General features: G+C 38.8%; 2 protein-coding genes across 3 annotated transcripts in view; one reads left to right on the plus strand and one right to left on the minus strand.

Moving 5' to 3' along the window:
* The window catches only part of CNIH4 (cornichon family AMPA receptor auxiliary protein 4), a 14,490-nt gene extending 9,753 nt beyond the window's left edge, over positions 1–4,737 (plus strand). The window contains exons 4-5 of the mRNA XM_052653997.1: positions 1,073–1,213; positions 4,540–4,737. Of these exons, the coding sequence (XP_052509957.1) occupies positions 1,073–1,213; positions 4,540–4,567 (169 nt within the window). The 3' untranslated portion in view covers positions 4,568–4,737. The remainder of the gene's footprint in view (positions 1–1,072; positions 1,214–4,539) is intronic.
* Positions 4,738–16,548: 11,811 nt separating this feature from the next.
* On the minus strand, positions 16,549–55,020 carry WDR26 (WD repeat domain 26). 2 transcript variants are annotated; one of them, XM_052653508.1, is made up of 14 exons: positions 54,261–55,020; positions 52,263–52,362; positions 52,058–52,162; positions 46,447–46,583; positions 43,586–43,683; positions 42,093–42,249; positions 39,611–39,749; positions 32,605–32,745; positions 29,365–29,484; positions 27,315–27,460; positions 26,948–27,026; positions 26,548–26,677; positions 22,753–22,938; positions 16,549–18,207 (listed from the first exon to the last, which is right to left on the minus strand). In XM_052653508.1, exons 1-14 carry the CDS (start codon positions 54,686–54,688, stop codon positions 18,182–18,184), a joined length of 1,992 nt encoding a protein of 663 aa, XP_052509468.1. In that variant the 5' UTR covers positions 54,689–55,020; the 3' UTR covers positions 16,549–18,181. The 2 variants fall into 2 exon arrangements, with proteins under 2 accessions (XP_052509468.1, XP_052509467.1); XM_052653507.1 differs by having other exon boundaries at positions 52,106–52,162; positions 54,261–54,781.
* Between the last annotated feature and the right edge of the window lie 17,069 nt (positions 55,021–72,089).

The raw sequence follows: 72,089 nt of genomic DNA on the forward strand, positions 1-72,089 counted from the left end.
ATGCAGATTGAGACACATCTGTTGATCAGCAGGAGCATCACATATGAGTGTTGTATTCTGGGTTTCCCAGGTAGCACTAGTGGTAAAGAATCTGCCTGTGCAGAAGATGTAAGAAATGTGGGTTCTATCCCTGGGTCAGAAAAATTCCCTGGAGTAGGAAATGGCAACCCACTGTAGCATTCTTACCTGGAGAATCCCATGGATAGAGGAGCCTGATGGGCTAGTCCATAGGGTCGCAAAGAGTCGGTCATGACTGAAGCAGCTTAGGATGCATTCTGGATGTAGAATCTCTCTTTTCAGTGTCATCTGTGAAATGGGAATAATGTTTGACACTACTCTTCTTACAAACACATTGTGAAGGTGAAGGGAATTGCATTAATTAATTTAGAACTTTGTAGATGAAGAAGTTTCTAAGAACTTGATCAAGTTGATTTGGTCTTTGTGGCTCCTTTCACTTGTCTCAAGGAAGATGGCTATAAATATTACTGATTCAGTAGTTTTCTACAAAAAATGAGTAAAAGGGTCTTAGTACATAAAATGGGAGAAGGCAGTGGCACCGCACTCCAGTACTCTTGCCTGGAAAATCCCATGGACGGAGGAGCCTGGTGGGCTGCAGTCCATGGGGTCACGAAGAGTCGGACACGACTGAGCGACTTCACTTTCACTTTTCACTTTCGTGCATTGGAGAAGGAAATGGCAACCACTCCAGTATTCTGGCCTGGAGAATCCCAGGGATGGGGGAGCCTGATGGGCTGCTGTCTCAGGGGTCGCACAGAGTCAGACATGACTGAAGTGACTCAGCAGTACATAAAATATCCTTCTCTAGAATATTAGTGGATTTGTTTCAGAGGGCAGAAATTATACCAGAAATTAATAGTATTGTATTTTTCAGAGAAAAACTTAAGTCATGACCTGTGGTGATATCATTATAATACCCTGTCAATATATGGTCTGAATATAACTATGACTGATTCCTTTTTAAAGTTTGATTATTACTGGTTACTTATTTTTCAATGTTTATGCTGATGGTTTGATTTTCTTTCTAATGTATGTACATCCTTTAATTTATCAGGTACATTATGGTGCCGAGTGGTAACATGGGAGTATTTGATCCAACAGAAATACACAACCGAGGGCAGCTGAAGTCACACATGAAAGAAGCCATGATCAAACTTGGTTTCCACCTGCTCTGTTTCTTCATGTATCTCTACAGGTGAGTTTACAGTCCTCTTGGGCATTTCCCCGGCTGCCATGCCTGCTTTTGATGGGTGAGATATTACTATTCTGTGAGATTTTATTTGGACATTGTAGAACTTATGGGAGTTTTGTGAATGTCTTATGACTTACATAGTTTTTTTTTTAATGTCATGTCATTGAATCAGCATTCTGTCTGACCTGCAGTAGACTTACTCCATGTTATTAGTTACTCCTCAGCTGTGGAGGCTGTCCACACACTTAAAACTGTCTTTGCTCTTCTTTCCCTGCCCTAGTGTCCAGTTATGAGGTCTTACTGCCTGTTTTAAGCATTTCTAGATGTCCTCCCAGAGACTTTCCCCCTCTTGGGTCTTCTGGGAGTCAGACCACTGACGGCAGTTCTCAACAGCTTTTATCCATCCTGGGCTGCTCTTTCTTGGTGTTAGGGAATTTAGGTGTGATGGCCTTCTCTCCAAGATGCAAGTGGTCTGTTCTGGTAAGATTGCATCAGTCTTCCAGTTAGATTGGAAGTAAGGATTAATATGAAGGATTAGCTGTCAGACGCTGCAAGCCTTACGCTATCCTGCTTTAAAATTAAATTTATTACCTGAAGTTTTAGAGATAATGTGCCACTTCTTTCCTTACTCATTATAGAGCCATACGATAGACCAAAGAATAGAAAAAAATTGTCATGTGTGTGTATGATTTGATTAAGCCTTTAAAAGGCTAGAAGTCAAGGCTTAACTTTTGTATCCAAGCGTAATTATATCATATTTGTTTTCCTGAGGTAAATTTTAATTTTCACATGGGCATAAGACTAGTAGGAAAAAACTTGTACTGAATTAAACTGCTGTCACTCAAAACAGCCCTAATAATTAGAAATTGTACATAGAGAAGAATTTCTAAAAATTGCTATTTTTTTCTGAAATAGCTTAGAAGTCAGAGCCATTTTAGCCTCTGCCTGAAAAAGCAGGCTTCCTAAAATTCTTTTGCTGTGCTGATTCCACCCACTAGCATAAATTAGGTTGAAATTAGAGTTTAGATGGTTTCCTTTTTACTATTTATTTGCTTTCCTATATTTTAAAAAATAGGACCAAAAAAGCACAGTAGTATCAGTTTCTGGTTCTCATACTCTATCTTCTTGCTAATGTGTTTAATTTTTAATCCTAGCATTAAAGATGCAAAGATCCTAGCATAAAGAATAAAAAGCAAAGAAGTTTAATATTAAGAATACAATGATACACCTATTCTCATTTTTATTACTTTTAAAGTCAAACCATATGAAGGTATCATTACCATCATATACGTTCCCTTGTTTTTGTCAGAGGCAAAAAGCAAGGTGGTTATCCTTTCTTCATCCTCCTCTCCCCTCCAGGTTTTATACTTTTGGAGAGTAAACTAGAGTGGATGCCTGCTGAGTCTTGATAACACACGCTTCTGGAGACATCTAGGGGCAAAGCCAGTGTAGTTACACTTCAGGGTGTAAACATAGGATTAGGGAACAGTATCTTGCTTAGTAGAAAAGTCTTAGGATTTTAAAATTGACAAGACTTTCTTAGTTCTTAGCTATTGAATTTAAAGAGATGGGAAGAGGGACTGAAGACTGGGGATTGGAAGAATCAGAAAGCAGTTGAGGGCAGGTTTAAGGAAGGGTCCTTTACAATGAAATAAAAGATAGTAAGTAAAGTAGCTCAGTTGTGTCCTACTCTTTGCGACCCCGTGGACTGTAGCCCGCCAAGCTCCCCTGTCCATGGAATTCTCCAGGCAAGAATACTGGAGTGGGTTGCCATTTCCTTCTCCAGGGGATCTTCCCAACCCAGGGATCGAACCCGGGTCTCCTGCATTGCAGGCAGACGCTTTATCCTCTGAGCCACCAGGGAAGCCCAAATAAAAGATAGGCAACCTATAAAACTGGTTTGACTGAGGAGCTGCATTCCTCACTGAATGCATCCTTTTTCTTTCTTTCCCCTTCCCTTCTTAGCTTACCGTTTTTAGCCATGGTGCTGTTACCTTATTCCTTGGCATTTCCCTGTAGCCCAGGGATTCAGGATGGAAGAGTAATCTCAGAAGATGTCCTTGTAACACTTTTTCTTAGCTTTTGGTTGTCGTCTTTAAGAAGTGTTTGTAACTCTGAATCACCACTTTCTGATGTCGGGGTTTATGCTGCTCCTTCTAGACCACCTGCCACTACTTGCATGGTGTGTTGCACCACGGCACCTTGTAGACACTTGGGGTTTGTTAAATAGAATTAAAGGGAAAAAATGCCCAACTTCTTTAGAGATTGGTGGAATCTATGCCTTTGGAGTTTGTTGGGTACTAATCTGGTGGAAGCTACTACTTCCTCATGGTGTGACCCGGGGCAAGTTTCTTACCCTCTCTGTGCCTCAGTTTCTTTATCTGAAAATGAGATAATAATAGTATCTGCCTCATGGGATTATGACACGGATTAAATGAGATAATGCACATAAAGCACTTTGTTTTTTGCTGACCTCTAGTAAACTCTAAACACCACATTAAAAACAATTAGTTACTGCCATTAATTTGTGCTATGCAGTGCTTACTCTTAGTTTTGTTAAATTTGGACAACTAATCACTTTTAGCAGTAGTGCAAGGGTATTTCTGTGTTTTTTAGTGATTTGATCTCAGAGCAAGGCTGATTCCTGTTAAAAATGATAGTCTTCTTACTCTTGTTAAATGTGATGGTTTTAATGGCGTATTTATTGAGTGATCACCACATGTCAGACACTGTATTTGATACAAAGGAGCAGCACAGAATCCCTGTGTCAAAGTTGGGACCCTGTTGATGGCAGTATGTGGGTGTCACCTGGAAAATGAAAGTGGACAGGAACTGAGGCATGCAGGGGCCAAGGAGCTCTGGAGGGAGGCCATGGAGCTCTGGAAGGAGGCCTGGCCACTGCCTGTGGCTGAGAGGCTGGCTTCTCAGAGGAGCTGCCAAAGCCGAGGGGTCATGCAGCCTGAGAGGAATGTAGGGTGTGAGAGGAGGGGTTCCAGGAGTAGGAACAACACGTGCAGAGACCTCCATAGAGAATTAAAGTTTCTTCCCTGGATATAGCCTGTTTTTCCTCAACTATAGTCCAACGTTGGTTTTAGGTTATACTCCCCACCCTTGCCTCTACCCCAGGTTTCTTTCTTTGCTTCCTTCCTTCTTTCTTGAAACATAAGAGCCTCTTGGTGCCCCAGTATAGATCTTCTTCCCTTTAGGTATTGCTTTATGCCCAAATGAGTGTCACCTGGTGAGCCTTAGGGATGCAGGTCTGTACAGAATAGACTCTGTAGAAACATTCCTAAGGACACATTAGTAACATGAATTTCTTCTCTCCACAGTATGATTTTAGCTTTGATAAATGACTGAAGCTGGAGCAGCCGTGGTTGAAGTCAGCCTACACTACAGTGCACAGTTGAGGAGCCAGAGACTACTTAAATCATCCTTAGAACCGTGACCATAGCAGTATATTTTTTCCTCTTTGAACAAAAAATATTTTTGCTGTATTTTTACCATATAAAGTATTTAAAAAACATGAATTGAGTTTTTGTAGCTTTCTGGTTCTCAACTTTAGCCTGAACCCCCAACATGTGAAGGTGTGTTTCATCATCTGTATATAGAAGACAGTTATTTGTATGTAGGAAGAGGACTCATTCCAGCCTTGCATGCCAAAGAGTCAAGAACATGCTGTAAATGGAAAGTGTAATAGATAAGCAAGGTGGCTCTTCAGGTCAAGAGTACAAAACCATACTATTAGTCTGGGCAAAGGAAGAAAGAAACTAAACTACCCTTTTGCCTATATTGTGGCAGCTTCTTGTATTTCACATGGTTTACAGATTTATGGGACTGTAAGCCAAATATCTTTTCATAAGAATGTTAACATAAAAATGACATTTCAAAAAAATATATATTTCTTTGCTGAATTTGTGAAGCCTTATAAGCCATTACAGGTATAATGTAATTCCTGCCTATAGAAAGGAAAATAAGCCAAAACAAATTTTATCAAGAGCTTTCATTTAAAAGCCACTGCCTCCACAATCACCCTCAAACTCATACACTCTCACTGGCTCTTGCTGGATCCTGGTTTTGTATTCTCATTGATCTAATTATATTTGATCTCTCTGATTTGTCTTTCAATGGTTTTGGAGAGGTGATTTGGTGCTCATCAGGTTAGATGCAGGAGTAGCTGGTCATTCAGTGTCAGTGAAATTGATCCTGCCGCCAGTCTGCGTGGTGCCTGACTGATACTTCTGTCCTGCTGCACTGATCACTTTGTCCATGTCATGGACATAGCAATATCTAAGCAAACTCGGTGCCTTGGAGTATTTGTCAACTCTTGCAGTTGTTGAGAGAAGTAGCTTCGTAGGTTCTGTTGGCCAGGTGAAGGGAACCTAGCATTTTATTCTTGGTTCTCCTTTGTGTTTTAATGTCTCTAGGCGCTGGTATTTAGGCGAAACAGCTGTGGTTTATGACAGAGTCTAGAGAGATTCTTCAGTCTGTGGAGGCAGAATTGGCTAGCCAGATAAGTTGGGTGGTCACCAAACATCAAATGTTGCATGTCTTTTCAGCCTTGGACTAGGCCTTGGCTTGGCAGAAGCCAGAGAGCCACTAAGCAAAACTCCATTTACGGACAGACCCACATTTTGCGGATGGTGGTATGCCCTGGCCACACGTGAAAGGAAGGGTGAAATGGTAGCAAAGTAAACTTGGTTCTTTTGTTTTGCAAGTCTCAGAATTTGTTCCTTGGGGTTATCTTGTATTTTTTCCAGGGAAAGAGCCAAGGAGCTGTAACATAGAAGTTAGTTTGTTTGCATCTCTCTTACCTTTTCTATCTTAGGCACCTTCCTCTGTTTAAAAAAAGCTGTCACTTACTCTGGCTGTATCCCTAACTTCCAGTGCCTCTAAATGTTCTTCTGCTCAAGCTTTTAAAGCAGTGAAGGTGTTGGAAAACTTAGAACTGAGAGATAAATAAGCTACTTCAGGAAGCTCAAAGGACTTCAGAGGACTGTTGAACAAAATGTTTTACCTTCTCATTCAAATATTCTTTTTTAAAAAATGCCAATATTCACAATGTTGTGTTTCATATTTATAGCATAGTGACTCAATTTTTATTTTATTCCATTATAGTGTATTACAAGGAATTGAATATATCAAGTATTCCCAGTAACCAAAATAGAAACTCCATGTAGTTGAGAGCATCTGGCTGTCAGTTTGCATGTCGTTGGGCACAGAGCAGAGGCTGAGCAGATCAGAAAGTTGCCTTGTTTATAAGACAGGAGCTCTTCTGAAACATTAACTGTGGTTAAAAGCAAAACCACCTTTCTTCTATTGCTTGTCTGTATCAAAGCCAGGAAAGAGGGTGACTCTAGTTTTTTGTTTTTTAGGGTCTCTTCTACAAATGATGAAAAGAGGAAAAGAGCAGTGACTTTTAAGAGCTGTGGTTAAGATGCTAAAGATTAATTTTCTATGCTTTTATCTGATTGGAGAGTTGCAGAGGCCCTTAGAAATCCTTTGGTCTGACTTCATCTTAGAGGTAGAGAGCAGAGCCCTGGGGACTGCATCTGGAATCCTGCTGGTTAGTCTAGTGTTCTCTCTCGCGTATCATTCCTCTTCCCTGTCTGTCTGTGAAGACAGTACCCAGGGCCCAGCCAGTGAAGGCTGCAGTGGCGTGCTCCTGGGTGCAAAATACTTTAATCTGTGTGTCCTGTCCTTTTCCTTCCCTCCCTTCAGTGGTAGCAGGTGCCCTTACTGATCATGGGACTCTCAGCTAAGAGAGCTGAGGAAGAAAGATCTAAGGTACAGCTTGGTTTTTCAAAACCTGACAGCCACCTTGTCATGCCACACAGATGACAAAGGAATAAGTGTCCAAATCTGCTTCCCCACATCTGAACTTTGAGAGATAAGCTCCCCAATGGAACTTTTTCTTCTGTGGCTCTCACCACTTTCTCTCTGGTATTATGGTCATTTATATGCAATTCATCTCTCCTCCTGGACTGTACACTCGTGGAGGGTAGAGTATATTATTTATGTTTGTGTCTTCTTCCTGTTGCTCCTGGCACCTAATACAGTGCCTTGCACACAGAATCAGTGACTGACTGTTGAATGAACGAATAAATCTGACATAGAAGAAGGGGGATGGACTTAGGAAGTAGTTCTGGGTTCAGATTTTCAAGCCCTGCATCTTCCAGTTAAAGTTATTAACCTTCTCAAGCCTCAGTTTCTTCATATGCAAATTAAAGATGATACTACTTACAAGAAAAAAAACAAGTAAATCTGATTGTGTTGTTCTATTGCTCTTTCAGCTTGAAGTCTTAACTGATGTCCTTTACGTCAGAGAAGTCAGAAGTAATGGAGCAACATAATCAAAGTCTCCCGTCTGTTTTCGAGGCAGTGACATTATGGAATGTTCTAAGACATGCTAGGTTAGGAAAGGAAACAGCTGTATTTGGTGCACTTGAGACTTGTGAACTTTACTCACAAGTAATATTTTGTTAGTAATTGTGATAATTATGTACTAGGTATAATTATTCTCAAATGTAAATAAAATTGTTCTAATATATGGAAACAGGCAGCAAGACAGAAGGGAAATCTGAAATTCTATGCTTATTATCTAGATTGGTGCCACCTGAATGTATGTACTTAGGCCAAATTTACTATTTTGCAATGTAGTGTAACAAAACTTAAAATATTCTTGGTGTAGTGACACTACAGTGGATAAGGTCACTCAGAGAATGGGCTGTTATGCCTTTGTGAGAACTTGTCAGTGAAGCCTTTTGGTTTTAAGGCATATTTACCATGAAAATTCTAAGACAGTAGTCAAACTGTTTTGCTCTGAATATAGTCTGAGGACAGAGGGGCATTCAGAGCCTTAGGGATTAGCCTTGTGAACTTCGGTAACCACAGTAATAATTACCTTTAGGACATAGATGTTAAAGGGATTGATCACTAAGTTGGTACTGAGCTCAAATTCTCTTCAGAATAAATTCTTTGATAAAAGCTGTTTTTGCTTTCAATTGCTTCCCTCTGAAGCTGGGTGAGGAAGAGTGAGTGGGTGGGCAGTCCAGATCAGCTAGCTGAGTTTCAGAGGTTTGATTGTGTCTTCCCTGCTGTGTATTTGGTTTGTTGCTTCCATTTACGGAGCAATCTTGGTTTCATCTGTATTAGTTCCCATTCAACATTAATGCCTAGTCAAAAAGTGAGTAAGCTTAACAAAAACTGAATTTGCTGTTCTCCAGCAGAGCACCTTGTGTGTAGAGGCTGAGAGGACTAGTAAGGTGCCAAGTTACACCCTACTATATCATCTCTCTCCAGCCATCTCGTATTCTTGGTTCACTTTTAAACACCCTGTGTTTTATCAGTCCCCACTTTGTTACTGACCCAGGGGACGTAGTTAATCTTAAATATGATATTTTAAGTACCATATACTCTCAGGCTAAGAGACTGGCACTTGAACAAGGAAGGAGCTTGCATCCTTCGTGTGTTTTCACAGCTCAGTTTATTCAAATTGATAACTGTGAAGGAGAGGATGTAACAGGAAATCAAGTTCCAGAGTCTGATCTCATCACTTGATCTCTCAGCAGCCTGTTTCACAGACTGGATGCAAACCAGGTGAGGATTGAACTCGACAGCCCAGTTAAAAGCAAGTTTGGCTGCCACTGCATCTAATCTCAGAGACCTGCAGGGCAAGGCTAGTCTTCTGGTGTAAGTCTATATAAAACACTAACTTTTGGGAAGACAGTAATAGGACTAGTCCACGTTAATTGGTGATTTTCTATTTTACCAGCTACAGTAATCAAATGTAAGGGCATTATCCACAACCTACTACCTTTCCTCCCTCACCTATTTTGAAGCCAGTACCAGACATTACATATATAAGGTTCTTAAAACACACACACACAGTCCCAATATCATACATAAGTTGGTAACTACTAGTACTAAATAGCCAATTGGTGCTCTGGTTTGCCCCACTGGCTCAAGTTTTAATTTGTTCACATCAGGATCCACCAAAGATCTGTACATTTCACTTGATTAGTCTCTCGTAAGGCTCTTAATCTACTAAAGTCCCTTTTTTCCTTTGCAATTTGTTGAAGAAATGGTTTCATTTGACATAGCAATCAAGTCATTTGTTGTGTAGAACTTGTAGTATTCTGGCTTTTGCTGACTGCATCCTCTGCCATAAACTCTTAAAAAAAAATCGTTTGTAATTTTACTGTGTACATTCTCACCCATCACAATGCTGTCTGATAAGATACTGTTAGATCCTTTCTTAGGTAAGGGAACTAATTTAAGTACTTGCCTAAAGTGACATGCAAGTTACAGGATTTGTATTCAGGTCTGATGATTCCAAAACCACTGCTTCTAACCACTACTTTATAAAGTAATTGAGATATTCATATTTACTGTGGAGGTTTTCTTCTATAAAACTTCATGAGCCTGTTTTATTAATTATATGGAGAAATATCAAGAATTTCAAAGGTGTCATTTTCTTCTATGAACTACACAGTTAATTAGAATCAGTCAAGTGTGCCCTTAAATGTTGTACCTATCTTTGACAAGTTTTAAGTCAATTTTTAATCCAGGGTTAAGTGGCCATCTACAGACCAAGTAAGGTTTGTATGACGTAGTGGCTAAAAGCATAAGCTCGGGGGCACCTGGCTTTGAATCCCAGCTCCTTCATACCAGTTAATTTATTTAAACCTACTTCCCTCATTTGTAAAATGGAAATTAGTATTTGCCCCATGAGGCTACCTTGAGAATGAGAATTAAATGAGAATGAAATGAGTGGCTCATCCACAGTGACTGGCCTAAAGCAAGCACCAAATGCATTAGCCCAAAGGAATACCCGTTCTGTAATCGTGTTACTTAACCAACTAGTGTATAGCTTTGTGGTTGAGTATCTGAGTCTTTGCAACCCCATGGACTATACCTATACAGTTTATGGAATTCTCCAAGCAATTTTACTGGAGTAGGTAGCTGTTCCCTTCTCCGTGGGACCTTCTCAACCCAGGAGCTGAGGGGGTCTCCTGCATTGCAGGTGGATGAGCTACCAGGGAAGCTTAAGCGCTGTGGTTGGCCCCTCTCAATACCATTCTTGCTCCTACTTTTAATTCTTGGTCTCAATGCTAAAGTAATGTAGCACAGTCCCAGTTTTCAAAAACCACCAGTAAGTGCCAGCTGACAACATAGTTACCTCATGTGTTAACAAATCTGACTCATGATCTGAAGATGGCTTAGAAATCTAAGTTAAAAAAGCCTTGAGTCCCACGTGCATCTGGATTTAGGAGTTAAAATCACAGGTTTGGGAATCAAAGTGAGTTTGAAAATCCCAATGCTACCACCTATTAACTGTATTAGTTTTCTTAAGCCTGAGTTTATCACTGAAAAAAAAGTGAGCAATACTTGCTTACAGAGAAGTTTAAATAATGTATATAAAGTACCTGGTATCCGATAAGCACTCCAATTATATACACAAACATTAGGAGAAAGTATACAAGGGAAAAGGAAATTAAAACTAAACCAGTTGATTTATCAATCAGTTCTTTCTGGACAAGGAAACAAAATCTTACTGAAAAGGTCTTCATGTGGATCCATTAACGGGAAAAAGAACCCATTTAAACATAGTGTGAAAGAACTTTTAGAACAAACTTTTCATTGGTAATAAAATCAAGACCCGTCTTCTGGATTCACAGGCTGAAAACTGGTATTTTTCCATTTGGGGGATGAGGGAAGGTTAGTATTTGGAAACTATTTGGTACACAACTCCCAATTCAATATGTAGCTGCATTTTAATATATTAAAAAGGAAATGAAGCCACACAGAGGACTTAAATGAAGAACATTAATATGTTTATTTGAATTGTAGATACCCTCTATCACCATGGCTAACTATATCTTAAATAAGATGTTTTCCCTGAGGCTATAAAAAGATAAAAGGCTTGGACTCATTACATCCACTTAATACAGTGACCAAAGCAGCCGCTATCTTCACGTCAGAAAAGGAAATGCTCATGGTTGGCACACTCATCAAGTCTGAGGGAGAAGAGCCCACTGCCATAAAACCAGTGGCAGGCACCTAGAATTGTTGGAAGTACTGACTGACCACTCCGGTATTCCTGCTTAGCAAATCCCATGGACAGAAGAACCGGGGGGGGGTGCAGTCCATGGGATTGCAAAAGAGCTGAATATGACTCAGCATGAGTATGAGTGACAGGGTGACGGGGTGATTTTGTTGAATGTTTACAGGTTTGTCTTTCTGGAAAAAATGTCAAGTCATGAAATAATGTAACTAAAGACCAACTTTTCTCTTGCTTAAGTGGAAGAGAATTGTGTTTTTAAAATACAACTCTCTCTTGTCAGATTTATTAAGGTTGGGAAGTTTCCTATACCTGCTGGGATCTGGCATGAAGCTTTAAACAGAGGGATAATCTGACTAAGCTAAATCTGCCAAGTGTAGCTGTATATTTAAAGACTCAAGTAGAAAAAGTTCCTCTTGCCTGTTATCAGAGCAAGTGGCAACCATACCTTCGAAGAGGGGAGCAGTGTGTGGAAGCCCTACTCTCTCTGCCTCACCAGTAGATCTGCTATCCTAAGCTGACTCTCCACTTACTACCTGCCAAACACAGATTTTCCACATTTGAAGTTTCTTCTACCGTGCAGAATGTCATCCTTAGCAGTAAAAATCATAAAGCCTACTTCTGTAGTAATTCACTGATGGGCAATTGGTTTTCACTTCCATAAATACAAGCGTACTACATAGCTTTGTATGTATTGAATGTGTTCTCCAAGGAGATCTTTAAAGAAGATCTTTGTTATGAAATAGATTTTAATTTCAAATTGGAAATGTATTTTCATCCCTTGTCAACATTTCCACTGCCTAACTGCACAATTTCAGATGTAGTAGTATTTTTGAAACTTTTCCAGTCCTGTGGCTACTGCTGGGTCTTCCAGACTTGCAGACATATTGAATGCGACACCTTGATGGCATCATCCTTTAGGGTTTCCATTGCATCCACTAGCTTTATTAACAGCAGTGCTTCCTAAGGCCCACTTGACTTCGCTGCACAGAATGTCTGACTGGGTGACTGACCACACCATTGTAGCAATCCAGTTCATTCACATCTTTTTGGTACAGTTCTGTGTTCTTTCCATCTCTCCAGCATCCACTAGGTCTCCACCATTTCTGTCCTTTATTGTGCTCTCTTTGGGTGAAATGTTCCTTTGGTATCTCCCAATTTTCCTGAAGAGATCCCTACCCCTTTGTTGTTTTCTTCTAGTTTTATACACCTTTTCATTGAAGGCGGCCTTGTCTCTGTGCTGTTCTTCGGAACTCTGTGTCTAGTTGGATATGCTTTTCCCTCTCCCTTGCTTTTTGCTTCTCTCCTTTGTCCAGCTCTTTGTAAGGCCTCCTCAGATGACCACTGTGTCTGCTCTTCTTTCTCTTTGGGATGGTTTTATTCGCTGCCTCCTGTATAATATTATGGACCTCTGTCTGTAGTTCTTCAGGTACAGTTAATTAGATCTAATCTCTTGAATCTATCTGTTATCTCCACTGTGAGAGCTGGACTGTAAACAAGTGAAGTGTAAGTTGCTCAGTCATGTCCAACTCTGTGACCCCATGGACTATATACAGTCCATGGAATTCTCCAGGCCAGAATACTGGAGTGGGCAGCCTTTCCCTTCTCCAGGGGATCTTCCCAGCCCAGGGATCGAACCCAGGTCAAGGCAGACTGCCAAAGAATTGATGCCTTTGAAGTGTGGCTCTGGAGAAGAATCCTGAATGTCTCTTGGACAGCAAGGAGATCAAACCATTCAATCTTAAGGGAAATCAACCCTGAATACTCACTGGAAGGACTGACACAAGCTGAAGCTCCAATATTTTGGTCATCTGCTGTGAATAACCGAATCATTGGAAAAGTCCCTGATGCTGGGAAAGATTGACAGCAGAAGGAGAAGAGGGCGTCAGAGGATGAGTTAGCTGGTTGGTATCACTGATGCAATGGACATGAACTTGGGCAAACTTCAGGAGATAATGAGTGACAGGGAGGCCTGGTGCACTGGAGTCCATGGGGTTGCCGAGTCGGACACGACCGGGTGACTGAACAACAACATTTTTGAACATGTGGCATATGAGTCCTTTAAAATGCAAATGTTCCTGAAGATTTTCTAAATCCATAATTACATACGATAGCTCTTTAAAAAATAACTGGCTAAGCAGTGCTTTGTTAGACACAGTTAAAAAATTCCAGGTGAATCTATGGATGTCAAATTCAGCAAACTGATTGTTCTAGGTAACAAGTACTATTTAAACACTCAGACTAATGGCTATTTGATTTAACACAGCTACAATTACTTAATTATTCATTCTGTTTATTGAATTAAAAAGGAGTACAAACAATTGGTTAAGTGCTATGCACTGACATGGAAAAGGTGTATTAAAAAAAAAAAACAGAAAAGCAAATCAAAGTTAACGTAGTTTCAGTTGAACAAAAATTTCAAGACATTTAATATACTACACATTTATAAAATAAAAGTTAACAAAGGGTGTTTTGTAAATAATTAGTAGAACAAGTGAAAATAAATATACCAGAGACCTGAAGTTCTTTATGCTTTAATGAAATAACAAAGCAAAGCAATTTAAACTACTAAATATAATCTGAGAGGCAGTTAAAAACAAAAAACACCCCCCCCCCACCAAATTTAAGAACACAATCCTTTGAAACATTTAATCAGTCCATAGCAAATAATTATTACATACCAAAAGCTCTAAGTGTTAACTAGTTCCACCACAATGCCATGTAAATCTTGACAATTTAGAAATCTTGAGATCAACACTTAAGTTCTTTTTTTGATCTCTACAGCTTGGTTTGTAAATACACACATGCTTTTGTGGATCTATTTCCCCGCCACACACACACATTTTCAAGGAGCCAATAAAATTTTTTCCACCTGTGCCTAAAAATGTTCTGATTCAGTTTTAGCACATTGACCCTGATGATGAAAATGTTTTTAAGTTAAAGATGGGGACACAATTTCAGTCTTATAAAAATATACCAGTATTAACCAAACCTTAATTCAGAGAGGGCACTTCACGTGTGCACGAGACTGTCAGTAAAACTGCTAAGAACCCAGAACAGCTGCTCCTAGGGCTTAAGTACTCTCTCTCTTTCATACAGATACAACACACACACACATTTTTATACTATTAGTTTCATTAAATCCAGGCTATCTGGACTAAGTAGATAAAAGATGGGTTTTGTTTTTGCAACTATAGGGCAGCTGCTGTAACAATAGCTTAACACCACCAAAAATTTTCAATTAAGTTCACCCTGTTTTTAGAAAGTGTCTAAGTGTAAATGCAAATTCACCTCTTCTCTTAAAGTTAGCGGTTTATATTAAATCAGGTATGGTTTTTGAAATGGAAGTAATGTTTTCGGGAACAACCCCAAAAACGTTGCTAAAATTTAAATGAGAAAGTAAAACGAAACCAAGATAAACATTTTAGATATGGGACAAAAAGGATATTAATAAAAATGTCTTCTTTCCTCCCCATTCAAAAGTAGTCATTCTTCTGCTGTGAAAGAAACTGACATGGATATTTCCCTTTCAAGAGATGTAAGATATATTTACCAGTGTGAGCAGAGGTGTTAGGGTCAGTTCTTGTGTGCAGGAACCTAAAAAAGAGAATTTCAAGATGGGAAGGGGTGGGGAAAAAGGGTTTTCTATTAATGTCATGGAATGCCACTCTACAGGGACAACACTCCTAATAATAAAAATCACCAAATTACTACTAGTGTGATTTCAGATTGATAAAATATTGACAAGTCATTTTAATTAGTTTATTTTTAAAGTTAGGTAATCCCTTTTTGTTCTCCCACCCACTAAAATGGGGCAATCTGTAGGGGTATTTGCAAACAAAATTTCCTCTGTTTAAACTACTTACCTGGTTAAATAGAACATTTACCTGGCCAGTAACACAAAGTTCATGTAGCTAGCATGAACACTAATAAAATACAGAAATAAAAACTGAGGCCATCTTCCCTCCCAGCTAATTCCCTACTCTTAATTCACCACCCACACACCCATTTTAGGAACCCCATATCCAACACTGTACTATTAATAACCAGTTATTTGGAGGAAAAAGACATTTGATTTCATACGTGCTCTAGCCCTTGATCAATGAATAGTTAACAACAAAAACATTTTCAAGCACATGGAAATGAGCCTACTAACCTGATTTTTGGAGCCAAAATTCTCCACTCTATTTTGATCTATGTGCAAAAAGTATTGGTACTTTTCAGTTTATACATTTGTATCTTGCAGCTGGCGTGAAAATACTCTCACCTCAAGCCTAGAGACTACAGCACAGAGGTTTCAGTTGACAGCTATGAGTTAGACCATCCTGCCATCAGGTTCTTTGTACCATAAAGCCCTAGGTTTCTTCATGTATTTCACCTTTCTAGCACAGTCGCTGCACAGCACATGCACGAAATAGACGTTTACAGCAAGTTGGCACCTCAAAGTTCCAGTATATGTAGGAAGCTGCCGATTAAGACAGACTTGGAACACAAACTCACCTAGCTGCTACAGAAACCTTTGCATAGTTGTTACTCCATTTTAATGGAGTTATGTTCTTATAAAATGTGCCTCACTTTGCCTCCACTTTTTTAAAGTGTTCTTAAACTGTATTTCAGAAGCACTCTGAAAACTCAGATCTAGGGGTGGTTGGGTGAAGGACAGTAGACTCTGAGTGCCAAATTGCCCCTGAACGGGCACAAATCCCAGTGAATGTTACAAATGTACCATGGCACACTGTAATGCAATTTGTAAACAGCTGTGGAGTTTCTATGCCCACATTTTGTTAGTGATGTTATCATAGAGATCAGGGTAATTAATGGCTTCAGGGTATACATGAATCACTTAAAATATGAATGGATTTAACTGTACTGAGGTAAACAGAAGTTGCCACTTAATTATATACAGTTACCAATGAAGATTTTATTCAAGCTTAAAGTAAAAAGTAATTTTAGTTAAGAAAAATGAAGTACCAGATAAACTGTAACATATAGTTATTTTAACTTAGAAATATCAAAACAGGAATTCTTGATTCTCTAAGTGGTGGTCTCTGCAAAATGGAGCTTAAAGAAATCTTTTACATTACCAATTTGATAAAATAATCTGACCACGATCTGTCATCTCCTCTTACTATGAGCTTCTGGGAGAATCCGAGCTATTTTAAGGCCAATTTGTGTTTTTCTTTCTTCTCCCCTTCCCTGACTTGACCATTTCTCCCTGCTACCCTCCTGTTAACCACCCCCCACCCCCATCCCACCCACCAAGGAAGAACTCCTGACATCCAAGCCTTTCTTCTCTTCTTTGTGGATCCTGAAGAAGTCTGCTCATGGTAAATAATAAAGATTTGGCTGGGTCAAAAGGAAACAGTGTTAAGACTTTTTCTTCACCAGAATCTTATTTTGGAGATATTCCCACTCTTCTCAATGTAACAGCTATGGTCACCATATTCATCCTCTACTGAAAAGGGGAGGGAATTTCAAAGGAGACTAAGTATGTTGTACTCAGCTGTTACGGGATTTTAAAAGCACAATGTGAACATCAGGCTTTTGGCGTATTTTAAATGTGAAATTCCCAAAAGTGCTTTTCCATGAAGGAAACCTTTCCTTAAACTAAACAGGGAGGGGAGAGGGACACTACCCACAGCACCAGTTTAGAATGAGGTTCAGTATGGCAATATCTGAAAAACTGAGGAGAAATAGTGTTTAAATTTATGTATCCCTATGTCAAAATATGAAGGGCAGAGAAATGATTATGAGGTTTGAAACCCAGTTTAAGTATGTTTGTAACCTGCTGAATTCTAACAAGCTCAATTATACTATAAACTTCCAAAGTGGTTATATCTGCTGATTTCTACTCTCTTGCTAGATGACACCAAAATGATTCCCCAAATTGAGAACAACTTGGAACAAGCTTTGTTGAAAACTTATACGGACTACTGATCTCTCATGTTGGTACAAATTTAAAATTCTTTTTTTGAATCTTGAATTTCTTCAAGATCAGGTACTGATGTTCCTTCGGGAATAAAACAAAAGGGGGAAAATCTTCAAAGCAACTACTCTGAACTTTCTGTATAATGTCCTTCCAAGTACTGTTTCTGACCATGTCTCATGTGGTATTCCAGAAGAGCATCAGTTATACTGCGTATCTAAGTCATAGAGGAAACTCTTTTTTAGCTGGTTTAGATTCCAAATGTATACAAATGAAGTCACTTTAATCCTATAAATACTTCTTAATTTATTTTTAAAAAATTGTGCTGTTAACCCTTTTACGGGGCAACAAGCTATGTGAAAAGTACAAAACTTTTTGTCAAATGTAATATTGAGAGTGCTTTTGACATAGTTCACTGGTTTATCATCTGGATCAGTATATACTGCGCAACGGGCAAGGCTAGAATCCATGAACCAAGCTGCAAAGATCTCAAGCTAAATAAGGCGGAAAGATTTGGAGAAACAAAAGAAGGAAATTCTTTCCTATCCAATGTATACTCTTCAGACTAATGCACTCTTTCTATCAAGCCTTCTAAACTGTTAAATAAAGTTTTCCAAACAAGCATTTAAACTTCATTACACAGAAGAGCAACAAGAATGGTATCCTGCTAGACAAAAGGCAGGAGGGAAAAAAATATATATACTGAGTTCAATGGGTAAGCCTGAATGTAGCACAGTTCTTCACAACCGATGGGGGGATAATTCAACATGGTGTCCAACAACGTTCTAACGACGTGCTTCATCTCAACTGGTTACTATGAAGCAAGGTGTAAATGTTTGGCCCCAATCGGGCTTCAGAAATGGTTCTTTTTTCATGACGAGCATGTCAGTCCAGCTATCAATCATGTTTGTTTGCACCAAATCCCAAGCCATTAAAATACGACTAATTTTAAGTTAAACAGAAGTCGTCTGCTCCAAATTCGCCATCAACTATCCATGCTACTGCATTCCTCTGAATGAAGACAAGATGAAATGTGTATTGGGGGAAAAGAAGAAGAGGGGAGGGGGAGAAAAAAGTTACCAGTTAGAAAGTTTTGAAATCAGCATCATGACATCACAAAATATCTTAACATTAAAAAACAATCACATCAAGGCAAATTCTTGGTATTTTCATCATGATCATTAAAACTGTGTTATCTTAGGCTACATATTACAGTCTAAACCCATGATTATTTTGAATATTGGAGAACCCAAGTGAATAATCATATTGGAATCTTATACTTTAAAAAGAAATCTTGAAATAGTTACTCAGAGTGGAAACATTTTTATGGTAGAATAAATAGAGAAGAAAGAAATAGAAGACAAGAAAGAAATAGAATAGAAGAAAGAACATTAGGCAGTCCAAGGTAAAACTGCATTATAGCTATTGTACTGGGTTGGCCAAAGTTTGTTCAGTTCCCCAATTTTACAGAAAAATCCAAATAAACTTTTTTGTCCAATCCAATATTGAATTCTTTTAGTGGCTCAGTTTGAAACTCTGCAATATTACCCTACTCTGTGTGTGTTTGTGGGAAGGACAATGTGTTAACAGCTCTATTGATATAATTCACATTCACAATGCACCCATTTAAACTGGACAATTCAGTAGTCATTAGCATATTCACATAGGATTATACAACCATCAAGGCAATCAATTTTAAAACATTCTCATCACCATTAGAAGTCAATCAACAATCCTAAGCAATTACTAGTCTGCTTTCTCTACAGATTAGCCTATTTGGGACACTTTCATATAAATGGAACCACAACAGGTACTCTTTTGTGTCTGGCTTCTTTCATAGCATATTGTTTTTAAAGTTCATCCATGTTGTAGCATGTATGAGTACTTTATTCTATTCCATTTTATACAGTCCTCAAAAAAAAAAAAGTGCAGTATGGATTGCTACTTATAATAAAACGTCAGCGATTCTTTTTTTTGGGAACTTAAGTATTTTTAGTTAAATGACTTATAGTATCTTAGGATACCTATGGTTTTGGAATGCCATTTCCTTAGCTTCATCTACATTTTTCCCAAATGTCTATTCCAAACAGATATTAATTAGAAAAAATGTTTTCAAGCAGGGGAAAAAGAACTCAGAGGATACCTTAATAAAAGGCATGTAACTAAGTATCTAGTTATAAAGAAGTTGTTTTCTTATTGTAGGTATAAATGAAAATCTTTTAGTGCTATACCTGTTTGCAAAGCACAACTGAGAATTGCTTAATTTGACCCAGTTCTTACAACTGGACTAAGTTTGTCTCATCCACCATAATGAGTATCCACAATAATTAAATTACCAAATAGCACTGCAACTCTTATTCCACTGTAGTAGAGGCACAAACATATCCTTAAAGCTATGTCTAAAATAAATCTGCTTACAAGGTAAATCTGTTACTATATACCTAGTATTTTCCTAGTTCTTTGTATCAAATGTTTATTTGAAGAAATAATTTCCAAAATGACTAATAAAATTTGAAAATTACATATAATCTCAGTTATAGATCTCTAAAGTATCTATGAGTAGGCCTTGAAACCTAAAAAGGGCCAACAAACAAACACAAAATCAATCAAGATTTTTGCTTTTAGCTAATTTCAGAGGTGTGTTAGTGAAATCATGTCATGTGGTGATTTACAAACACAAAAAGGCCCTAGAATGTTCTGAGTAACTCAAGAGTAGTTTTCAAACTTCTTGAGCTGTGTACTCTACATGCTTTTTACCCTTGTCTTTGGCTGTATATCCTCACCTACCAGTGAGATCTGGTACAGTTTGTACCATACAGATAAAAGCACAGAGAACATGCTTTTAAGCCATTCGTGCTACCCTGACAACCCTCCTCCTCTGAGAATAACTGAGAGCAGCTGGTCATCTTTCTTACTAAAAACACTTAGGTGGGACACACTGTGAACAAAAAAATCTGTTTATCTGTTTCTAGGTAAATTATTTCCTTTTAAGCAAACTAAATATTTTTGCTCTGAAAAAAGAACAGGTAAGTTATTTACATAAAATATCTCATTATCTCTTCTTTCTAGCATATCTTGCTCAATTAAGCTATGTGCTTAACTTTTTAGCTTTCTGGCTTTGGGCTTTCTTCTGGTATCTGAAAGTAATGGAAAACACCTTATAGACTTAGATTTGAAGACCTGGTAGCACTCTACAAGTTAATTAGTCTTGCCATGCTTCAATTTTCACACTCCAGAAATGAGGAAAAATACACTTCTCCATTTCTCTTATAGGGCTATACAGATTGGGAAAGACTAGAGATCTCTTCAAGAAAATTAGAGATACCAAGGGAACATTTCGTGCAAAGATGGGCTTGATAAAGGACAGAAATGGTATGGACCTAACAGAAGCAGAAGATATTAAGAAGAGGTGCCAAGAATACACAGAAGAACTGTACAAAAAAGATCTTCACAACCCAGATAGTCATGATGATGTGAGCACTAATCTAGAACTAGACATTTTGGAATGTGAAGTCAAGTGGGCCTTAGAAAGCATCACTACGAACAAAGCTAGTGGAGGTGATGGAATTCCAATTGAGCTGTTTCAAATCCTGAAAGATGCTGCTGTGAAAAGTGCTGCACTCAATATGCCAGCTAATTTGGAAAACTCAGCAGTGGCCACAGGACTGGAAAATGTCAGTTTTCATTCCAATTCCAAAGAAAGGCAATGCCAAAGAATGCTCAAACTACCGCACAACTGCACTCATCTCACATGCTACTAAAGTAATGCTCAAAATTCTCCAAGCCAGGCTTCAGCAATATGTGAACTGTGAACTTCCTGACGTTCAAGCTGGTTTTAGAAAAGGCAGAGGAACCAGAGATCAAATTGCCAACATCCGCTGGATCATGGAAAAAGCAAGAGAGTTCCAGAAAAACATCTCTTTCTGCTTTATTGACTATGCCAAAGCCTTTGACTGTGTGGATCACAATAAACTGTGGAAAATTCTGAAAGAGATCGGAATACGAGACCACCTAACCTGCCTCTTGAGAAATCTGTACGCAGGTCAGGAAGCAACAGTTAGAACTGGACATGGAACAACAGACTGGTTCCAAATAGGAAAAGGAGTACGTCAAGGCTGTATATTGTCACCCTGCTTATTGAACTTATATGCAGAGTACATCATGAGAAACGCTGGGCTGGAAGAAACACAAGCTGGAATCAACATTGCCGGGAGAAATATCAATAACTTCAGATATGCAGATGACACCACCCTTATGGCAGAAAGTGAAGAGGAGCTAAAAAGGCCTCTTGATGAAAGTGAAAGAGGAGAGTGAAAAAGTTGGCCTAAAGCTCAACATTCAGAAAACGAAGATCATGGCATCCGGTCCCATCACTTCATGGGAAATAGATGGGGAAACAGTGGAAATGGTGTCAGACTTTATTTTTTTGGGCTCCAGAATCACTGCAGATGGTGACTGCAGTCATGAAACGAAAAGACGCTTACTCCTTGGAAGAAAAGTTATGACCAACCTAGATAGCAGAGACATTACTTTGCCGACTAAGGTCCGGCTATGGTTCTAGTCAAGGCTATGGTTTTTCCTGTGGTCATGTATGGATGTGAGAGTTGGACTGTGAAGAAGGCTGAGCACCGAAGAATTGATGCTTTTGAACTGTGGTGTTGGAGAAGACTCTTGAGAGACCCTTGGACTGCAAGGAGATCCAACCAGTCCATTCTGAAGGAGATCAGCCCTGGGCTTTCTTTGGAAGGAATGATGCTAAAGCTGAAACTCCAGTACTCTGGCCACCTCATGCGAAGAGTTGACTCATTGGAAAAAACTCTGATGCTGGGAGGGATTGGGGGCAGGAGGAGAAGGGGATGACAGAGGATGAGATGGCTGGATGGCATCACGGACTCGATGGACGTGAGTCTGAGTGAACTCCGGGAGATGGTGACGGACAGGGAGGCCTGGCGTGCTGTGGTTCATGGGGTCACAAAGAGTCGGACTCGACTGAGCGACTGAACTGAACTGAACTGATACAGATGTTCTGCAAGACAGTGTACATAAAGGGCCTAGCAGGTGACTAGGCACACAGGCACATGATGAATTCTAGTTCCATTCTCTTTATCCATCACGCACAGTTCATGCTAGTGTGCTACATGGTATTAACAGATAGTGATCTGTAAGGATAAAACCATAAGCAAGATCATCCTGAAGTTGTTCAAATTTCATATACTAGCTAGTTTTCATGAGCACAGAAGTATAAAATACTTCTTGTCTAATGAAGCAAGATTTTTAGGAAGATTTCGAAAGTGGCAATACTAACTTGCCTGTAAATGAGGTGGCATATTCCTGCTTATTCTCACCACTGTCATCAATAAAACAAACAAACAAATACTGTTGCATATTAGATTAATTAAAACTCCTGTGGAGTGAGATACAGTGTACAATCTTTAAATGAGGGAGAAAATCTATTATATCCTACACGTTAAAGTACCACCTAAAAGTGCTACAACTTTATGATAAATTAAGGCAAGGTTTCATTTGGAAAAAAACACAATACTGTATGACGGTTACCTTCAATATTCTGGTGGTCTATAAAAGGTGCTGGTCCCCATATCCTAACAGTGCCGTCATCTGAGGCGCTGGCCATCATGGATGGAATCTGTGGGTTCCAGCTCACGCAGTTGACTGTACGTGTGTGCCCTGTCAGCTCCGCAATTGGCAGTTCACTACGTTTGTGCCAGATGTAAACCTTGTGATCTGAATAACAGTAATTCAGAAAAAAGTTGGGAAAGTGTAACAGATTAACAAAACTGACTGATTTTAAGTTTTCTGCTCAATACAGAACATTTATCAGACTTGAAAGGACAACAAAAATAATGTGAATACCAGCATATTATTTTTTGAAAAATCCATTTAAATTTTAATAAAATACACATTTTCCCTGTTAAAAACGACTAGCTTGCAAGTCATCACAGAATCTCCAATATTCTATAATACATAATGTATAATCACAGTCAAGACCTTTGAATATAAAGAAATCTAGGATGAAGATAAATTCTATGGAAATGAGAGGTGACAGAGAAGCAATGTATCCAAACTCAAATATGGCAATTAAGATGACAGCTAAATATTGAGTGCTTACAACGTTCTAGGTGCTAAATAACTCTTATTTAATCTTCACCATCAAGAGGTGGTGCTCATCCCTTTTATGGTGACTGATGAACTGCAAGTGTAAGCAATGTCCTCATGGTTAACAGCTGGTCAACGGTGACCCTGGGATTGAAATCCCGGTTGTCCTGCTCACGTGTTTACTTGTGAGACTAGACAGCTGTCCTACAGCTGTATCATGATATGACTGTGTGGTAGTCTATTTATACTCTCATCAAGTGCCCATAAAAACCAAAAACCCCAACAACTTTGTTTCTTTGGATAAACTAATCTTCATAAACAAAACGAAACAACTGTCTAGTACAGAGCAGTGGTTCAGAGAAAGGGCTGTAGAGTCAGCCTGCTTGGTCCACATCCTCCCTGTGTTCCTGACCAGGTGTGCAGCTGTGGGCACATTTCCTGCTCCCTGCGACTTTTCTTCTGTAGATTGGGAGTCATACTTACCTCATCATGTTATGAGGATAAAATAAGTCTGTATATGAAGAAATGTTTTGACCAGAGTCTAACACACAGTAAACACCATGTATTCCCATAAAGAGTTAACTAAATATAAGTGATGGTTCTTGAACAGACGGCAGAACCCCAGGGTGAGTTAGAGAAGTGTCCCATCTGAAGAGCTGTCACTCAATTACATGATCAATGTGAGAACTTTCAGCAGATGTGCTGCCAACTGAGGAAACTTTACAGTGGTTAACAGGTAATAAACTTGTAGTAAAAGAACATGCCCTGGTTTCAAAACTTACAAAGATAAAAAGTTGGAACCACTGTTGAACATTTTTTTGTGTATGGGAAGCAAAAGCTAAAAGGAACTCACTGATACTGAATTTATCTTTCCTAGAAGGTATTTGTTGTTCAGTCATTTTTGAAAATAATTTTCCTTGAATAAAATAAAACTTGAAAAAAAAAAATGCCCAGACTAGCTATGTTTCCCCTTGGACAGAACAAGTCCACAAAGAAAGACTACAGGCTTTCTTGAAAAGTGAGAATGCAACTGAAATCTGCCTACTGAAATCTGGATGAAAAATGCTTTTGTGAACATTGTAAATATCCAAGGAGGATATTTATTGAATATGCAGCAAAAATTAAGAAAGATCTGAGCAGTCAAGGTCAGAATGACAGGCCTTATGATCAAGTTCTGCTTACTTTTATCAGTTTAAGGAATCCAGTGCCAATGCAGAGGAAAAAATAAGTTTTTCTCTTTATTATCAGCATAATGAAAAGGCTGGAGTAATGGCATAACTTTTAGGTGGAAATGCTTCCTATTGCTCTATCTTATATTGACATTCATGATTTTGGGGGTTTGGAAGGTTCTTGGAATGTATTTCTTACAAATAAACAACGAATGGATTACTGTGGACATCTTGGCAGAGAGCATATTTGCTATAACCACTTGGTGTTGAAAACATCTTTAGAGTCATTCTAAACCACCCGAGTCATGAGAATCCTAATCTCTTTGCTTCACAGTTATGTTTCATTTTTAGCCCTAAATAGAATATAATGTGGCTTAATTACATTATTCATCAGGCTTAGTTCTAAAGTTAGTTTGGGCCGAAAAAAAAAAAAGATTGGCATCACTAGGGATAATGGTGGCAATACATGTTTTTTAAAAGTACTTTTAGGCTACATATTATTTTTAGAAAGAGTATAGGGGATTGTCACAGTTGGTAAAGAATCCACCTGCCAATTCAGGAGACATAATAGATGTGGGTTCTATCCCTGAGCCAGGAAGATCCTCTGGAGGAGGAAATGGCAACCTATGCTATGGTCCATGGGGTCACAAACAGCTGGACACATACAGACACAGATACACAAACACAAACAAACATACACATGCCAGGAAGATCCTGTGGAGGAAGAAATGGCAACCTATGCTACGGTCCATGGGGTCACAAAGAGTTGGACACACACACACACACATACACACACACACACGATTGTGAGGCATAATTAAGAGGAGTAAAAAACCCCACCAAGGAGCAGGATTAAATAGAGCATGGGGAAGAATCTTCGAGTAGGAGGAGCTAAAAAGCATGTAGAAGGCTTAATATATTTAAATCATATCAAATAGAAACCAATGGAAAATCTAGAAGAAAATAACATTAAATCAGCAGATAAAAAAGATTTTTTGATGGGCAAGAAGTGAACTTCCAATTGTTACCTAGCAAGCCACTCTTCTCTTTTCTTAATCTTATCTGAATGAGATTTTTAGGGGAAAGAAAGAATGAAGGCATATGCTTCACGTGAAAAATCTAGATCTCTAAATGTCTCTTTGTCCCAATCCTTAAATACACCTTATACACAAAGGAAAAAGTCATGTGTCACCTTGTGATCTTTATCAGTTTTTTTTGTCAAGAAAGGGAAAATAGAAACATCTCACACAGTAACCGAACATTACCAAGTGTTCACCAACATAATCCAGTTCCTTGGTCTATCTTGGAAAACTAGATTCAGTTTTTAAAAAAATGACTTAAGTAATTTGCTGCTACAGTACTAGAACAGCGAAGTAGGTACTCAGGAAAATGTGTTGAAAGAAAATTTTCAATAACCTGGCCACTATTTGTTTCTATTACCTTAAAATGTACAGCAACTTTTAATACTGCCTCACTTATTTGTGCTTGCCTATTTTAAACAATTTGTTTTAAATTAGATTACTTGAGGCACATGCCTGCCTGATATACTGATGTTATTAGACTAGAGTAAGTTATTAAAAAAGGTAGTAGTTAATTCCATAATTTGAGCTTTTCTGAACCATAAGAATCCCATGGTTTCAAAGAAACTCTAAATTATTTTCTTCGGTCATTAAAGAACCACTGAAGATCTAATTACAATCAATTTTGTCCAAGATCAAGTAAAACATCATTAACCTTGATTTTTAAGATACTATTAATATCTGAAAACCGTTCAATGTCACGAAAAGAAAAATACCTACAAAAGAGTAATGATGTAACTAAATCTTGATTTGACACATGCACCAAACACACTTCCACACAGCCACAACAGGCACTACTGATCTGTGACAACGAGGGACTCAAACCATCTCAAGAAAAGGGAAATCAACAGTGCACTGGATAAATGACTCATACAGTTTCTGATTTAACATCCTGAATTTGTTTGGAGACATAACTACCTTTACAAACAGAATTATAGAACTTTCAGTCCATCTGTATATATCTGTGAACCAACAGAGACACAATTTACCTTCACTGCCACTAGCGATGAAGTCTTCATTATGGCCTCCAAAACATGAATGAATCGTATAAAACCCTTGTGTAACACCTTGATACTTTCTTACTAAAACTCTGTCTTGCAAGTCCCATAAATGAACTCCCTGAAAGCAAAAGAGAATATAGGTATTTATTCTTAACGCAAAAGAATTTTAAAGAGTAATCTGTGACCATGCATTTGCCTGATGAACATTTCCATTTCTGTTTATGCAAAATGCCAATGTCCTGAAAAATTTCCAATTGACTCTACAAACTTATGGATCAAACACATGAAGTAAAATTTAAGAATTCATAAAGATATTTGTTTATATCAACTAAAACCCACAAATTTTAACTAAGCTAAATTTTCCTGAGAATTATGTTAATAAACTTACCTGAGTTGCTACATTTAACAAAGCTAATCGGCCATTCTTTGAAATAGTAAAAGACATAATGGGATGATCTTCTTGTACTCTGTAACCAAAAAATAATTTGTCAAAACCAACATACTAAGAATCAAGACAATTAAATTATTTAAATACAATAAATTCTGTCTGTAATCACTATTACATACTGTATTTCAATCAAGAAAAAGAATCTGAGTTAATAATTACTAAGCACCACTTGACTATCCACCCAAATTACCAATCAAACCAACAACATAATAAAAATAATAACTCTTTTGAAGAAGCAAGTTCTACTACACTTTTGTTTTAATATAAATCAGATAACTGTTGTTTAATGGATATAAAGTATATTTACATGTTTCTATCTGTAAGGTCCTCGAAGTTATATCCCCGAATTCGCTGGTGTGTATCTGATGCCAGAACAGTCTTCCCGTCACTCAAGCACCAAAGACATTGCACTCTCACTCCTTCCCAAGAGTCAAGGAGATTACCATCTAAATCCTGAGGAGAAAATTACTATTAACTTCATCACTGAACAGCACTCAGAAAGCAAACAAAGAACCAAAAGAATCTTTTTTTTCCCCCAAAAGAATCTCTTAATATATCTTTCTGTAATATCTATCTTTTCCTGAGACTGATCGCAACCTAGTTGTTCCTTAAGTATTTTCAATCATCAAAATTTATATAAGTCAAATTTCATTACAATACCTAGGGGGAGGGGGAGAATGTTAGTAAATCTGTCTCCCCTTCTATCAAGCATAGATAAATACAATAAATACAAAGAAAGAAAAGAATCCTTAAGTTTCAAGGGCTCACAACTTTTGGAAAAGAATTTAAACATCCCTTTAAAATACACTATACTGGGATTTGTACTATAATATTCAGAAGTTGTGATATGGAAAAAGATAACTAATATGAATTATAGCTGTATAGAACTTAGGAATCTGTTATGATGTTTTTAAAAAAATCACCAAGTTTGTAACATGCTCTACCAAGCAAAGTTCTTAGGATCATTATCTTCCTGAACATTCAAAGCTCTGAGTGGCAATCCTATTTTTACAGGTTAGGGAACTACCAAGTCATGCACCCTGAAGGCTTAAACACTGTAAGGGACGGCAAAGTCAGCAGAAACACACAAGGCCACTTTGAATCCAGGGAATTAAGAACTAATGGCTTAAATGCCAAAATGATGACTATAGTTAATAATACTGTATTGCATATGTGAAAGTTGCTAATAAAGTAAATCTTAAAAATCCTCATAAGAAAAAAATTTTGTAACTATGTATGGTGATGTTTGTTAATAAGACTTATTGTGGAAATTTTCCGTAATACATACAAATACTGATCATATTATGTCATACACCTGAAACTAATGTAACAATATATGTCAATTATATCAATCAATCAATCAATCAATGAAAGTACAGCATTAGCCCATGGAGAGAAAGTCAAGACATAAAATGCTTAAATCAGTATATTATAATGGTACTGACCACTTAAAATAACTTAAAATCAGGGGTGTATCAATAAACTGTATTGGGACAACTGGGGGAAAATTAAATGACTTATAACCATGCTGAGATAATAGCACACTAGATTCCATGAGTCTTGCAGTCAGCTTAATGAAACTGATAATTTGTAATGGCAACATAAAAGCTTTTATGATAAATGACCTACACTGAATGTTTTGATGGGGTTATGATATTTAACTTTAGTCTTAAATAAATAAATCTAGAAGGATCTACTGGAACCATGGTAGGCAGTGATATGAGACATGAAATCCAGATAATAGGGAATAATGACACTGCATCTGTATCATTATCTACTTTGTCAAAAGACTTTTTACCTATTACTTACTTTTATTATCCCAACACTCCAAGATTAATAGGGCAGGTAATGATCAGAAGACACCTCAAATAAAGACTGGACAGTTTCCTGGCAACATTCATCATCACTTTTATTCCTCAAATATTTAAAAGTCAGTCTCCTCATGAAATACAGCATTTTTCGGGGGGTGGGGGCGGGGCGGCGGGAGGCCGAGAGAGAGACAAAAAATCCAAAGGGCTAAAGACCTCCCCAACAAAGAAATTAATACTAAAACTTTTTGTCCCTATACATAAGAAACTTATTTATTTATAAGAACAAAATGTTTAGTAGGACAATCTTTTTTTTAATGTTTCACTAAATTCAAAGCCTATACTTTGTATAAGCACTTGAAATGTGTTTTTAAAAAAGAGAAAGATTCCACAGAAAGTTCTATTGGACAGTGTTTATCTTAGACAGTCAAGTGGGTTTTCATATATTTTATAAAAGTTATCAAGTCAAGTGAATTCTTTATTTTTACAAAACTAAATTTGCTTTTAAGTAAATTTGTAGGCATCTGAAATAGGGCACTAAATACTCACACACTGATAGAACTGCCCACGCTGACCTCCAGTCACAAAGCGTTTCCCATCTGGATTCCAAGCCACACTTGTTAAACTGTCTTCGTGAGATTGGCTCATTTTTGTCCTTAGCTCTCCCGTCTACAAGGAAATAAAACTGTGGATGAGATCTTCAAGATACTCCTCTAAAGGGAATGTATAAAGAAAAAAAAGAAAAAGGATAGTAACTGGGATATCTGGTTAGTTTAATACTCCTAATTAGTGAAGTAAACTGTTTAAATTGGCCTTACAGAACAAGACTATAGCATTCAGAAGAGAAATTAAATACTTGAAAAAAACTCAGGAGTCAAACAAAGCCTGGCATAGGTGATTCAAAGAATAGCTATGAGATAAACTTCAAACAGAACTCTTGTCTTAAATCAATTACATGCATAAATTAAAACACGTAATTTTCCCCAAGCACAATGATGAAAAGCCCAGCACAACATACCTATTGCTTCTGAGTTCTCACTTCTCCTTAGTTCACAGTTCTTTATTTTATTCTAAAATTGTAGTTCATGCAATTAGCAACTCCTTAAGAACATGATTAATAGGCAGAAAAACTATGCCCTTACTCTAGGCCAAGAGTGTAGGCAGTCTAAATTACATTAATTTCATATCCGATATGCTCAAAATGTAGAAGGGAGAATGGGAAAACAAAAATTATTTTTCTGATACACAACTTTATTTCAATTAAAAGTAACAGAAAAGAGTGAAGGACATTCGTACTGTTTAGCATAGTCATTTTAAAGCATTCCCAACTAAGTAAGACTATTTAGTTGGTTACAACCCTCAGATATCCTCCTGTTATTTTTTCTAAGTTATTCAACTTAGAAGGTAGACACATACCATTTAATCTAGTCTTGACTCCATTTTGTTCATGGATTAGAAACAGGATCTGAGAGATTAGAGCTGCCCTTGGGATAATAAAAAGTACATGGGCATAATTTTCCTGTGAGAAATGGGTAATCAAATTAAAAAAAAGAAAAAGAAAAAAAAAAGGGTGCATGATCAGGAAATGGGGCCAAGTAATAAAAGCAAAAGAGGGCACAAAAACCAGAATGTCTTCCTTACACTGAAAAAGAAAAAAAAAATTCAGCAGTCTTAAACCCTTCCCCCCATATTGTTAACTATTCTCAAGTCACGATCTTTTGATATAAATGGGTAAAAAAAAAAAAATTTAGAAACACAAATACATATGCAACAGCTGAATCTTCAGCATTTTCTATTTATAGTAAGTTCTGAAGGCAGAAATGGTCTTTTCTTCTGTTATGCTCAGGACTGTTTGAGTATGAGGACATTACAGGTATCCCCAGAATTTTGAAAGTTTGCTTTGTACCACTTGGCTTTTACAAAGATCTACATTAGTACCTGTTTTTGCCAAGCAAAAGACATCTGAAGAGGATGTTTGCTTTTACGAAAAATGTCTGTGCAAAGTGAAAACAGTGTTTTGCAGGGAGTTGTTACAGAGGCAGCATACACTCTGAAGAGTGGCAGTGGCTCCTTCCCAGGAACTACACTCAGCATCTCAGCATCAAGCTGCCATGGCTTTGAGCTATGTGAGCACCTGTGCTTTATCTTGATTTATTTTGTGCATGCTTTAGTAAGATGTGTCCTAAGGTAACTGCTTCTTTATGCCATTTTAGCTTATGAAAAATTTCACAGGAATAATTACTTTCAGATAGCAGGGGAAACCTGTAATGAGCAGTCTACATAAAATCTAAAAGAAGCAATTTTGAAAACTGACTTAAAAGGACCACCCTTTTAGAACAAGTCTATAACATAACACACAGTAAAACAGTTAAGCTATAATAGTCAACTGTCCAGAAATTCAAAATTGAATTTAAAAAAGACTATACAGGCTGGCTCTCTGTTGTGGCACTATGACCATATACTTCTTCTCCCTTTGAGGGGTGGAAACTGTCTTTTAGGTCAGATTCATTTTAAGCTTGAGAAGCCATCTGATCTACTCTGTGCTTTGCCACCCTGAGCCCAATCACAAATACAACACTGATTCAACACTAGTTTGATAAAAATGGCATAGACACATTTTGGGAACAACTGGGGATTTTTAAATTATCAAACAAGTATTAGAGAATTATAGGTAAGATAATGGCATTTGATTATGCAGGAAAATATTACTGTTAAGGAGATACATGTTTAAATAGTTAGTGGTAAAATTTAATCTACTTCCAGATGTTTTAGGTATAGATATATAAATATGTATGTTTGTATGCATGCATGTATATACACACAAAATGTAACAAAATGTTAATAACATCTGCTGAATCTATAGTGGCACAGATACAGGTCATCACTATATTCATATTTCAACCTTTCTCAATATTTCAAAATTTTCTTAAAAAACTGGGGTGAAACATAAATCTTACTGTAGAATTAGATTTATGGCACAGGTACATTTTAGTATTCATCTGTCTCCTATACCATCTTATTGAGTCATTTCTACGGAGCTTTTATCTTTACTCTTGATAAAAATCAATTTACACAGGGGTCCCTAAACTCAAAACCATATCCCATCAGCTTATACTTTTACACCCAAACTGTAGCCTGAACTATTCCCCTGCCAAGAAGTTAAAAAAAAAATCATTTAACCAGCCAGCTTATGGAAGAAACTTCAAAATAATTTAAAATGATTAACTAGAAGGTTTCCGAAATAGAGCCAATAGATGATAGGGTGAACTCAGTGCTGAGTTTTTCTAAAATGGAACTCTAGGTAAAGTGTTTAAGTTTTCATTTGGAAACTACAATAAAACTCTTGATAGTAAGTACTGTAAACATCATTTAAATCTACTAAACGAGAATGTAACATTAAATATAGGTAAGGAAACGGTGCAATTGCCACCGGGATGGAAAGTGTGGTCATGTCCATGTTTCCACACTTGACAGTAAGTTTTATATAACTGTGCAACCTCAAAGCAACTGTGAAATCTTTACTGAGGCACAAAGTATCACAGTAAAATAGTACATATTACACACTACAAAGTACAACATCCCTAAAAATACCTACTGATCATTCTTTCAAAAATGCTCAACAAAATCTTTAAATTTATAAATCTGGACACCTGGGTTCCATTTGATGAATTAATTATCTTTTATAAGAAATACATCATGGGAATTTAGGTTGAATGAATAAAGTTATAACAAAGATGTGCAGTATGATTATACTTTATAAAGACTAAACCAAGGATAAAATTTGCTCACTTGTACATTCCAAAGCCAAAGCTCAGAGCAGTCATCTGGGCCACAAGCAACAAGATAGTTGTCGTCAGGACTCCATGCAATGTAAGAAACGCCGTAAGCATGTCCTTCTAATGTTTTAAGCAGTTTTAGCAGGTGTGTATCCTAGGAGAGAAAACAGACAACTCAGTTAACTCTCATTTCTAAAGTCACTGTTTTTTGGGCTTAAGAACTTAAATAGCTACAAAGATGCACTTTGATAATATAGTTTAATAGGAGGACATTTTCACAGATTTTGCCAATTCCCTGCCCCTAAGAGAACCTCTAACTTGCTTCATTCACGCTGCAACATCCGTTAAGCATCAACTACACACAGGGCACCGAATGCTAGATGGAAATAAAGATGACACAGGTTTTGTACTTACAAGACTTTCAAGGAAACTTAAAACAGGTAATAATAAAAGCTACCCCCTCCTCTTAAAAAGTTTTAATGAGATGTATCTTAGCATAAAATTCATCCCTTCTAAAGTATATGATTCAGTGGCTTTTAGTATATTCAGAGATTGTGCAACCATTACTGAGAACATTTTCATCACCCCAAAAAGAATCTCTATACTAAGTGGCAGTTATTCCCTATTCTCCCTTCCTCCAGCCCTGGCAATTGCTACTTTCTCCATGGATTTGTCTGTTATGGACATTTCATATAAAATAAATTATACAACATGTCCAGTTTTTTGTAACTGGCTTCTTTCACTTAGCATACTGTTTTCACAGTTCATCCCTGTTGTGGAATGTATCAGTATTTTATTCCTTTTAATTGTTGAATAGTATTCCATTTTATGCCTATACCATATTAAGCAACATCTGGATTGTTTCCACTTTTTGGCTATTATGAATAATGCTGCTACAACTATGTAAGAGTTTTTGTGCAGACCCATGTCTTTATTTCTCTTGGGTATATGTGTAGGAGTAGAATTGGTGGGTCATATGCCAATCCTGTGCTTAACAATGTGAGGAGCTGCCAAACTGTTTCTTAAGTGTTTAAACCATTTTACACTCCCACCAGGAGAGCTACCACTTATTTGGTGCTAATCAGTATTAGCACTATTCACAATCAATCTCATTTAAACCTCATAAATCTAAAAGGTTAAGAATTATTCTCCTCCCTCATATTATAGGAAAGGACATGAAGATTGAGAAAGGTTAGAAACAACTTGCCTTTACTGATAGTATTATCAGGGATTTGAACCTGAGGTGCCTGACTCTAAAGCTACATAGGATGAAATACATAAACTGCAAACATGGAGTGGCAAATGAAAAGACTGGAAAATTGACATCTTTATTTTAGACTAAAGGGTTAAATTTTATCCTGCAAGTGAAGAATGATTTTTAAGCTTGGAAATATACAACATACTTGGCTTTAGGAAGAGAACTCATAAACAGGGTGGAAGAAGAATCAGAACAAAGAGAGACGCAGAATAAGGATACTCCCAATAAAATAGGAAAAGGAGTACCCTGCTTATTCAACTTATATGCAGAGTACATCATGAGAAATGCTGGGCTGGAAGAGGCACAAGCTGGAATCAAGACTGCCGGGAGAAATATCAATAACCTCAGATATGCAGATGATGCCACCCTTATGGCAGAAAATGAAGAGCAACTAAAAAGCCTCTTGATGAAAGTGAAAGTGGAGAGTGAAAAAGTTGGCTTAAACCTCAACATTCAGAAAACGAAGATCATGGCACCCGGTCCCATCACTTCATGGCAAATAGATGGGCAAACAGTGGAAACAGTGTCAGACTTTGTTTTTTGGGGCTCCAAAATCACTGCAGATGGTGATTGCAGCCATGAAATTAAAAGACGCTTACTCCTTGGAAGGAAAGTTATGACCAACCTAGATAGCATATTCAAAAGCAGAGACATTACTTTGCCAACAAAGGTCTGTCTAGTCAAGGCTATGGTTTTTCCAGTGGTCATGTATGGATGTGAGAGTTGGACTGTGAAGAAAGCTGAGCACCGAAGAATTGATGCTTTTGAACTGTGGTGTTGGAGAAGACTCTTGAGAGACCCTTGGACTGCAAGGAGACCCAACCAGTCCATTCTGAAGGAGATTAGCCCTGGGCTTTCTTTGGAAGGAATGATGCTAAAGCTGAAACTCCAGTACTTTGGCCACCTCATGCGAAGAGTTGACTCACTGGAAAAGACCCTGATGCTGGGAGGGATTGGGGGCAGGAGAAGAAGGGGACGACAGAGGATGAGATGGCTGGATGGTATCACTGACTCGATGGATGTGAGTTTGAGTGAACTCTGGGAGTTGGTGATGGACAGGGAGGCCTGGCATGCTGCGATTCATGGGGTCGCAAAGAGTCGGACAAGACTGAGCGACTGAACTGAACTCAACGAGCCAGCACAACAGTCACATAGTTAAGACAAGAAATGGGCCTTAAACTAACATGGTCAGGACTGAAAGAGGTTGTGGAACATAAAACTCACATGACAGAATGAGACAAAAAATGTTCAAAGACTATCTCTAAATTTCTGTTTTAGGGAATAAGGATGAACGTAAACAGTGTGAAGGAAGCAGAATTTGGGAAGACTAGACTAATGGAGACCAGTTTGGGCTAATTCCAGTGCTGATGGAAATTTCAGTGATGACCTACAGCAGTTAGAAATGGGTCTGGAACTAGTCTGATAAAACTAGATTGGGAATTTATTTTGAAAATTCAATAGTTTACAATGCCATTACTTCTGATTCTTCTTTGGGAAGATGATAATAGGCCTGGGGTATTAGATCATAGTATCATTAAGTCAAAGTAGCATGCATAATTTAATAAGCAAGTCAAGTCTTTTGGACTAGCCCAGTATCTTCTGGGAACAAACTTTCATTCATAGTGGTGTTTTAGATTTACACAAAGATTTGCTTCTAAACTAATGACAAGCTACTACAGAAGTATTTACCTAAAAAACTAATAAATTTCATGCAATTAAAAAATAGAAAGCAAAAAAATAAAAAAATAAAAAATAGAAAGCCGTGAAAGGAAAAGTTGAAAACAAATGAGAATATTAATATTATATCTTCAGAAGTACAATGCCTTTATAAAGAGTAACCTATTCCAAATGGTAATATCATATTCATGCAATCCACTTAATTTTGCTTGGATTCTGAGGAGGGGAATGGGTAAAGTTCTTTATTGGGAAAAAAGGTAAAAAACCTGTTAAAGGAAACACCACTGGAATAACATCAATTCAAATATTAAGGTTCTCTCTATATATTCTTTCTATCCACTAAAAATACATATTCAAAAATAGAACTGATTTTCCTAACAAGTTTTTCAAATAGTATTTGACATAGAAAAATACCATGATACCAAACTCTAAAACCCACTGTATCTCAGATTTAAATATAAGCACTGACTCTGCATTTGCCAAGCTAATCTGGACGTAAAAGCCCTTTACATGTAACCACTGTTAACATTTTACATAACCAGTATTCTCATAAAAACACCTTGGGAAACAATGGCATAAAAGTCTGACGTCTTTAGCCAAGCATAGAAGATCCTCCTTGATCTGGTTGCTACTTACTTCATGAACTGCATCTCCTAGTCTACAGAGTCTTCACTCAAACTGCCCAGTCACGTTATCTTTTACCTGAGGGCCAGCTGTAACGTTTTGCCTAAATAATTTACTTCTCCATCTCAGACTTACTTGTCATACTTTTCCTTGCTTTCCAATTCCAGTAGGATCTTTTTTGAGTTTCTGTAGCATTCACTAAAGAATAATTACATGTATTATTGGGAGCCCAGTCCGACTTCTATCAAAAAGGTCAAGCACACAGCAGCTGCTCAATAAATACTCCCTAAACAAAAGGGACTCATACACTGCTGCTAAAAGAAAATATGTAATAAAGAAGTTTTGATATGGTTGCTTTCTTTTCAGACATGTTATAAATATCTACTGATTGAAAATACTTCTTATAATAGTTCAGTTCAGTCACGTCAGACTCTTTGCGACTCCATGAACCACAGCACGCCAGGCCTCCCTGTCCATCATCAACTCCCGGAGTTTACCCAAACTCATGTCCATTGAGTTGGTGATGCCATCTAACCATCTCATCCTTTGTTGTCCCCTTCTCCTCCTGCCTTCAATCTTTCCCAACATCAGGGTCTTTTCAAATGAGTCAGCTCTTCGCATCAGGTGGCCAAAATACTGGAGTTTCAGCTTCAACATCAGTCCTTCCAATGATAAGGTTATGATGGATCCCAACCTATTTTTCTAGTCACATTTCCCATGCTTTGCCTTACTCTTCCTATTCGCTTACTAAATAGTAGTTCTTATACTTGAAAATGCACTTCTTTATTTTCATTAACCACACGCTGATATTCAGTATTTCCTTCAATCCTGAATATAGGCAATTAACAAGGCAGCATTGGGTGGTATTAGGTGACTATTAATAATGGAAATTTCAACTATTTTCACATATTATAGCTTTGGATATCTCAAAATTTTATGCTTGTCACTACTTCAAAATTTTTGAAGTTATCAGATCTGCTGCTAGAATCTGTTACTAAGCTTATAAAAAGCAGCATATTACTATACTGTATCTGTTTTTGTACTATTTTGATAATTATATTTCAGTATAATTTGGTTTACATTTATGATATATACTTGGGCTTCCTAAGTGCTTTGGATTACGCGTTTAAAAACATTATTCTGAGGAGGGGGTCCACAGGGTTCAGACTGCCAGAGGAATACATGGTACAATAAAAGGAAAAAAATGCCTGCTTTAAGGCAGAGTAGATCTTGTTCATCTTTCTTCATTCATAGCATATTGCAGGTACACAAGAATTGATGTATGCTCTCAAACTGACTCTACTCTTTTTAAAATATTTCCTTCTATGGCTCCCTTTCTCAATAATATTATTTATACTTTCTGATTTTAGGTGAATGACTCCTAAACCAAATACATCGTAACCTATTTGGAGTTATGTACTTCCTTAATTGCTTGGCTGAAATAAATGGACGTACTCCTCTCTACAAATTTGTAGGTCACCTGGTTATAAAGAAAGACAATTTTGATTTTTGAGGGAACTTAATGCCAAAGAATGCTCAAACTACTGCACAACTAATCTCACACGCTAGTAAAGTAATGCTGAAAATTCTTCAAGCCAGGCTTCAGCAATACATCAACAGTGTACTTTCAGATGTTCAAGCTGGTTTTAGAAAAGGCAGAGGGACCAGAGATCAAATTGCCAGCATCCACTGGATCATGGAAAAAGCAAGAGAGTTCCAGAAAAACATCTACTTATGCTTTATTGACTATGCTAAAGCCTTTGACTGTGTGGATCACAATAAACTGTGGAAAATTCTGAAAGAGATGGGAATACCAGACCACCCGACCTGCCTCTTGAGAAACCTGTATGGAGGTCAGGAAGCAACAGTTAGAACTGGACATGGAACAACAGACTGGTTCCAAATAGGAAAAGGAGTACGTCAAGGCTGTATATTGTCACCCTGCTTATCTAACTTCTATGCAGAGTACATCATGAGAAATGCTGGACTGGAAGAAGCACAAGCTGGAATCAAAAGATTGCTGGGAGACTTATCAGTAACCTCAGACAGATATGCAGATGACACCACCCTATGGCAGAAAGTGAAGAAGAACTAAAAAGCCTCTTAATGAAAGTGCAAGAGTGAAAAAGTTGGTTAAAGCTCAACATTCAGAAAACGAAGATCATGGCATCCGGTCCCATCACTTCAGGGCAAATAGATGGGCAAACAGTGGAAACAGTGTCCGACTTTATTTTTTGGGGCTCCAAAATCACTGCAGATGTTGATTGCAGCCATGAAATTAAAAGACGCTTACTCCTTGGAAGGAAAGTTATGACCAACCTAGATAGCATATTCAAAAGTAGAGACATCACTTTGCCAACAAAGGTCTGTCTAGTCAAGGCTATGGTTTTTCCAGTGGTCATGTATGGATGTGACAGTTGGACTATAAAGAAAGCTGAGCAGCAAAGAATTGATGCTTTTGAACTGTGGTGTTGGAAAAGACTCTTGAGAGTCCCTTGGACTGCAAGGAGATCCAACCAGTCCATCCTAAAGGAGATCAGTCCTGGGTGTTCATTGGAAGAACTGATGTTCAAGCTGAAACTCCAATACTTTGGCCACCTCATGCAAAGAGTTGACTCATTGGAAAAGACCTTGATGCTGGGAAAGATTGAGGGCAGGAGGAGAAGGGGATGACAGAGGATGATCTGGTTGGATGGCATCACTCACTTGATGGTTATGGGTTTGGGTGAGCTCCGGGAGTTGATAATGGACAGGGAGGCCTGGCGTGCTGCAGTCATGGGGTCGCAAAGAGTCAGACACGACTAAGTGACTGAACTGCACTGAAAATTTTAAATCTAGAATACAATACTTTTCGTACGCATCACTTGGCGGGAAAGAAGTGTGTGTGTGTGTGTGTGTGTGTGTGTGTGGGAAATGTTTAACAGAAGTTCCACAAATTACAGAAGATAATGAAGGGTTTGGGAAGGCAAAATGGTAAATGAGTCTTTTCTAACCTGTGTCAGAATGGTTACTGCATTAATCTGTAAATCAAATACTAACAAAGATAGCCGACTGGCAGAGAAATTGAAGAGCAGTAGGTCTAGAGTAAAAATATCCCTGGATTTAAGTCTAACTCTGCCATTTACAAGCTGTGAGAGCCTGGGTGTTTAACTTCTACCTTGGTTTCCTCATCTGAAAAGAGGAGATATTAGTATCTCAAGAGAGTTAATCAGAGGATGAAATTACAAAATGCACACACAGACTAAGTACAATCCTAGCATGTAACACTCACCAATTCTGATCATACGAATCTCTATGTATTATTTAAACAACACAAAAAGAGGTAAGACATGACAAAGATGACAAAAAATGCTCTTGGAAAAGAATGCCATTTATATACACATACTTGAAAATTATGTACTTAATTAGATGAAAAATTACCTGTTTTTATAATCTAAACATTCATATTTAGAATACATACCGGATCAACTTGCCATATGATAACTGTCGTATCTTTTGATCCTGTTGCTAATTTAGTGCCATCGTTAGAGAATTTACAGAACCATACTTCATTACAATGCTCCGTAAGTATCTGCTGAGTATAACATGGGAACTGCCTCCTAAAACAAATAAAGCCACAAATAATTACTCTTAAAATCAATTAAGAGTAATAATAATGAAAAATGTTAAAAAAAACAATGAAACATTTTTTGCTCAGATTAAGTCAATTCATATAAATAAAAATTAACCAGGTCTTCATGTTTGTCTGTATTAAGTAGCTGGGATCAGGTTGTTCTAGAAGAAATAATGTACATTTTCACTGATATAAAAGCAACTTGGTGTGACAAACAGAATAGGCACTATAGAGAATTTGGGGTTACAAGCTTTAGTATCTTTGCCAAGCCATTTAACTCCTGAGTCTCAACTCTCTCATCTATAAAACGAGATGAATCTACCAAGGTTCTTAGGGTTCCTATAAGGATGAGAAATACATCTAAAATTCCTGGAATGCAATAGCCATTCAAAAGTGGACTGCTAGTATTACTTTGGGGACAGCACAAGAGAAGTGCAATATATGGTAGAGGCCGTAGTGGTCAAAAGTAAAGTCTTAAGAATGGGGGCAGTAGAGTCTGAGAGACTCAGGTTCATATTCTGGCTACTTACTAGCTGTGATTCTGAGAAGCCTAATCTCTCTAAATCTCAATATATCCAACCATAACCTAAAGACAAGAGTACTTTATAGAATTCCTTATATAAGGATGAAATAAAAAGGATGAGACAATGAATGTAAAGCATTTAGACTGGCTCTGATGTTTAGCTAGTATTTTATAAAGTTGCAGTTATTATTAAAGACAAAGAATTCTATGATTAACTTTGAGTTAAAGAGGAAAAAGTTAAGACTGACGATTCTCATTAAGTATTCACTTTTAAAAACCATTCTATCCTTTTCCAGTTATCAGGACCGTTCAGTAGAGCTTCCTGTGATAATTCCAACGTTATATACCTGCACTGTACAATCTGATAACCCTAGCTGTATGTGTTTATTGAGCACTTGAAAAGTGGCTAGCATACTTGCGGAACTTAGATATTTTCATTTAATTTAACTTGAATTACTTTTCATTTAAATTTAAATGTAATCAGTGGCTACTGTTGGAACAATACAGATCTGTATTGTAAAAGTTACTTAAACATTAATGGGTAAACTCTTTAGTCTATTTTTAAAAATGTTGTTTCAGGTTGCTAACTGTGTCTGACCCTTATGACCCCATGGATTGTAGCCTGCCAGGCTCTTCTCTCTATGGGATTTCCCAAGCAAGAATACTGGAGTAGGTTGCCATTTTTTTCTCCAGGGGATCTTCCTGACCAAGGGATTGAACTTACATCTCCTGCATTGGCAGGTGGATTCTTCACCACTAAGCCACCGGGGAAGCCCCCTCTTGTATGGGAACACCAAAGTGGCACTCAAATAGTCACTATTTTATTATTACTTAAGTAATCTTCTAAAAAGACTAGTAATTAAGCCCTTAGTTTATTAAAAGGCTAACTCTAGGGTATTAAAATGATAGTTTTTGTTTTCAAATAAATGTAAAATTTGTTAAAAATATAAGGACCTTCCTTAACCAAACTGAAAAAAGTAGCATTTTAATCAAGCTAAATACCCTAACATTTTATAAATCTTGGAGTTTGAAAGATTTCACATTTTGTTTTTCAGTATCTTAAAAATGAAAGCTCTGTTGAAATTTTGGAGATCATCATTAAAACGGTAGGGACTTTCATACTCAAAATACTTCTAACATCAAAAGTGAAGCCTGAATTCTTTTAAGTTAAACTATGCAGATACATAGGTTATGGCAACAAAACCCAAACCAGGAAATTAATACCTGTTCTTATAAGTATTTCTAGTCAAAAGGTTACCTTCAACTAAAAAGCAGAGCGTCCATTATGAAAAGTACTTCCATGATCTTCATGAGCAGAAAATAATTTGGGCCACAGTTACAACAGTCATAATGTCTGGGAAGGGGTGGATGGGGTTCGGGCATGCAGGGGGGGTGGGGGTGGGGGTTGGGGAGGGGAATAACTAAGTGGTCTCTGGCATACAAAGACAACAAAGGCTTGGATCACTGGCATTCTCACAGAGGATCACTTACAATTTCTTTAAAAAAATAAAATAAATAAAGGCCAGATACAGAAAATGACCAACCAAACCCACAGACAAGTAAAGGAACAAACAGGCTAACCAGATTCAGTTCTCAAGGAGTAATTTCCTATACAAACATATACAAATTTCTCTTAATTGTCAACTTCAGTGGTTCTAGCTGTATTTGTAAATGCTAAAGCAAACATGAATTGCTTTATGGTGACAGGATAAAAATCTAAAACAGAATCCTAACATTTTAATAAATTTCATAAGTGAGTTTGTAAAATGTTAGCCTACTTTAAAATATAAAATGTTTTCCTCTTACCTACTACAAACATGATCTATAAGCAGAGACACAGAATCTAGATTACTATCAAGTTTGGTATTGTGATAGAGGCACCGATCCCTTTGTAGTTCCACTGCTTGCCGCAGGAGAGTCTGTAAACGCCGTGGGGGAAGCATCACTGATGGTGGTAAATAGGCTTTAATAGAAGATATTTTTAAAAAAGAGAAATTAAAATTAAAAAACAAAACAGAACAGTTTACTTTTATTTAGGACATTTGACTCATCTTCTCTTGCACTTGCCCCTACCTGAGTGATGTCCTGACCTTTAAATAGAGCAGTTCTGGGTGAAATGATGTAACATGTAAGCTTTATGAGTATTTGTCAGCAACTACAGCTATGCTGTCACTAGAATGAATATACTTGGGTAGGAGAGCTTTAAATTGCAAGTGAATTTTCTAAAACAGCAGCAAAAACCTAACAAAAAAAATTCGACAGAAAATGAAAAGGTAGTGATGATGAAAATAAAATCTAAAGATATTTGTGTCCCACAGGTAGACGAAGCATCACTAAAAGTGTAAGAAAAATCTCTACTTAACAAGGAGCAAACCAAAATGGAGGAAGAAATCAAGTTCCAGGTTTCATCAAATTGTGTCTAATGCCAAGGTACTGTGAAAATGCAGGGAATAACTGGTGTTTTACCAATTTATTTCAATCCTTTAATGCCTTATCCCTCCACAACATTGTTTTCTGATTCTGAAGTATCTCCACTCTCACCTCAGTATGAAAACATAGGATATGGTTTAAATAAAGAGGGAAAGACAGTCTTTTATTATAAAGATGTGGCAAACAGGAAATGGCTACTGTAATTTGGAAGTTAATCAACATAAAAATAGGTACACCTCAGAGGTATTGAGGGTTTGGTTTTAGATCACCGAAATACAGCAAACATCATGATAAAGTGAGCTACAGAAACTTTTTTGGTTTCCCAGTGCATATAAAAGTTGTGGTTATACTATACTGTAGTGTCTTAAGTGTGCAACAGCATTATGTCTAAAAAACTGTACAAGCTTTAATTACAAAACACTTTATTACTAAAAAATGCTAACCATAATTTGACAACTCAAGGTTGCCACAAACCTTTAATCTATTAAAAAATGCAGTATCTGTGAAGCACAATGAGGTCTGCTTCTATCTAAAACACTTGTGGCTTAAAGCTGTGGTTTCCATGTTTCTTCTCTAACCACAGTACTTCTCCCCCAAACAAAATCTTAAGGGGAGCATCACTACATAAAAGAAATGAAGGAGACATGCTCTGGGAACAGCATCTACTCACTGACTCCTGAGGTTCAGATTCTTTGACTCCACGGTGGATTCTGAAGCCTCTAGTTTAAAGGGCGTCCTAATGGATCTCCACGCTCATCCCTCCTACATAACCACTTGATAAGAGTATGTCTAGATATAAGTCTTCCTAACGGATTCATAGTATCCTTTCTAAGAGAACATATAGAAACATCAAAAATGAAGATGCTTACTCTGAAGTTTGTCCAGCAGTTTGGATCGGGAAGCTGTTCCTTTGCCTTCCCATTCTGCTTTTGCACGTAGGTCTTCTGCATGGCTACACATCAGATACCTAAAAAATATGACAAAGAGAGCACCAAATATCAAACCCTTTTCTTTGCATTAAACATAATTGATAAATACTGATTATACTCTGGAGATCTAGTTCTTATAAAAAATATATATCAAGAAGAAATTTATACAGTGGACTCAATTCATTAATACAATCTGGCACCTGAATAAGAGTTACAGCATAACAGACATTATTATTTGCTATCAATTAATAGAATGTATCCGTAGATTTGGTACTTTCCTCATAGCTCAGCTGGTAAAGAATCTGGCTGCAATGAAGGAGACCTGGGTTCAATTCCTGGGTTGGGAAGATCCCCTGGAGCAGGAAATGGCAACCCACTCCAGTATTCTTCCCTGGAGAATTCCATGGACAGAGGGGCCTGGTGGGCTATACTCCATGGGCTCACAAGAGTTGGACACGACTTAGTGACTAAATCACCACCACCACCCTTAGATTTACTGTTGCGTATCATTATACATATGTAGCTCTTATGGTGTGCCAGGCTCTGTTCTTCATTAAGCACTCAACATATATTGGTTCATTTTATGTTCATAACGATCATCTATGAAGTAAACACTATTATTCTATTTTTATAAATGAGGAAACTAAGGCACAGAAAGCTTAAGGAACTGGCTTAGGAGAGGCAAAGTAGGAAAATAAATCCAGACATGGTAGCTGTAGAACTTGCTCTTAATCACCATGCTAACTTAATTGCTCCTCAATAGTTAAAACAAAACAAAAAACCCCCAACAAAAAACCTTCAAAGATATTCATACTAAGTTAAATAAACAAAACCAACATATCTTCAAGAGTTTATCATAAATGCCACTCAAGAAATGGTATAACTGGATTATCATCATTGTGTGATCTTATGAAAGTTACGGGATCCCAAAGAAGAACATTTGGGTACTATTTTATTACTCACTATATATGCCGAAGGAGGTGTAAGTGCTAAATTCATGGATTCTAGAGAATACATGAGGGCCCACTGCTGGAAGTGTGAGTCTAACCTGGTTCTGCCTCTTCTCAGAAGAACTGGCTTTAAAAGTAAAAGAAGTGAAGGCATTAATCAAACATGGAGATTAGCCCTGGCAAGTAACTCTCCTCCTATTCTGCCTCATACTCTGGTCTCAGACCAATCTGTTCTTATTTGTAAAAAGGACATTAAGAAGGGAAGTAGTGAGGATTAAATAAGATGGAATACATGAAGTACTTGGTCTACTGTCTGGTATACAGAAATGTATCAGTTTACACGAGTATCATCACCTTCTTTTCTTAAACTGCATACTGCATTTAGCAAATTGCATTTAGCAGGTAAAGAATTTAATAGCCTCTTACCCAATAGCAGGACTACTTGTTCTCCTGCTATTTGCTATATAATATGCCTTGACTGGAGCTTCCCAGGTGGCGCTAGTGGTAAAGAACCCGCCTGCCAATGCAGGGGACGGATTCGGGTTCGTTTCCTGGGTGGGGAAGATCCCCTGGAGCAGAGTATGGCAACCCACTCCAGTATTCTTGCCTAGAGAATCCCCATGGACAGAAGAGCCTGGCAGGCTATAGTCCATAGGGTCGCAAAGTCAAACATGACTGAAGCAATTTAGCACGCACACATGCCTTAGCTGATGAGAATTTATTTTTTAATAGTGTAGTAATCAGACTCACAAAACCCTATGAAAGAAGTTGGACACTACAAAAATTTGGTTTGTAAAATAACTTTTTAGGAGGAAAATTTACTAACAATTTTATGAAAAACTGTTTTCTTTAAAAAAATTTCCAAGTTATCCATGATTACTTCTGCTTCCTTTTGAAAATATACATTATACTTTAAGGTTTCAAATGCGTAGGGTCACATAGTATAACTCAAAGGACACTGAACTAAGAGAAAAAAACCATGTCAAATTTGCTACCTGCCTTCTATGGGCTATTTCCTTACACGAACAATATATGTCACAGTTAGAAGATTAAAATCCAAGGATGAAGTTTAAGTTTTTTGTTGGAAGAAGCGGGTAGAAGATCTTACCATTTACTGAGATGAGGAAAACTAGAGGAAGAACAGGTTTGTGGGGGTAGGTGGAGGGATCACAGGAATCAAGAATTTCTATTCTGAACACGTAATTTGTTCCTATTATATACATATATATAAATACCTATTACACATCCAAATGGACACTATCAAGCAGGCTATTAGATATATACGTTTGGAGTTCAGATGAGGGTAATTTTATGAGCTGTTGGCATACAGATGGTATGCGAAGCCATGGCATAGAAGGAGATCACCTAGGAAGTGTGTATAGACAGAACAGAGGGTGGTCCAGAACCAAGGTTCTGGGCACTCTAATATTTAAAGGGTTGATGTGAGGATAAAATGAGACTATGTATATAAAATGCTTAGCAAGGACCTTGTACATGACAAGTATGTTTAAAAAAAATGTATGCAACAACCCTAGAAACTTCACTGCTTATTGTATCTATAGAACATTATGCTGTAGGACTTTTACAGAAGATCATGAAATGGCATTTCACTGTCGATACATATTTCTTCTTTTCATTCACTTAAATACCTCTATTCTAATATGGAAAGCTTCCTAGGATGACAAAAATAGTCTGAACACACATAAGTGAAACTACCCAACAAGTATTACCCAAGAATTTAGCAATACTCAGATCTTGGGAAAATGTTAAAAGAAATGCAACTCTGGGATGGTAACCTTGATAAAAATAGCTGCTTCCTCAACCTGAAGTCTAAGAACTGAGCTTCCTTACCCACTAAGAACATGAATGCGCTCTGTATTGTATTTCAGTGGCGTCAATTCACAGCGTAGAACTTGAAGTGCCTCCAGGACCTTGCCATCCTCCAGGTATTCCAGGTACTTCTGCTGCAGCAGCAAAAACTTCATCCTCTGACATGACAGAAAGCAGCAGTCAGGGGAAAAAAGTTGATGGAGGTTTCAGAAAATGTTTGTGCCTAAACAGAACAGTAGAAACCATTCTACTATGCCCTTTGAAAATAATTTTTATAAAGCTTTAAAATGACTCAAAATATCTTTATTTAATAGGGTCACAACAGATGAAATGTGACTCTATTGCTCATTTCACATCTTAATAAAACTCTTTGAACGAATAATCTCAAATTAGAAAAGATCATTAGTGACCAAGGCATCAACGTTGGAGAAAACTTATTCTGTCCTCAAAACATTCACCTAGAATTTTACTTCTGTGAAAATTTAGAACTATTTCAAATATCCTAAATTTGCTTTTAAATTAGCCTTTCTTCTCTAATGGGTATTGGGGGGTTTCATGCAACAAGTTTAAAAAAGATGGCAGAAAAACCAGTTAATGAAGGAATTATTCAAAAGCTACAATGTGAAAGGACTAAGGAGACCAAAAGCAGAACTGAAGCCACTGGGTCGAAGCTACAAAGTGTCAGATTTTGGCTTATCAAAGGTAAGAGGAGTCGACCGGCAGCTGGACTAGAGGTTGGCGTGCAAAGTACTGGGTTTCCTATGATTAAAGTGGACAAGCACGAGCTTGATGGACTCACTCTCTCCAGGTGGCAATAAAGGGATGCCTACAACTGAAGGTTAAACTTGAAGGTCTTTGTGTATTGGTAACATCTCATCCTGATGCATTTCACTATGAAGCACTACTATCAACACTTTCCTCCCCACAAAAGACAAACCATTTCCAGCTTATGGTGAAGCCCTTTCACATTTAGTTTTTTTCAGATACATGTTTAATACTTTTAATGTTCCTTTACTCTGTTACTTTACTTTTAACTTGAAAGTGATCATCACTCATTTAGCAGCTTTCTGCCAGACAAAAGTTTTTACTAACATTAATTTTGGAATTTCTTTTAAACCTTAAACCTAATTAAAGACCACTGCTTGGAGGGTTAGGGTTTCATCTATCATATTTGCTACTTGTGGTGCTTAAGCAAGCCAAATGATGCAGATAGAAAAGTTGACAGGAAATGTTAGTCATACTTAGAGATGCCAAGGAATATAGCAGTAAAGATCTCAAATCCATTTAAAAGAAAACGCCAAATGACTTTTCTTCTTCAATAAGACGCTTACTTTAAAAAATAAGGTACTGCTGTCAAAAATGGTGTGGAGAAATAATCTTTTACTTAAAAATTAACAGTATAATGAAATGGTCTATAGGATTTTCTTTTAGGGAGTATTTAGAAAGGAAAGCTTAACCTACAAGTTTATAAAAATGGTTTCTAGAGAAAGTAAACAAAACATACCCTCCCATGTAACTTAGGCATACATTTAAATACATCTTTTACAATATACATTGCTTATGTCTGATAATAATCTAATCTTAAACCGACAGTTAAAGAACAGAAACAATTTTAAACTATGAGATAAGCTCCTGTAACTGTAGAAAAATTACATTTACCAAATTTTACACATAAAGTTAGATAGTGAATGTTTCAGAAATAGGTTACCAAGATGTCTTGAAACATATAACCTAATGTTAATCTCTAGATGGCAAATAAAATATGTAAAGTCTACCAGGTGACAAAAACCAAAAGTCTAAATTAAAAAAATCTAAAAAATCAAAGGATTTTAAAGTTATTATGGGTATTCTCACCATTTTATCTTCTGGAAAGAACATCAACTCTTTATGAAAATGAAGCATTCATATATTTATCAACAAACTGTTAAAGAATTTCATTTTATAGTGTTTTTGAATCAAATTCAAGTATCTTTTACTTGTAGAATTTTTTCATTTAAATGCCATTGGTGGCATGTGTATTTAATTTGACTAAATTTTCTTAGTAATTGAGAATTTGGTGGAAAATTTTGTTTTAATTCAGGGCACATCTTAATTTGTGGGGTATAAATCATGTAGGTCCTATGTACTCCTCCTTGCCCATTCCAATCTGTGTAGGGACAGTGCCCCAAGAGCTACTTCCTATTTCCCCCTTACTTTCCCATCAGTATCCTACCACATGTTCCTCTCTTTCTAAAGGGCAGAGGCAGGGCAGGAGAGAAGAGAAAGGCAGAGTAAAAACTTTGAGAGAAGCCAATATAAACACACATTTCTGCATGTACAGGGAATGCTATAAAAGCAGTGCAAGAACATTTCTCTATGAGTCATTTTATCCAGATTAAGACACAGAATATCCTCAAACAGATACCAATTTCTGGTAGTGTGCATGGCAACTAATGTTACTGGCCAAGAACTGCTAGAGTTTTGGTTGAGAAACTGTTTATTCTGCTAAGAATCAATTTCAGTATTTGACACATATGATAAAGATGGAGAAAGTAAAGCCATTATTTTAGTTTCCAAAATTTAAAGCACAAAAGTAAAAATACAATTTCAAGAAAATGAACATCTTTCACAAAAGATGTTAACTATTTACTGAAAAAATTTAAAGAATCAGGCAAAATTAAAGCTTGCTGAGGTAGGGATATGGTTTTGCTATGTTTTTTTTTAAGATCACATGCTTCTTAAATGAAGAAAAAAAGAAAACAGGTTGAGAAAATAAACTCTCCTTGTATCTTTCCCCACCTCCTAACTAGACCTCTGTAAGAGATTATTCTTAATCTCTGGTAATTTTTCAGCAACTTTGGTCCTAGTAGTAATTCTTTCTCTTTTATTATCTAACAAAAACTTGAAATTGGTAAGTGACTAGGTAGGATAGTTTGAAAGATAGTGTATGTGGTAAATCTTAAGGATTTAGGTTGTCCCCTCAACCCTATCCATTGTTTGGATTTATTGTTTTCTTCCATTAATTGAACTTAATGTGAACTTCTGAAATTCAGAACTTATGATATACAGAAAGTCCGGTTATTAAGGGCAGACTGCTAGATAACTTAGTAGTGATTCTGACTAACTCTGGAACAAGGTTATAACCAAGTTATATCAATTAAATCATAACTCAGAGAAAGGGGAAATGAATTATATTTAAACCATGGCTTTCAAAATGTCTCCCTATTTGACTTTAAAATACACTAGTAAATTTTTGTATATCAAGTTAATACCTGAACACTTTTGTTAAGCATGTTTCTATTATATTAAGAATCAAACATTTCTAGACATATAAAGTTTTATTGATCTCAAATACCGAAATTATCTAGACACAGCTAAGCATATCTGAACCCAAACTGAAATATGTTGATTCACAGGCTCAGCTTCTAGTAACTCCAGAAAAAAATTCTGCTATTCGTAGAATCACTTGACTAGGAACAATTTAAAAATATGGAGGCTGAGAGGGAGAGTGGACTGGGTCAACAGAAACATTCAGGTTTAAAAAGAAAATACAATTTTAGTCTAGACTAAGTCATCAAATGTGTCTGGGTATACAATTAAAATAATTATGTTTTATAAAAAAACCCAAATAGTTGTCTTCTAAGGTATTATTACAAATTTATGCTTACATTAGATTATCTTTTAGCAATGGAGTGGAGGAAAGGAGTATATCTAAACATAATTAGGTGAAAAAATGCTGACCTAAATCTTTAAAAGCAATTGATATTAATGTTTAAAGTGAGATACAGTTGGAACCCCTTTCTTTTATAAATACCTAAACAGTTTGATGGTGTGAGGCTCAGCCAGAGATTTTATCTTCATCTCTTATTAGATCCTAGAATGTTCTATAGACTGAACAGGCTGTAAAAAGAAAGGATTCCTCCTTATTATCTACAACTACCTCTCATCAGTTTACATGTTGCTTCTAATGCAGATTTCTAATGAGATATTTATAATCAAAATCCAATACAGAAGTCTCAAACTACTACAAATAAATAAGAAAAAAAGAACTGAGCCTATTAATAATTCTTACTACGAAGTTACAGATACAATTTGGATGAAGCTTAAAAAAGGAAAACAATCCTCCAAGAAATCACACATTTATTTTAAAATAGTCCACGGGCAAGTTCTCTACTGTCACCATACAAGTAGTGCTAATGTCCAATGGGAAAGGAACCCCAACTCTTATTTTGGCCTTTTAATTGTCTTCCCATTAGGGTCACCTCCATTCTGTCAGGGCTAACAATTTATTAAAAAACTGCCCAATCAAAATTTATTTGGGTATCACTTAATAAAAAAGGCAACCCCCAAACATACTGATTGGGGAAAATTTACTTGCTAGAAAATCTGCAATCTTTCTGAATATAAATGTTGAACTTCTGTGTTTCCATTTTAAAAATTTACCACAGAGTTGATTATTCCATCAGTTTATTATCAGGCATCTGATTCAATAGTAACTTAAACATTTTAGTATTTTAAGTGTTTAAGGGGAAAAACCCCACAAAACACTAGATCATCAATTTAAATGACTCCATATTTGTTCATATGGCTCCTCCTTTATTTCACCTGAAGTCCATTCTCTAGGATTATATTTTTATAAAAGATTAAGAATTTGAAAACTCTCGTAATTAAGATTTTTCTTAAAAAAAAAAAAAAATCCCAAAAAAACAGAACAGGAGGGTCTATTAGGTTTATAGACAAAGGTAGAAAGATTAATGTTTGACCCAATTAAAAAAAAATCAAAATGTAACAGTCAACAAACATCTGGTTTCCCTACTTCACTTCCTATTCGCCTTCTTTCCCTCCCCCACCAGACAGGAAACTGCTTTTGACAACAAATGAATCAGCTAGAAGTTAAAAAGACAGCAGCCAGCAGCTGATTCTTCATGGTTTCCAATCACAAGGACTTAGGAAAAAAAACTGATCCCCTCCTTTCCCTCACCAACATCTACTGAAGAATTAAAGCCTATTAGTATAAAAGATTCATTAAGATTTATGAAAGAGGCTAACAGGTTAAACTTCGACAATGATCTTGTCGGGAAATAAGGGCAATAAGCAGAGCCCAATGGTCAAATTTGCGTATGAGTCCTCCACCAGAGTGATTTATATCATACAAACTTTGACACTGTCAATTCACACAACTGGAATGCAGGAATGGAAAATGGTGAGCACACCAACGGAGCTGGTTTGAATTAATTATAATTCCCAAAGATTTTTTTTTTTAAGTTACTTAATGTGGTCAGCTACTTAAGGTTATACAGATACACATACATCCCAAAATGTTTTCTTTACCAGCACATTCAGTATTTTAAAGAATAAAAGGATAATTTATCCTTGATCCTATAAATATAAAACTCCTATTAATAGTAGAGTGTAAAGATCTTTCAATATAACTTAGTAGAAAATTTATAAACTAGATTCAAAGGACGTATTTATTAAATATGATTTTAAAAATATAAAGCTCAAACTTTAAAACACCATCAATATTCATCTTAGTTTACAAATGTAATATGAAAATTACAGCCTTGTCTTTTATAAGAGGCAGAAGCCTAGACTTATCAATAACTTACTAACATAAGCATAAATGTGAAACTAAGAACAAAAGTGTATTTACCACAATTATTCCCAACAACGTTTGAGAGATTTCAAGTGCGCCTCTTACCACAATAGCATGAGGAGAATGCACTAAAGGCTTTAGTTCATTCAGGTCATTTTCTGCCTGCAAAAATTGGTATAAGAGAAAAACAGAAATGTCACAAAATGCACATCAAATACATAATTTTAGCAGCAGTTACACAGCTCTATATGCCCTACTTTACCTTATCCCAGTCTCCTTCCATGACATGATTTCGGAATTTGGTAGCAGAAGGATGTTCTAAACGACATCCTGACTCTTGCATGAGGAGATCAACAGTCTGGCTGCAGGAGAGATACAGTGTAAAAAAGACCTGACCAACTTTAGGGTTTACTCTTCCAAATAAACTACTGTCTATGAAAACAGTTTCCAAAGTTCTTAAGCTAACCTCATGATGAAGGGAAAAGAAATAAACAGCTTTGATGTGCTTGGCTAAACAAGATTTTTAAACTGCCATCTATGTTTACATCTAAAGTCAAAAACCTTCTTGAAAGCAGAATCAAAATAAAATTCTTTCTTCTTTTCCATTTTATGCCTTTAATAAAGTATAAAATTTCTAAAAATGTGTTGTAACCAACTGGTTAAGAAACATGAAAAACCATGATTTACATACTAGCCACATTACTACAGTTTGAAAGATAAAAAAAAAAAAAATGTTAGTTCCATACAAGGTGATGGAAATGACCTGTATTAGGTAAGAGCCTTACATCCAGGTATTATGTCTGCAAAGAATTCTAACAAGTCAATCTCTAAAATTAAAATAAATCCAGCATCAAAAAATCATTCCCTTTCTCTCTATACTAAAAATAGCAAATTTACTATGGTGTAGGTTCCAAACAGTCACGAGTTATTTCCTCCTGCTGCTGTCAGCTTGCTTCTTGTCTCAGTAATAGGTTCTGTTAGCATTTACAAAAATCTGTTTTCACACTAATCCTTTTCCTTAGGGAACAAAGTGAAATCTTCCTTCGATACATTTCTTTCAGAGCTTAAAGGATTCACAACATGTGGTTTCTTCCATCAGATATTTTGATATCTCTAAGAATCTTTATCCATCTTACATACTTATGTTTCAATGCTTTCTTATTCAGCTCCATTTTTCAGCAAAAACAGTGCAATAATCTGCTTGAGAATCAAAATATTTATGTCACTCTTAAAAATGCTCTTTCACCTTCTTCCCAGAACAAATCTATAAATCCAAAAATACTAAGTGTAGGCTAGGTCTAAGAACTTATTCTATTTAATCTATGCTTTGAAGCTGGAAACTGACTGTTGCATGCTGCTTCCTAGTCTTATTCTGTCTGGTTCCTCCATCAGGCTCTTCGGTACTCTCACCAATCCTACCGTCCACCCCCACCCCCGGCTTGGTTTTTCTTTGTGTGTATACAAAACGGGGGTGGAGGCGTTGGGGCCAAGGTCGTCTACCTTCACCCCATTTTAGGTACACAAGGCCATCTAAATTGTATCTGAAAATAAATGATTCACCAGATCCGATGTCCCTTTTTCAGAGGCAACCGCTTTCTTGGTATTACATTGGGATTTCAGGTAAGTTAGTGGTAGGCCTCTTGCACACACACAAGGGCCTTTACATGTCATCAACATGGTATCTTACTTCATTATTCCCATCAGATTTATTTAGCAGCCTCCTTCCGAATGATCCCAGCCCCTCAGTTCCCATAAACACTTGTAACTGATTGTCTTTCCTGATTGGTAGTTTGCCTGGGTCGTCTGTCATGGTTGGGGGTGGGGAGGTGTCCCACAAAGATGCCTCTGAGATACACTTGAAAAACAAATCCTCCAAGGTTCATTATTTCCACCAGCTCTAATCCACCCCTCCCCCAACACATACAGAGACACACTCCCGCTTCTGTCTTTACTGACAGACAATTAAGCTCTGAAGGTGTGTGGAGAGGGGTGAATCTTTGGGCTCCTACGCCCCCTCTCCCCCAACCCTCCCAACCGCCTGTCTCCTCTCACAATTTGTCCGACAGATTGATTTTCCCGTATTTCCCTGCAGGTCAGCTCCTCCTCCCTGGTCAGTCTGTCTGGGCCGCGTCCTCCCGTGTCCTGGGCCCAGCAGTAATTCTCTTTGAGCTCTTTCCAGCGCGCCCCGCTCCCCTCGCCTCCCCGCCAGCCTCGGTCCCCTTGGTCCGTCCACACCAGCTTGCCTGTAAGGGATACTTACTTGAGCCCTAAGCCATTCAAGTGCTGTCCTATTAGCCTAATGACATCCTCATCTGACTGGGAGAGCCGCTTCTTCTTCTTGAGGCTGCTGCCCAGTTCGGGGGTGGCCAAGGAAGAAGAGGCGGCGGTGGTGGCGGAGGCAGCGGCGACGGTGGCGGAGGCAGCGGCGGCGGCCCCGCCGGGGACCCCGTTATTGACATTCAGGCTGTTGCTATTGTTGCTGGCGGCGGAGGGGGCGGAAGGCAGGAGCCCATTGGCGTGGGCCAGGTCCCCCGCGGACGACGAGGACGAGGGGGACGACTCCCCGTTCTGGGCCGACAGGCAGGCGAGTTCCTGGGTCTGTCCCTGGCCCCCGCCGCCCCCTCCTCCTCCTCCACCGCCGCCGCCGCCGCCGCCTCCTCCTCCTCCTCCTGCCCCGTTGGCCTGCATGATGCTGCCGCTGACCAGGCTGTGGCCGCTACTTCGGTGGGGGACGGCAGCGGCGGCGGAAGGGGCAGCAGCCGGGGGGAGTCCCACCACTACCACCACGGAGGAGGAGGAGGAGGACGACGACGACGACGACGAGGACGAGGACGACGAGGACGGAGGGGAGAGGCCTGCTCTGCCTGCCGAAGCCCCGGGCTCTCCTGCTCCCTCCGCCGCCGAGGCTCGGGGTTTCTTCCGCGGGGGCGGGGAGGCTCCGCCGGTGTCCGAGTCGGAGGAGGAGGAAGCGGAGGCCAGAGTTTCCTCGCCGAGAGAGGCCGTGGTGGGAAGCCGGTGGGGCGAGGCGGGGGAGGGGAGGCGGGGGCCGGGGACAGGGTCGGGGTGAGGGGGGGCTGGGGAGGCGGGGAGGGGGGTCAGGGTAGGGGGTGAGAGGAGGGGGAGGAGGAGGGAGAGGAGGAGGGGGAGAAGGAGGATCCGGGCCCTTTCCCCCCCCCCCCTCCCGGAGGCAGCTCGGGGTGCGCGGCCCGGGGGTCGGGCCGGGGGGGGCGCCGCGGGGCGGCTGCGGGGGGCTCGGGGCCCGCCGCTGGGCTAAGCCCCGGCGGTGGTGGCGGCGGCGGCGGCGGGCGGCAGCGGAGGCAGCTGCCGCCTCTGTCCTCGGGTCCGCTCCGCTCTGCTCCCTGGTGTGTTGATTCTTCCCCCAGCTGCTGCCTAATGGAGTCCAGGCGCTCGCGTCACAGGAAATGCCTATACTGCCCTCCTCACTCACTTCCGGTGGCAGGTATGGAACCTATAGCGGGGCCTGTCACCCGGCACGTGCGCCGGGGGCCGGCCGGGCGGGAGGGGAGGAAGGCCGGCGGGCCGGCAGGGGGCCGACCCCGACCCCGACCCCGACCCGACCCGACCAGATCCGCCCCGGAGCCCGGGCCTGGCCGGCTGGGCCTCGCTCCCAGCGCCCCTGGCAGGGCTGCCTCGGCGAGGAGTAAGTTTGTAACCGCCCTCCGAGGCTGGGCGTGCACAGGAGGGCGGCGATCTCGATCGTGTGCGCGAGAAGTGTGCGTGTGGACCCCGGGGTGACCTAGAAACGCCAGGGGTGCGGAGGGACTGCAGATTCTCCATCCCCGGCCGAGGACGGGGCCGAGCAGGTGGCGAGGTTTTTGTCATGAGAACGATCAGGCACAGGGCTGTAGTAGGCCCTGTCGACTCGCTCAATGGTAACCAGGACTGGCCAGCTCTTGGTTTGAGTGTGGAAAATTCGAATTTCCACAGCCAGGTGCCACACACAGTTGTCGTGCCTAGGCCATCCCTGGAGGTTTGAGATGATGAGCCGGCCCCCTGGGAGACTCTGTGTTCCACCCAGGGAAGATGGAATAAGATGGCTAAGAGCAATATCTGATGGGGGCAAGGAGTCAGAAAAAGGCTGTGGGTGTAGAGAGGCGGGGAGGGACTTTGCTGAGGGGCTTTCACTTAGCTTTTGCCCAGCATCTCCTTCTCCCTTCCAGTTGCCTCTTGAGTCACTGCCCACTCTAGGCAGCAGTAGTAGAGAACAAACAGCTTCGTCCAAAACATGCATCTCAGGGAGAATTCAGACTCAATTTGAGATCCAGGCTTAAATGTTTAGGTGAACTGCGAGGCTTCAGCGTCGCTGTAACTTAACCCATTTATGTGGCTGTAGAAATGCAACAACCAAGAGCGAGGCTGAGTCTTGATCGTTGGTGAATAGTCTCTCTCCATTATCCCAAACAATTATTTACATATATGTGGTCGATAGCATATACACCTGACATGTACAGTGATTTTCTCAGACATTTAACAATCTTATTCTGAAGTAGTTTCCATGTGGAAAAACAGACTCAACAATAGAGTATATTACAGCTCAGAAATCTCAAAAGTTTATAGCGCAAAATAACTTTGAGACTTTTGGTTAGGTTTCTAAAGTTAGAAAAATTCGTTGCTCAGTCGGTAAAGAATCTACCTGCAATGCGGGAGACCTGGATTTGATTCCTGGGCTGGGAAGATTCCCCTGGAGCAGGAAGTGGCAACCCATTCCAGTATTCTTGCCTGGAGAATCCCATGGACAGAGGGGCCTGGTGGGCTACAGTCCATGGGTTCATAAGAGTCGGACACTAGTTAGTGACCGCCGCTCTGCATTCAGTTGTGTCCGACTCTGCGACTAAACCACCACAGAAAATAATTCTTATGAGAAAGTATTAAAGAATCCTGAGCTCTGTTGATCCTCAAACTTAAGGAAGGAAGAAGACCAATGCAAGATCTGACAGAGATTTAGCTTTTAGTCTCATCTCTTAAATATGCTTCCAGGTGGCGGTTCAAGTTGACTCACATTTCAAGTTGACTCACATTCAGTATTCTTACTCACCTGAGACAGACCTGAGTTCTACCTGAGGTTCATAGGGCATTGCCATTGTATCCAGCAGAGCCTGAATTACTAGATAGTTAACACTTCAGAGAGTCCTGGTTGTATGCTAACTTTAGACAGCCTTATTATTAAAAGTGTTGTTATTGTTTATACAAAATTAAATTTTGCAAAGTCATTTATAATAATTTATGAGGCCCATAGCAGTACTGAGGACAAGCTTCTGAATAAAGTCTGTAGCTTTCATGAAGGAAACAATTACTTAGTGATAGCCACAGACAAGGCTTACACTTCATGAACAAAAGTAAAGGATGAAAGGCAAAGGAAACTGGTCTCAATTGGTGTCTAAACTCATATATATACACCCCAGCTTTTGTATGTTTTATGTGACTAAGGTGGCTGTTACTAGAATTTTGAATTTATGAAGTCCATGTGGGCACACATTTCTCTCTAAACTAAAATACAGCTGGAGACCCTGTTGTCTGAACTTTGAATGTTTTTAGAGCCAGGTTTGAAGACCATGTACAGATGAATAATTCTGCAATACCACTCTGTACACACTCAGAATCTTCAGTAATACCGTACTACCTGCAGGATGCAATCCAGAGTTTATCTTGCTCTCCACAGATTGTTCTCCAGCTTTCTCTTTGACTTTGTTTCTTACTGCTCCCTTTATGAACTCTTCACTCTCCAAAATGTGCTGGCCTCATCTTCTGAGTCTGATCACATGCTCCCTCCCACCTTTTCTCTACCCTTCTGATTCAAGACTTGGCTCCTTTCTCACCTCCTTGGAGGAGTTTTTCCTGACTTCCAGCCTCCCTACCCTCCTGAGAGTCATTTATTTAGACTTCCAATATTGAAGCCTGCTTGCAATATTTAACTAAAACCCTTGAAGTCTTCAGAGAGGACTGATTCAGTCCCCCTGATTCTTACCCTTTTCACCCTCCTCCTGGAAAAGACTGAGATAGATTTATGAGTAAAGGTCCAAGATGTCTTTTAAGAAAAAAAAAAATTTGAATGTATATTCAGGTATTTGATTCATTTATTTTCATTTCCTGTGCTATTTTAACAGGTCTTTACATGACCAATCCTGTGCTAGGTTCCAAATAAGAGGCAACTTTTATCCTAGAGATACTGAAGCAAAGACTTAGAGGGATGTAAAAGATAGTTGAGCTAATTTATGTCTGAGGACTTTCCAACTACAAGATGTCTGTGAGTTATGTACATTATATGTCTCTCAACTAGTGTATAAATTCTTTGAGGTAGGATCTGCGTATTGTTCATTTAAGCCAATGTTTTTCAGATTTTGGACCCTGACCTGTGAGTCATAAAATTGGTGTATTGGTTGTGATTACAATTTTTAAAAATGAAATGGAAAAATGGAAAAGAGTAGGAAACATCCAAGTCAGTCACTAGTAAGAAAGGTCATTATTATTTTGTTAAAGTTCTGTTTTAATGACAGACATATCTCTCAGCTTTACAAAGCAAAATGCATCTCTTCTGTAGACCATTCTCATAAAAGTTTGCAGAACACTCATCTCGGACGGTCTAGACTGACAAAAGGCAACTCAGGAAATCAGTGTTATACAAGTTCTGTCCAGAGCAGTGTCTTAGCCGTAAAAATTAAAAGCTACTAGATTAAAAAATTAAAAGCTACTTAGATAGTATGGGTGTTCATAATAAAACATAAAACCAGATTTTCATAAAAGACTTTGTTAAAAAAAAAACTAGAAGAGACTGTTTACTCTTCTGTCAAGTTTTAAATTTAGTGTTAGCAACATTACTATTATTCAGTTTGTTAAATTTCTACTGGAAGAGGTAGTTCTTGTGTGTCCTTGGAGAGGGATATATTTGTATTTACATCTCTAGCATCATTTCTGGGGCTTCCCTGATGACTCAGACGGTAAAGAATCTGCCTGTATCATTCCTAGCTTTTCTTTGTTCAGGGTTCTAATACTGGCAAGCTGGACTTGTTGGACTTGGGAGAATTCAGGAAAGACCACTGTTCTTGGAGTGAGAGCACATTTGATCAGCCAGTTGACCTTGGGCAAGTAGTTTGACTTCACTGCCCTGCACTCATTTCACAAAAAAGAAGTGTGGATAATGGCACCGGCCTACCTGCCTCAGAGACTTGATCTGGGAGTCAAAGAAGATATCAGGTATAACAGATAGCTGGAAAAAGACTATCTTGAAAGGTTTTAAAACATAACTTAAATCTTCCATCATTTCAAAAAGGATTTGAGGCAATGAAGTTCTAAGAGAATTTAATAACTGCTCATATTTCTGAGCTGTGGACTCTATAGTCATTTGTTAACCCCAACGCTGCCACTCCACTGGGTTCCTGTGCACCTCTAGCCTGACAGCTCTCAATACTGTGCTTCCGATTGGTCTTCCATGAACGGGGAGTTTCCAGTACCTGCGTTGTACAGTAAATGGCACGGTAACCCGGCAGTTACTGCTCTGTGCGTGTCTCTCCAGCACTTGCTTGTCCTCCCCTCCTACAAACATTCTGCTCTTGGCCACCAGCATCCTCCAGTACCCTCCAGTACCGTCCACCAGTACCCTCCTGAAAGGGAGGGGAGGGGTGGCACACTGGGTGAATCCAAGTGCGAAGACAGGAGCCTTATACTTAGAAGGGAGCATGTGGAAGTATTCTTTCTCCTCTCAGCTGAATACCATCCTTTTTGCCAAGAAAACTAGATTGTTCTTTTCCCACCACACAGCTGGGTTAGACTGCTTGGAGTAGCTTGTTCTTGCTGCTCTGTCACAAAATGCATGTAACACGAAGATGTGTGTGCAGAGATATTCACTGAAGCATCATTGGTAGGAGCAAAAAGAATGGGGTCATCACCTTGTGCTAATATGGAAATAGGATCAAGATATATTGAGTAAAAAATGCCTATAACAAAACAGTGTGCCTAATATGACTCACCTGATAAATAAATGAATAGATATGTATGCATTATTTTTTTCTGGTAGGCTAGAAGAGCATAAAGCAGTGATTTATCTTTGAGTGGAAGGACTGGGGTGATTGAGGAGGGAGGTTCTGATTTTTCTGTTTGATACTATTCTGCAGTGTTTGCATTTTCTAACTAAATGTAAGTATTTTTTTTTAAGTGTCAATAGAGGTTATTTGGATTTGGCTTTTTTGTGTATTAATAAGTGCCATGTTTTTAAAGTAAAGTTTCTATTTTTATTTTAATTTTTAAAATTTTTTCACATCTTTAAAAGTACACTCAAAACCAATCAAAATATTCATGATCATTAATCATAATAAAAGATGCCAGATGAAGCAGTGTTGTGTATAATTGATGACATTAAATATATTTGCTTTGTAAACATCTCTTTCTTTCCCATTACCTGCACTTCCTATGTTCTCAGACTGCTGACTCTGCACACACACACACACACACACACACACACACACCCATTTCTCATTTGGTTAAATTCATCTGGGGAATAAAGGGCAAAAAGACATTCCTATTTATTAACTTTGAAAAGTAGATAAATAATTAATAGCCCCTGGAGTCCATGGACACTGGACAGCAGGCCCTTTGGGCAATCTTTCTTCTTCTCAGTTTCCTGTATGTGGTTCATCTCTCTGGCACTATGTTAATTGTAAATAATCAGTGGAAAAACACAATTATTGTTAACCAACAAATTCTAATTAGTATGAGAAAATATGTTTTCTGATTAGATTATACACAGGCCAGATAGAAGTAATGGTCTAATGCCTAAACATTTTAAAGGTTTTAGGTGATTATTTGTGCAGTTTAAAAAAACTATTGAAAGAGTCCCTGCATTTCTTCATTTGATTTTATCTCAAAAAATGTGCTGTTTACTTAATAATACTAAATGTGTAGGCAAATGTGGCACAGGATGGTAGCCTAAATTTAAAAAGCTGAAGGAATTAATGAATGCCATTCATTAACAACAAAAGCACAAAACAGTTCTTAGCTTTTTTTTTTTAATGGCTTGTGGAGCAGTCTTTGGCTAAGTCAGGACCTAGAGGGTTTTAGGACTTTCTGGTTCTATAATACCAATGGGGTTTGTGTCTTTTCATAAGAGTGACCTTCCTGTGTACATCTGTGAAATACAAGAATGTCCACTTTCTAACTACACCTCTGACCCTTTCTCAGAGTAGCTTTTTCTCTATCCCTAAATTATTGACAAATATTATGAAAACAGAAATAGATGTGTTTGTAAGGTTCAGTCACAGAGTTTCAACGACACTGTTCTTTTCCTTTTGTTTCCTGGTGTCCATCCTTTGCATTCTTATCCTTTCTTTCCTATGATTGGACATGTCCACCACAGGGTTTACCATAATAATAAAAAAAAAAAATGAAGAGCTAACACCTACCAGGCCTTGTTTTAAGTCTTTACATTCACTGTACTATTTTAACCTTCCCATCAACCTTATGAGGTATGTAATATTATTGATGGTATACAGTATGATCGATATTACCCCCATTTTATGGGTGATAAACTGACGCACAGAAAACTTGAGGTCACATGGCTGGTGTGTGGGAGAGCCGGACGCACAGGCTTCAGAACTGCATGTTCTGCACTCTGCTGCTTTTGGAGATGGCTGGTACTCTGAAAAGTACTCATTGTTTAAAGGGGCCAAAAAAGAAGAAATAGAGCAAGTCCAATGAATTAATTCTTTTAAAGAATTTTAAAAAAAATGTGGACCATTGTTAAAGACTTTAATCTGTTACAGTATTGCTTACATTTTTATGGTTTGGTTTTTTGGTATGTGGGGTCTTAGCTCCCTGCCCAGGGATCAAACCTGCACCCCCAGCATTGGAAAGCAAAGTCCTAACCATCGACTGCCAAGGAGGTCCCTGAATTAATTTGTTGACTTTGCCCTTTTTGTGCACATAAAATTTTGGTCCCTCACCTTTGAAGCCCCTGTTGTCTCATCGGCCCATTTAGTGGTAGATAAATGACTTCATGAGCGCTAGGAAAAGGTTTTCCTTCTTTCGGAAGCTACCTGGGGGAGTGCCCGAAAGCTCTTTGTCAAACATATAGTTCATTTCTTCAAAAAAGTCCTGGTTGAAATGCAGCGTCTTGCCTAGAAGGGATAGATAGCACACTAGGCTAGGTATAACCTGGAGATTTGTTTATCCATTTAGCGAACTTCATCTTAAAATAGTGAAGGAGGGCCAGAAGGAATGAATGAACTTAATTTCCTTTTGAACTGGGAGAGCTCCAAACCTAGAGGGCTTCCTGAGAGACACATTAAGTCAGGAGGCCTCAGCCGGGTTGTTTTGCAACTGCTTGTGTCTCTCTCTAGTGCGAGTTTCTCAACTATGTAAGCCTGTGCTTGTCTAGGATCCTGGGAAAAGAAAGAACCAGCCTTGATTTATACAAGAATTCGTACTTGATTGCTTTACTCCATTAGTGGCTCCAGCCAGGTCAACTGGCAAAGGAAGATAGATGTCTAACTAAGATGAGGCCAGACAGCAGATGCTTAGTATCCAGGGGCAGGACAGGAAGGGCCAGCTTGGAGACTACAGGAGCTTCTGTTGAGAGTCTACTGTGAGGGAGGGCAGCCGGGCTGCTTGGAGCCCTTACAACGGCATGTGTCCCGAAGAATGTGGGTAAATGATTGCTCTGCCTTGTGCTGGTGCCCTAGTCAAGTTTCTTTTTTAGCGGCTTCTCTGAGGGTAAGCACAGTGTGTCTCCTGTGCCCATCACTGCGTAGTTGGGGTGTGGGTTCTCTTCTCTTTCAGATACTCTACTTGATAACGAGAAAGTGGCCTAGATGACTTCTTTTTTTATTGTTATTTTTAAATTTTGTTTTTTTTTTAAATTAATTTTTGTTGGCATGTAGTTGCTTTACAATGTTGTATTTCTATCGTACAGCAAAGTGAATCAGCTATATGTATAGCTATAACCCCTCTTTTTTGGTTTTCCTTCCTATTTAGGTCACCGCAGAGCACTGGGTAGAATTCCCTGGGCTATACAGTAGGTTCTCATTAGTTACCTATTTTATTCATATATAAATATATCAATAGTGAAAGTTGCTGCTCAGTCATGTCCAACTCTTTGTGACCCCATGGACTGTAGCCTGCCAGGCTCCTCTGTCTGTGGAATTCTCCAGGCCAGAATACTGGAGTGGCTAGCTGTTCCCTTCTCCAGGGGATTTTCCTAACCCAGGGATCAAACCCAGGTCTCCCACATTGCAGGCGGATTCTTTACCATCTGAGTCACCAGGGAAACCCAAATATGTCAATGTATGTGTATATATATGTCAGTCTCAATCTCCTAATTCATCCCACCTCCCCCTTCCCACCTTAGCGTCCATACATTTGTTCTGTATGTCTGTGTCTCTTTCTTTTGCAAATAAGATCATGCCCTAGGTGACTTCTTGAGGTCCCTGTAGCCTAAGGGTTCAGTGTATCTGGTTTCTGTTGCCACTACATAGTATTACTTGATGAGGTTTTTCGGGTAGAAGAAAGGAATCTTAAATAGCCCCAAAGCATAAAACTTTGGCTATGCCATAGCTTTGTTTCTTTTTTTAAGACTTATTATGCAAGATTTTAAGGATACACAAAGGTAGAATAGTCCAGAGATTCCCATGTGCCCACTGTCCAGTTACAGTAGCGGTCAATTCATCCATTCTCCCTCTTTTGCTTATTTTGAAGTAAATCCAAGATGTTATTTATAATATATATTTATATTTCAGTATATAGGTCTAAAATAACCCTTTTTGAAAACATTGCCACAAAGCCATCATCATACCTAAAAAGCTGAATAATCCCTTAATTACCATCAAATATGCAGTTAGTGTTCAAATTCCCCCAACTGTCTCACATACATATTCTTTTTAAACAGTTGGCTTGTGTGAAGCAAGATCCAAATAGGATCCACACATTGCTTTTGGTTGATATATTTCTAAAGTCTCACTGTTTAAGGAAGCATTTTTATTTAGGTGTAATATTAAGAGGGGAGCGCATACGTCCTGGTGTACAACTCAGTGAATATTTCTCCATGAAACCACCACCCATGTGTCATGAAATAGAGCTTTAACCAGGATCCCATAGTACCTTATTGTAGTTTTAATTTGCATTTCTCTGATGACTGATGATGTTAAGTCATTTTAAAATATATTTTTTGGAGCCATTTCTATATTCTCTTCTATGAAGTGCCTAGAAAAGTTCTTGTGCTCCTCTCTCTTCCTTTTAAAAGTGTGTTTCCTTCTTATTGATTTGTGGAATTCTTTATAGATTCTGAATACGAGTCCTTTGTTGAATGTATGTACTGCAAATGTCTTCTCCTACTGTGTGGCTTTTCCTCACTCTCTTAATGGTGTCTTAATGAGCAGAATTTCTTAATGAAGTTCAATTCATCAATTGCTCCCTTCATGGTTTGTGCTTTTCTTGTCCTACTTTAGAATTCAATCCCTGGCCTCAAGGGCATGATGATATTCGCCTAAGTTATCCTCCAGAAGTTTCAGCGTTTTGTTTTTTTAAATTGTCTACATCTACACTCCTAGTATTTAGTTTTGTGACAGGTATGAGGCAGGGGTCTACATTAATTTGTTTTTCCATGTGAACATCCAGATATCTGGCACCATTTTTGTTGTTGTTTACTTATTTGTTTATTTGGCCTCACCGTGCAGCATGAGGGTTCTTTGTTCCCTGACCGGGGATTGAACCCAGGCCCTGGGCAGTGAGAGCAAGAGTCCTAATCACTAGACAGCCAGGAAATTCCTGATCTAGCACCATTTTGAAAAGACCATCCTTCCCCCTCTGTCCTGCAGCGGTATCATTATCCTACATTAGAGGACTGTACCTGTGCGGGTCTGTTCCTCAGCTCTGTTTGTTCTATTGGTCTGTTTGTATATCTTTGTGTTTCAGTTGGCAAAAGTTTGTGCTAATACCATGCTGACTCAATTGCTATAATTTTATAATAAGTTTTTTCCATGTGGCTATGTAAATCTATCAGCTGTTTTTCTTCAAGATTTTCTTGGCTGTTCTTGGCCCTTTACATGCCATAGAAAAATAGAATCATCTTGTCAGTTTACACAAAATAACTGCCGAGATTTTGACTGGAATTAAATAAAATCTGTGCATTGATTTGTGAGAACAAATATCTATAATATGGCAAGATTTCATCTTTTATGGCTAATATTCCATTATGTGTGTGAGTGTGTGTGTGTGTGTGTGTGTGTATGCACATAGCTATACCTATGTACACACATCCACACACACGTTGTTGTTCAGTCACCAAGTCATGTCCGACTCTGACCCCATGGACTACAGCACGCCCGCCTTCCTTGTCCCACACCATCTCCAGGAGTTTGGCCAGGTTCATGTCCATTGTATTGGTGATGCCATCCAACCATTTCATCCTTTGTAACTCTCTTCTTCTGCCTTCAATCTTTCCCAGCATCGGGGTCTTTTCCAGTGAGTTGGCTATTCGCATTATACACAAAATTGTGTGTGTGTATCATGTATACACACACATATATACATATATACACATATATACACACACACATAGGTCCCATCACTTGATGGGAAATAGATGGGGGAACAGTGGAAACAGTGTCAGACTTTATTTTGGGGGGCTCTAAAATCACTGCAGATGGTGACTGCAGCCATGAAATTAAAAGACGCTTACTCCTTGGAAGAAAAGTTATAACCAACCTAGATAGCATACTCAAAAGCAGAGACATTACTTTGCCGACTAAGGTCCATCTAGTCAAGGCTATGGTTTTTCCTGTGGTCATGTATGGATGTGAGAGTTGGACTGTGAAGAAGGCTCTGCGCCGAAGAATTGATGCTTTTGAACTGTGGTGTTGGAGAAGACTCTTGAGAGTCCCTTGGACTGCAAGGAGATCCAACCAGTCCAGTCTGAAGGAGATCAGCCCTGGGATTTCTTTGGAAGGAATGATACTGAAACTGAAACTCCAGTACTTTGGCCACCTCATGCGAAGAGTTGACTCATTGGAAAAGACTCTGATGCTGGGAGGGATTGAGGGCAGGAGGAGAAGGGGACGACAGAGGATGAGATGGCTGGATGGCATCACTGACTCAATGGACGTGAGTCTGAGTGAACTCCGGGAGTTGGTGGACAGGGAGGCCTGGCATGCTGCGATTCATGGGGTTGCAAAGAGTCGGACACGACTGAGCGACTGAACTGAACTGATACACACACACACACACACACACACACACACACACACACACACATATACACACACACAATGGAATACTGCCTGCCTTCCTGTGTGCTCAGTTTTGTCCAACTCTTTGGACCCCATGGACTGTAGCCTGCCAGGCTCCTCTGTCCGTGGGATTCCCCAGGCAAGAATACTGAAGTGGGTTGACATGCCTCTCTCCAGGTATCTTCCCAACCCAGGGATGGAACCCGCATCTCTTAGGTCTCCTGCATCTGCAGGCAGGTTCTTTACCACTAGCATCACCTGGGAAGCTACTCAGCCATAAAAAATGAAATTTTACCATTCACAAGGGTGTTATGCTTGGTGAAATGTCACACGTGTGTGCTAAGTCACTTCAGTTGTATTTGACTCTTTGCGATCCCATGGACTGTAGGGATCTCTTATGTCTCCTTCATTGGCAGGTGGGTTCTTTACCACTAATGCCATCTGGGAAGCCCATAAGTCACACAGAGAAAGACAAATACTTATGTTACCACTTACAAGTGGAATCTAAAAAATAAAACAAATTAGTGAATATCACAGAAAAGAAACAGACTTAATATATATGCAGAACAAACTAGTGGCTACCAGTGAGGAAAGGGAAAGAGGGGAGGGGTAAAAGGTAAGAGATTAAGAGGTACAAACTACTATGTATAAAATAAATAAGCTACAAGGGAATACAGCACAGGGAATATGGCCAATATTTGATGAATCTGCCTGCAATGCAGGAGATCCAGGTTCGATCTCTGGGTCAGGAAGATCCACTGGAGAAGGAAATGGCAACCCACTCCAGTATTCTTGCCTGGAGAATTGCATGGACAGAGGAGCCTGGTGGGGTGCAGTCCACAGGGTTGCAAAGAGTCAGACACGACTGAGTGACTAACACACACACACGTACACGTATATTTTATTTATATGTTTATCTGTTGATGGACACTTAGGTTGCTTTCATACCTTGGCTATTATAAACAATGCTGATATGAACATTGGGGTACATGTATCTTTTCAAATTAGTGTTTTTGTTCTCTTCAGATATGTACCCAGAAGTGAAATTGCTGGGTCATACGGTGTTCTATTTTTAGTTTTTTGAGGAACCTCCATCCTATCCTCCATGGTGGCTGCACCAATTTACATTCCCACCAAGAGTGCGCAAGGGTTCCCTTTTCTCCAGAGTCTTGCCAGCACCTGTTACTTGTTGTCTTTTTGATAACAGCCATTCTGACAGATGTGAGCTGATATCTCATTGTGGTTTTGATTTGCATCTCTCTGATGATCAGTGATGTGAGCTTCTTTTCATGTGTCTGTTGGCCATGTGTATGTCTTCTTTGGAAAAAGATCAATTCAGTGTCTGCTCATTTTTTTAGTTGAAGTATAATTGATTTACAATATTATATTAGTTTCTAGTATATAGAAAAGTGACTCAGTTATACGTGTATATTATATATATATTCTTCTCATATTCTTTTCCATTATGGTTTATTATGGGATATTGAATATGGCTCCTGTGCTATGCAATAGGACCTTTTTGCCTGTCTGTTTTTCCTTTTTGGCCATGCAGTGGAGCTTGTGGGATTTTGGTTCTTGAACTCCACCACTGGGCTGGCAGGGAATTCCCTTGCCTGTTTTATATATAGTAGCTTGTATCTGCTAATCCCAAACTTCTAATTCCGCCCTCCCCACCGCCTTTCCCCTTTGGTAACCATAAGTTCATTTTTTATATCTATTTCTGTTTTAGAAATAAGTTCATTTATATAATTTTTTTGGTTCCACATGTAAGTGATATCATATGATACTTGTCTTTTTCTGTCTGACTTACTTCACTTAGTATGATAATCTCTGGGTCCATCCATGTTGGTGCAAATAACATCATTTCATTCATTTTTCACAGCTGAGTAGTAGTCTATTGTATATATTATATATACACCACGTCTTTATTATCCATTCATCTGTCGATAGACATTTAGCTTGGTTCCATATCTTGGCTACTGTAAATAGTTTGCCCACTTAAAGTATTTTTTAAAATTTATTTACTTACCTGTTTTTGGTTGCACTGGGTGTTCGTTGCTGCATGCTGGCTTTCTCTAGTTGTGGCAAGTGGGGTGACTCTTCCTTGTGGTGCCCAGGCTTCTCATTTCCGTGGCTCCTCTTGTTCTGCAGCACAGGTTCTAGAGTGCCTGGGCTTCAGCAGCTGTGTCCCACGGGCGTAGCTGCTCTGAGGCATGTGGGGTCCTCTCAGGCCAGGGATTGAACCTGTGTCCCCTGTGTTGACAGGAGGATTCTTAACCACTGGACCACCAGGGAAGTCCCTGTCTGCTCATTTTTAATTGGATGGTTTATTTTTGCTGTTGAGTTCTGTGAATTCTTTATATATTTTGGATGTTAACCACATGTTGGACATACCATTTGTAAATATTTTCTCCTATTTAGTAGGTTGCCTTTTCTTTCTTTTTTTGAGTGTTTTTGTTTTTTAGTTTGATTAGCTCCAATTTGTTTATTTTTGCTTTTGTTGTCCTTGTTTGAGGAGACAGATCCAAATAAATACTGCTAGGGCTGACATCAAAGAGCACGTTGTTGTTGTTTAATCGCTAAGTTGTGTCCGACTCTGTGACCCCACAGACTGTAGGGGTCCAGGCTCCTCTGTCCATGGGATTTCCAAGGCCAGAACACTGGAGTGGGTTGTCACTTCCTTCTCTAGGGGATCTTCCCAGTCTAAGGATCGAACCCACATCTCCTGCATTGCGGGCGAATTCTTTACTGCTGAGCCACTGGTATCAGGTCTTACATTGAAGTGTTAAACCATTTTGAGTTAATTCTTGTGTATGGTATAATGGTCTGGTTTCATTCTTTTGCATGTGGCCGTCCAGATATCCCAATTATATTTATTTCCAGCTCCGTTGTACGTTCTTTGCTACTTTATTGTAAATTACTAATTGTTCTTGTATGTGTGGGTTTATTTCTGGGCTCTCAATTCTGTTCTGTGTATTGAATTTTTTATGCTAATATAAGTGGTATCATGTTTAACATTTGATTTTCCTCTGCCTGTACTAATGTTAAGACTATTGACAGGTAGTTTATCATTACAGATAAATTAAAAGTCCATATCAGAACTAGCCTTTAGTCTTGAATTCAGTTTGTTTTTACAATTTATATTTGCTTTCTACTTACGAATAATTTAACAATATAGCTGGTCTTTTACCCTTTTCAAGTATCAGATTTAAATGCTTCGTTTGGAGGGATTGAGAAGTGGGTGGCTCCAGGAGGCTATTTAGGTGAGGAATGAGCGATTCTCTGGGGAAGAACTTGTCCTAAGGGAGTGGGAGCCAGGCTGGACCCACTTGACCCTGTAATGAAGCCCTGCCCCGAGGGAGTGAGACTGTGTGCTGTCTGTCACTCATGTGTCTTCTAGCCGCGGTACCTGTGGACTCATGTCTCAGTCCTTTGGCGTGGGGAGGGAGGGCTGCCAGTGCAAAATGCAAAGAACTCTTTTACTGGCAATTTTAGAAAACACTGTATGCATGCACTGTACCGCTTTGTGGCCCCTTTGATATGGTGCAAAAGCAGGACGTTGGCCCTCACCTTAGAACTCGTTTTGCTTTGGCACTTTATTTCAGAACCTACCAGAGGCACCCGCAGTGCCACTGAGAACAGTAATAGTAGGAGTAATATTAAGAGCTTCCATTTACTTATTTATTTAGATTGGACTATTTAAAAAGTCTTTTGTTGAATTCGTTACAATATCGCTTCTGTTGTTTATGTTCTGGTTCTTTGGCTGTGGACAATGTGGAATCTTAGCTCCTCCACCAGGAATCAAACCCATACCCCCTGCGCTGGAAGGCAATGTCTTAACCACTGGGCCACCAGGGAAGTCCCTAGTAGCTTACATTTATTGAGTGCTTGCTACTTGTTACTCTGTTAGGTACTGTTTTCAGTACTTTATTAACTCATTTAATAATCACAGCTACCCCATGAGGTAAATTAGATAAAAGTATCCTTATTTTACAAGGGTGGAAACTGAGGCACAGAGAGGCAGGGTAACTTGCATGAGATCACACAGCTTATAAATGGTAAAGCCAGGTTTCAAGCACCAGTGCCCCCTATCTCTTAACATTATATAGGCTCTCAGGTGGCAGCAGCAGATGGGGGCTAAAGTAGGAGAAAAGGAATAAGCCGGGGATCCCTGAAGGGCCTCTGGCCAGAGAGCCCACTCTGCTTGCTTTTTGTCACCCGTGGGCTAGCTAGCCCATGAGGACCGGAAGCAGTATCTTGGGGTTGGGGTGAGGGCTGCTTTAGACGGATCTGAGGGCTAAATTAGCAATTAATATCAAGAGAATGTGAAACACAGGGGAGGTAATCATAATTTTCTCTTTAGATCAGATTTATAGACTTAAGAAACATGCTATCAATTTGTTTTACAATTTTGTCACCTTAAAATTTCCCTGGAGTAAGTGGAATCATGACTTCTGGTCTGTTCCTTCTCTGAGGTGACAGGCACATCTATATTTAGACCAATAGTCATGCTCCTGTGGTGATGGATCAGTGTGTGCCTCCAAAAATGGCCGAGCATCGAAAGAATACTGTGTGTCTTTGTGAACCGATAAATCATCGACGTTGTAGATTTGATGCACACACTTCAGAGGGACATCTATAGAAATTTACTTGATAAGCAGAGAAAGGAACCTTTGTGCTAGGATCACAGAGAGCCACCTGGGCAAGGGTCCATGAGCTTATGTTAGTGAGCAGACTCAGATTCAGCCACATCACAAACAGAGTGAATCTAGGCTTCCCAGGCCTGAAGCAGGAGCACCATTCATTTTGATGACACTGACCACAGCCTGGGATTTTCTTTAACCCTATCCTTTCTTTTACCTCCCACATTTCATATGTCACTAAGCTCTATTGATTCTGCCCTTTAAATAGCTTTCATATCTGTCTGCTCTTTTCCTTTTCTGCTGCCACTAATTGGGATCCTGGATTGGACAATAACCTCCTGAATGCTTTTTTCCCTCTAACTAGTTCCTTCACTGCCATCAGCATTATCTTTATAAAACATAAAACCATCATATCACTTCCCTGCTTAAAAACATCTCAATGGCTCCCACAGATGACAGAATTAAAATCTCAACATCCAGAGGCTGGTCTGTGAGGCTCCTTAAAAACTAGCCCTGGTCTCTCTTTTGAGGCCCCATCTCTCTCATTTTGTCACTTGTGGAACCAACCATCCCAGTCCTCCTGGGGCTTCTGGAACCCATAGTTTGCTTTCACATATCATGCCTTTCTTGGGATGTTTCTCAACAGGGTGCCTTCCCTGCCACCCTTCTTCTCATCTTTGCCCTTTAGGCCAACTCTTAACTTTCGTTAGAGATTGTCCTCCTACTCACCTTGGGTGGAAGGCATGGCACGTGTCTTCTTTTTAGAAAAATATTTATTATTAATTTGGTTGTACCAGGTTTTAGTTGCGGCACGCAGGGTTTTTGATCTTTAGTTGCAGCATGTGGGATTTAGTTCCCCGACCAACAACTGAACCTCAGACCCCTGCTTTGGGAGTCTTAGCCCCTGGACCACCAGGGAAGCCCCACGGTATTCTTCTATAAGCAGTTCTGTTGCCATGTTGTTCCGCTTAAATGTCTGTCATCCCTGGTAGATTGTGGAGTCCTTGAAAGAGGATTTCATTCCTCATCTCTTCCCAGGTTACCATAGATGCTTCACAGATATTTGCTGGATGCATTCTTCCCTTCATCCAACTGTCCATTGTTCTTTCGACTAATATTTATTGAGCAGTTGCCATATGCAAAGCACTCTAGCTGCTGGAAACACATGGTGAAAAAGACAGAAAATCCTTATTTCCATGGAGTTTATATACCAGT

This window comes from Budorcas taxicolor, chromosome 16 (assembly GCF_023091745.1).
Source record: "Budorcas taxicolor isolate Tak-1 chromosome 16, Takin1.1, whole genome shotgun sequence".
Taxonomy (NCBI): domain Eukaryota; kingdom Metazoa; phylum Chordata; class Mammalia; order Artiodactyla; family Bovidae; genus Budorcas; species Budorcas taxicolor.

Bases quoted from the DNA above. Each gene is read 5' to 3' on its own strand.
- WDR26 (XM_052653508.1), bottom strand. From the start codon at position 54,688: ATGCAGGCCAACGGGGCAGGAGGAGGAGGAGGAGGCGGCGGCGGCGGC. The intron at 42,250-43,585 runs GTAAGCATCTTC...CTTCTATTAAAG, and splicing joins ACTGCTGGACAAACTTCAGA to CCTATTTACCACCATCAGTG. The intron at 18,208-22,752 runs GTAACCGTCATA...GTCTTCATTCAG, and splicing joins AGACCACCAGAATATTGAAG to AGGAATGCAGTAGCATGGAT.